Here is a 72,089-nt window from a genome sequence, read left to right as displayed (position 1 = left end):
AGCCCGGTGGTCGAACAGCCGGGATATCACTTTTATAAAAATTGGATGCAGCGTCTTTGTGATCTGTGGGACAGCCGGAGATTGTGGAGCACAAAGATAAATACCGCTCTATTCAGACATGGCTAAGGGAATCCTATTTTGGGGGGTTCTATATTTCGTACAATTTTTCAAATAATCGAGTCCAACCAGGAGCCTGCTACAGCCGTCGATAAAAGAGGGTTATGTGTAGAGAAAGCACTTTAGTATCGAAGACCACCTCAATGTCTCTCTGGAGCAAAACCCCAGATTGAAACTTTTCTTTCTCCATGAAGCTGCTTCTTTTACTCTACCCCAAGATTTGGTTACCCATAGCTGTGGCTCCTCCATCTATTCAATAATACTTTCCTACATTGGGTTTAGGCTGTCAGTCCATAATTGGTTAGACTGGATTGTACGAATTCTGCATGAAATGGGGGTTGTCTCCACAGTACAACTAGGGAACTGGGGAGTATGGATGCTACTGTCAGGGGATCTGCTCTGGAAGACTTGGCATAACCATGTATAACATGATTGCTCTTTTCCTTTCAATTACTAATTTATGCATTTTTCTCTTTGTAACTTTTCCTTTCGATAGTCAACCATGGATCTACATTAGGAACAGAAGCTGTCCATACTGGTTCACCCATTTATTTTGCTATAGAACAAGACAGGGTTTCCTTAGGGCAATTTTGTATGGTTATTTGAGGCATCAAGTCAAATTCTGGAGCTAGTGGCACAGTTAACTAGGTCTGGGATAATATCTATAACGTCATAGCTGTCAACATTCAAGGGAAACTTAAGCCCTTACCTATCTGGAACAACTACTTTTTGGTCAGTGTACAGGACCCCTGCTCCCTTTCAGCCCTGGAGTCGCCGTAAATCAAGGACAGTTGGTAACTATATGTAAAGGTATCATCTCGACTTACTCTCCTGTACATTATAATAATAATAATTTTATTTATATAGCGCCAACATATTCTGCAGCGCTTTACAAATTATATAGGGGATTTGTACAGACAATAGACATTACAGCATAACAAAAATCACAGTTCAAAATAGAGCTCCCTGCTCGCAAGCTTACAATCTATAGGACAGAGGGAGACACGAGAGGTGGATGGTAACAATTGCTTTCGTTCGGACCAGCCATAGTGTAAGGATTCGCATACAGCTGAAACCAGAAGTTTACATACACTATATTAAAAGACACATACAGTATGCTCAATAACTGACACGAAATCAGAATAAATCTTTCCCGTTTTAGGTCAGCTAAGATTACCAGAATTATTATTTGCCAAAAACCAGTATAGTAAGAGAGGGAGAATGGTTTTTAAGGCGTTTTTATTACTTCCTGCAGAGGCAATAGTTTACATACACTTCATTGGTATTTGGTACTATTGCCCTTAAACTGAATGACTTGGTTTAAACGTTTTGGATCTCCTTCCACAAGCTTCTCACAATAGTTGGTCGGAATTTGGGCTCCTTCCTCCTGACAAAACTGGTGTAACTGATCCAGGTTTGTAGGTCGCCTTGCTCACTCCGGCCTTTTCAGCTTTGCTCATACATTTTCAATAGGATTGAGATCAGGGCTTTGTGATGGCCACTCCAAAACATTGGCTTTGTCATCCTTAAGCCCCTTTATTACCATTTTAGCGGTATGCTTTGGCCATTTGGAAGACTTGTTTCCACCCAAGCTTTAACTTTCTGGCTGATGTCTTGAGATGTTCCTTCAGTTTTGCCACATAATCTTCTTTTCTCATGAGGTCTTTTTTTTTTTTTTTTTTTTTGTGAAGTGCCCCAGTCCCTCCTGCAGCAAAACAACCCCACAATATGATGCTGCCGACCCCGTGTTTCACAGTTGGGATGGTGTTCTTAGGCTTCTACATGGGCGGATATACCGCCTGTTCAACCTGTGCAACCGCACAGGGGCCCAGAGCGGGAGGTGGGCCCTGACGGACATACAAAGCAATGAATGTGAATGACATGTCCTGCCGGCTGTCGCTGCTGCGGTCTGCGGTAATGTGACGGGTAGCAGACACTGGTCCAGGAAGAGCGGAGGGAGGAGGAGGTAGGGGGAGGGCCTCATAGTCACAGTGAGTCACTGAAGCTTGCTCTGCTTGTGACTCACTGTTGCTGTGCGCGTTCAGTAGTCCGTGCACTCTTCCCAGAGCCTCAGTGATCCGCGGGACTGGGTCTTCACATTACACATGAAAATAGGAGGGTAAGGGGAGGAATGAATTAATCACTGGTCTAGGTAGGGGAAGGGCTGGCCCGCCTGGAATAAATGTATTAAAATGATCGATCCACTATATAGGAAGTGGATGGGGATAAAAATCTACAGAGCGCCTGGTACATGTTTAAGGTTATATGGAGTGCACAGTGACATTTGTGCATGGTTACCTCTCAGCCAATCACACACTGCCTTAGGCTGGGTTCACATTAAATTTCCATAATCCGTTAGACTGACTGCGTTACACCGTGGCATAACGCAGTGTAACGCAATCCGTTAACGCCACCATTAAGCCCTATGTCGGACGCATCGCTAGCGCACGCCCAAAATGGGAGTGCGCCAACGATGTGCCATCATTGAGTGACAGACCCTGGGATGCGGGCTGCAGCATTTCCGGGTTTGTCACCGCTAGCGCAGATAGAGCATCTGCTAGCTCTATCTGCGCTAGCGCAATGTCATGTCGGCACTTGCGTTAACACAGCCCATTTACGCATATGTTGAACAGGCTGCTGTTAATGTGAACCTAGTCTTACAAGCACATCTGTGATTGGCTGACAGGATGATCTGCAAGTGTCTTCTGTGCAGATATGACATCAATTGCATGACTGCTTTGTGTTATATTCAGTTGCTAAGTATGGAACTTAAATTTATTATTTAGAGTTGATAGTTGTGTTCTAAACTGATAATAAATATTACAACCTATATGTTTACATAACTTTGTTGCGCTATGGAGGGGGGGGGCTTGGGAAGATTTCTTGCACAGGGGCCCTCTGCCGTCTGTGTCCGCCCCTGAGCTTCCATACTTCTCCTTTTTTTTCTCCTAATGTAACGATGGTCTTTATGCCCAAAAAGTTCAATTTTAGTTTCATCAGACCACGGGATATGTCTCCAAAAATGAAGGTCTTTGTTCCTGTGGGCATTTGCATACATTAATCTGGCTGGGTGGTGGAACCACTGTGCCAATACCCAAGGAAGACCTGGAGGGGTGTGACTAGGAGCCTCACCCAATCTGACCACTGACATGCAGCAGCTAATGACACCGAGGTCCGTGGAGAGACAAGGGAGGTGATCCAGGTGCTACTCCAGGACTGACCTTGGGTAGATGGCAGTGATCCATAGGAATGGTTGGTGGGGAAGGCCTGGGGGAATGTCTAACAGATGCAAGCAGAGAAGATGACAGGAACCGCAGATGCAGACAGGACAGTCTGGCGGAGAGATGAGCACTGGCGGGTGCAGCTGGCTCAGCTGCCTTTGAGGTGAGCACTGGCGGGTGCTGCTGGCTCTGCTGCCTTTGAGGTGAGCACTGGCGGGTGCTGCTGGCTCTGCTGCCTTTGAGGTGAGCACTGGCGGGTGCTGCTTGCTCTGCTGCCTTTGAGGTGAGCACTGGCAGGTGCCGCTGGCTCGGCTACTATTGGCTGGGAACACTTTAGAGGAATGCACGCGGTCCCTTTAAGAAAGGGGAAGTGTGTATGCACTAAGCACAGTGCCTGGAGACCCGCTAGGGGTGCATGTACCCCGGGCAGCAGCAGACCCGAAAGCAGCAGGACGAGAGCCTCGGTGGTGAGTACGCTGGTGTCTCTGCAGGGAGAGATGCGGGCACTCCAGTTTCTTTTGGAGTAATGGCTTCTTCCTGCCTTTGAGCCCATGTTGGTACAGTCAGTACTCTTCTCACTGTGGATATTGACACAATCTTACAAGCTTCCACCATCATCTTCACAAGGTCTTTTGCTTTTGTCCTTGGGTTGATATGCACGTGTCGGACCAAAGCACGTTCATCTCTGGGACACAGAACCGTCTCTTGAAATTGTACCCAAGGATGAGCCAGACTTGTGCAAGTTCTTTTCCTGATATCTTGGCTGGTTTCTTTAGACTTTCCCTTGATGCTGCACAAAAAAACAATGTGTTTCAGGTGCGCATTAAAATGCATCCACAGGTGTTTCTGTAATTAACTCAGATGTTGCAAAAAAACAGAAGCTTCCAAACACATGACATCATATTGGCAGTCCAGAATTGTTTAAAGGCATAGTAATATTAATGTATGTAAACTTTTGACTTTGCAGTAAGTAATAAAAATGTCTTAAAACATTCTCTCTCTCTCATTATTCTGGCATTTGGCAAATATTAATAATTAAGGAAATCCTAATTGACCTAAAACGGGAAAGGTTTATTCTGATTTCATGGCAGATATTGAGAAAAACCTGCAGATGTGTTTTTTTTTATATTGGACGGAAACTTCTAGTTTCAACTGTATTTTAGTTAGTCATGACCGAAAGTGTTTGCACCCTTGAAATTGTTCCAGAAAATGATGTACTGTATTTTTCGGATTATAAGCCGCTCTGGATTATAAGATTTTGAGGAGCAAAATGGGGACTTTTTTAAATTTTTATTAAAATGGTGGTGCTTCTTATAATACATGCGTCTTACTGCTTACCGGGGGTAGTGGCTGCGGTGAAGCAAGGAGGCAGGAGTGGGGTGATGCCGCAGGCTGGGTTGAGGGTGTGTTCCTATGTGCGGTGCGCCACTGCGGGTGTCCGGTGCTGCTTTGGGGGGGGGGGGGGGTCCGGTGCTGCTGCAGGGCTCTCCAGTGCTCCTAAGATCTTGGTGACGAGATTTCCATCTGCGCATTCGCCGCCCCCCCGGCAGCCATCTTTCCAGAATCAGATTTCATCATGCATTGCACACAGTCAAAGCGCCCAGAGCCAGCAAGACTACCTCAAAACCTCTTTGAGTCTCCAGGTACTGTGTTCTTTTCTTTCTAGGCCTCATTCCGTTTTTAGTAAACAGTGGAATATTGTTGACCAAAAAGCTCTATCGTGGTCCCATCTGCCCACAAGACCCTTTCCCAGAAGGTTTATGGCTTACTCGTATACATTTTGAAAACTGCAGTCTAGCTTTTTTATGTCTCAGTCAGCAGTGGGGTCCTCCTGGGTCTCCTGCCGTAGCGTTTCATTTCATTCAATCCTATCCACAATCCAGACTATCCTGCGTTGCAACACTTCATCAATTTTTCTCTGACGTCCATGTCCAAGGAGATTCTCTACAGTGCCATGAGTTGTTAACTTCTTGATTATATTGCACACCATGAACAAAGGAACATCAAGATCTCTGAAGATGGACTTGTAACCTTGAGATTGTTGATATTTTTCAACATTTTTGGTTCTCAAGTCCTCAGGCAGTTTTCTTTTCCTTCCTCTCTCTGTACTCTCATGTTTAATGTGGTAAACAGACACACAATGCAAAGATTGTGTAAACTTCTACCCACACCTGTTACTTGCTACAGGTGAGTTTGAACAAGCATCACATGCTTGAAACAAAGTTGTTTGCCCACAATTTTGGAAAGGTGCCAACAATTTTGTCCAGGCCTTTTTTGGGATTTTGTGTGAAAATTTTGTCCAATTTGCCTCCTGTTTTTGGAGGGATTTTTTGTGCTACTATACACAGTAAGGAAATGAACTTGTCTAATTGCAATAATTTTCTGTGAGAAATAAGGTACTTCATTTTCTGGAACAATTTCAAGGGTGCCAACACTTTCGGCTGTTACTGTTAGCCTAAAACGTCAATAAGTTTGGAAAGACTTGATCTCTCTTCCATGTATTTCTTTACTGCTTAGAATTGCACACACAGGAATGCTGACGCGATCTGAACCACTTTAGTCTTACAGGAGTTGTCCACTAGTCTTCTCGACTAGGGTTGAGCGAAACGGATCGTTCATTTTCAAAAGTCGCCTACTTTTGGCAAAGTCGGGTTTCATGAAACCCGACCCGATCCCTGTGTGGGGTCGGCCATGCGGTACGCGACTTTCGCGCCAAAGTCGTGTTTCGTATGACGCGCTTGGCGCCATTTTTTCAGCCAATGAAGGGGAGAGAGAGAGAGAAATAAATAAAAATCCCATTGACTTTGCATTGTTTCGGTCGATCCCCGACTTTTCGCCATAATCGGCCGATTTCACTCGACTCGACTTTAGAGATAGTCGGGTTTTGCGAAACCCGGCTCGACCCTAAAAAAGTAAAAGTCGCTCAACCCTATTCTCGACCACTAGTCTTCTCAATTACATCATTTTTCCATGTAAAATAAAAATGGTTTGGATTTGTTGATGGTGCCATTCCAGTTATGTCTGCGCCAGGGCTTGCATGACATTATCATGTCAGCCCTGCTGCCAAGCAGAGGTCATTAATGAGGCAATTCAGCTTTTATTCATTTGGACAAAATGGACATCTGGAAGAAGTAAGAGCTGGTGTTGCTCTCTGGCTTTCTCAAAATATCTATTTCATTTGAAGAAAGCGACGGCTGATTGGTCTCAGGGCTCACATGACATAATGTCAGATGACCACCGGGAGCCTCTGCACTGATATCTCTAGAATGATGGCAACAGTACACACTTTTTATTTTTACATGGAGGAATATACAATGCTCAAAAAAATAAAGGGAACACTAAAATACCACATCCTAGATATCACTGAATTAAATATTCCAGTTGTTAATCTTTATTCATTACATAGTGAAATGTGTTGAAAACAATAAAACCTAAAAATGATAAACTTAAATCACAACTAATATCCCACGGAGGTTTGGAGTTGGAATGATGCTCAAACCAAAGTGGAAAATGAAGTTACAGGCTGATTCAACTTCAGTGGAAATGTCTCTAGACAAGGAAATGATGCTCAGTAGTGTGTGGCCTCCATGTGCCTGTATGGTCTCCCTACAACGCTTGGGCATGCTCCTGATGAGGCGGCGGATGGCCTCCTGAGGGATCTCCCACACTTGGACTAAAGCATCTGCCAACTCCTGGACAGTCTGTGGTGCAAAGTGATGTTGGTGGATGGTGCGAGACATCATGTCCCAGATGTGTTCAATTGGATTCAGATCTGGGGAACGGGTGGGCCAGTCCATAGCTTCAATGCCTTCATCTTGCAGGAACTGCTGATACACTCCAGCCACTTCAGGCCTGGCATTTCTCTGCATTGGGAGGAACTCAGGGCCAACCGCACCAGCATATGGTCTCACAAGGGGTCTGAGGATCTCATCTTGGTACCGAATGGCAGTCAGGCTACCTCTGGCAAGCACATGGAGGGCTGTGCGGCCCTCCAAAGAAATGCCACCCCACACCATTACTGACCCACTGCCAAACCGGTCATGCTGAATGATGTTGCAGGCAGCAGATCGCTCTCCACGGTGTCTCCAGACTCTGTCATGTCTGTCACGTGCTCAGTGTGAACCTGCTTTCATCTGTGAAGAGCACAGGACGCCAGTGGCGAATTTGGCAATCCTGGTGTTCTGTAGCAAATGCCAAGCGTCCTGCACAGTGTTGGACTGTGAGCACAACCCCCATCTGTGGACGTCTGGCATTCCAACCATCCTCATGGAATTGGTTTCTAACACATGCACATTTTTGGCCTGTTGAAAGTCATTTTGCAGGGCTCTGGCAGTGCTCCTCCTCTTCCTCCTTGCACAGAGGCTGAGGTAGCGGTCCTGCTGGGTTGTTGCCCTCCTACGGCCCCCTCCATGTCTTCTGGTGTACTGGCCTGTCTCCTGGTAGCGCCTCTGGACACTACGCTGACAGGCACAGCAAACCTTCTTGCCACAGCTTACATTGATGTGCCATCCTGGATGAGCTGCACTACCTGAGCCACTTTTGTGGGTTGTAGAGTCTTGTCTCATGCTACCACGAGTGTGAAATCCCAACCATCATTCAAAAGTGGCCAAAACACCAGCCAGAAAGCATTGGTACTGAGATGTGGTCTGTGGTCCCCACCTGCAGAACCACTCCTTTATTGGGGATGTCTTGATAATTGCCAATAATTTCCATCTGATGTCTTTTCCATTTGCATAACCGCATGTGAAATTGATTGTAAATCAGTGTTACTTCCTAAGTGGACAGTTTGATTACACAGACGTTTGATTTCTTGGAGTTATATTCTGTTGAGCAGTGTAGTACTTGAGAAGGCTTTCTTGGAATAGTGGACAGTCTCTTTATTGTCATAAATATCTTAGCATTAGATCATGTTTACTTTTCACCTGGCTTTGCCGTAGCCCATGTGCCTGGGCAGACAAGCGTTTCTGTAGCCACGAATATAAGGTTGGACTTTGATACAAAAACATTAAGGCTATGTGCACACGTTCAGGAATTCATGCAGAAAATTCCTGACAATTCCGGACATTTTGTGCATGAAATCCGCAAGAAAACCGCATGCGGTTTTGCCGCGGTTTTGCCGCATTTTTGCCGCGTTTTTGGAGTGGGAAATCCGCAAAAAAAACGCAAAAAGATAGAGCATGTCCGGATTTTGTGCGGTATGCGTTTTTTTTGCGGAAAAAAAACGCATCATGTGCACAAAACATGCGGAATTCATTCTAAATGATGGGATGCTTATTGTATGCGGTTTTTTTGCGGTTTTATAGCGTTTTTATTGGGAAAAACCGCAACGTGTGAACACAGCCTAAAACTTGCAACTCACGGTGTCGTCAAGATTTTAAAACCTAGAAGTGATCGCCATAGGCATGACCCATGAAAAGTCCATTTGTGTGATGAAGGCCTGTGTATAGGACCGAAGCGTTATAATATCTTAAATTGTTCAACTAGTAAAGTTCACAGCAACTTAACACCGAGTACTGAGTCCCTTTTCTACGGAATCATTGTGTGTCTTTGTACGCTTCGATTTTTAATAAAGGCTTTTTTTTTCCTTTTGACAAGCTTCAGTTATCTCTGCCGTCAAAGACTTCATTTTTATTTTTTTTATTGGCAGATTTGACATTAAAAATTTTGCCATGTGCACTTCTATTCTTCCTGTCAAAATGAGGAGACCTGACTGATCTCATATTAAGGCAGCGATGCCGTCCGTCGTAAGACAAATTCAGGAGAGTGTTATGGCTTCTGTTCCTGTCCTTACACAAGCGGTAATGACGTCAGGTGATGACTTCAGACTATTCGACGGAAACCGGATGATGAGTCAAATGGCACTAACCAATCTCATCACTCACAAAAACACTTTTTAATAAAGTTTATACATATTATACCGTTCATATCCCAGTCCTAACTTTAATGTTTTGTACCACCCCCTATGTCTCGAGAAGTGGTACTAGATGATGAATAGAGAAGAATGTGCTGGGGGAGCAGATTTCTGTCCATTTTCCACATCGGTTGTCTGGATGAACCATCTTTATACACTACTACCACATAGAAATCTTTGTAAATAAGGCCTCCTGCACACAGAAATGACTTGAGCATTGACGCATGTGTATGTATTTTGCATTCCATATGCCTCCTGAAGGAGCTGTACTCTCGTTTAGAAGAGAAGACCTTTATAATACAGCATGCAACAAGCGTTGTAGTTGCATTGCTAATAATTTATTGATAGGGAAAAAATTTGTAATACATTTCCACCTGTCAGAAATATTGTTGTGCACAGATTGTTTGCATGATAAAAAATCACACACACACAACCAAAATATTGAGTCTTCAGTGGTTGATACCTTTTAATGGCTAACTGAAAAGATGGTAAATTGCAAGCTTTCGAGACTACTTAGGTCTCTTAAAGCATAGACTAAAAGAAATTCTGAAGAATCACATTTATGCACAATACAGCCCAGAAATAATACCGTAGATAAGACAGGTGACGTGAAGCTGAACTACTATTATGTGAGAGTGCTAAAATGTTTTATGTCCATAAATTTTGGAACAGTTCATAGATCAGGAGTGTGTGAATGTTTTATTGTCCTTTGATTGGGGTCTGGTTCTTTTTGATTCCCCTACACGGTCTGAGGAGCAAATTCTTTAATTGATGTAAAAAGACATAAATCCATGCAACACGTTCATTCCTGCACTGAGTGTGTCAAAGGTCATCATCAGCTTATATTCCCAGACTCTTCTCTCTCCTGAGATTTGAAGTTACCTTTTAATACAAGTAATTTCATGTCCATAATGCTGTGATCTGGGAGACAAAAATGTATTGCCACAGGTAGATCCGTTCTTTTTTCTCTTATTGTGTGGTGATGAGAATTCATTTTTGTTCTCAGTTTCTGCCCTGTCTCCCCCACATACAGACCCCCAGTTGGACATTTAGTACAATTGATTAGGGACACCACATTAGAAGTGACGCAGCTGAAAGTACCTGGTATCTTGTAGTCCTGATGTGAGTTGGGGATCTTTATCTTGTCCGTGGTCATTATGAATGGACAGGTTTTACATTTTTTCTGATTGCAGGAAAGGTTCCTGCAGCTGTTGGAGAGTATAGGGAGCTTCTGACAATGATGCTTCTTAGATTTGGGGGCTGCCTAAAACACAGTAGTGGGAGTCTTGAAAAATGGATTGTAAGCGGACATCTTTTTGTAGTAAAGGTTGTAATTTCCATGCAGTTCCCCTTAGCACCTCCAGATTTGGATTGTAGGTAGCTACTAGAGGCGTCCAGCTATTTTCTTTAGCTTTGTAATGTAGCAGGTGATTCCTTGATATTCTAGTTGCTCTTGTAATTTGGTTTTCAATTGTTCTTGGATGGTAGCCCTGATTCAAAAAGGCCTTTCTGAGATGACCAAGGTGTTCATCTCTATCCATGGGGTTGGAACATATACGATTGTATCTGATGGCTTGGCTGTAGACAATAGAGTTTTTTATGTGTTTTGGATGGAAACTGTCCCATTTAAGGTATGTTGGGCGGTCGTTTGGCTTCTGATACAGGGATGTCTCTATTTCATTGTTCTGCAGCTTAATGATGGTGTCCCAAAATTTAATTTCAGTACTGGAGTAGTTGAGTGTTAAGTTGATGGTGGAATGAAATTGATTAAACTGTTCATGGAACGTCTTTAGCTGTGGCTCAGACTCCGTCCGGATGATTAAAATATCATCGATGTAGCGGTAGTAGTCCAGAAGAATTTGCAGGCATTTAGTCCATCCTGTGGGGTGGGATATTAGAGTACAAAGATTCCATATCATAACAAAGAAACAGACCCCAATCAGAGGACAATAAAACATTCACACTCCTTATCTATGAACTGTTCCAATATTTATGGACATAAACATTTTAGCACTCTCACATAATGGTCTTTATGCTTCACGTCACCTGTCTTATCTGCGGAATTTTTTTTCTGGGCTGTAATATGCATAAATTTGTGATTCTTCAGAATTTCTTTTAGTCTATGCCTGATGAAGAGACCTACGTAGTCTCGAAAGCGTGCAATTTGTTACCATCTTTTCAGTTAGCCATTAAAAGGTATCCACCACTGAGGACTCTCAATTCTAAATATTTTTCTATCTACTGGCTAACACGGTACCAAGATATATATCTTTCCTGTACACACGACCAAAAAATATTGCGACGCATCTCGTGAGAAGTTACACATTTTGGATTGGCAATTATGAATTGGGATTAGCATTTATATAGGTGGATAGGAACTGATCTAATACCTGTTTTTATTTAAATTTCAATGCAATTGCAAAAAAAAAATCTATGCACAGCATGTACTCTTCACATATTGTTTTTCCAATACTAACGTGGATGTTTGTTTTGTGCAAACCATTATGACCTCAGCACTGGTAGATGACGAAGAGAGAAGACTGGAATACATTTCTGACCGGTGGATCAGATTTCTATCAGTCACAAGTGACTTACTCAGACCGATTGTTTGTCAGGCCATATTTTACACGAACATAAAAATCTGCGTAATTAAGGCCTCATGCACACAGAAATTACTTGACATGTACAGTACAGACCAAAAGTTTGGACACACCTTCTCATTTAAAGATTTTTCTGTATTTTCATGACTATGAAAATTGTACATTCACACTGAAGGCATCAAAACTATGAATTAACACATGTGGAATTATATACTTAACAAAAAAGTGTGAAACAACTGAAATTATGTCTTATATTCTAGGTTCTTCAAAGTAGCCACCTTTTGCTTTGATGACTGCTTTGCACACTCTTGGCATTCTCTTGATGAGCTTCAAGAGGAAATCACCGGGAATGGTCTTCCAACAATCTTGAAGGAGTTCCCAGAGTTGCTTAGCACTTGTTGGCCCTTTTGCCTTCACTCTGCAGTCCAGCTCACCCCAAACCATCTCGATTGGGTTCAGGTCTGGTGACTCTGGAGGCCAGGTCATCTGGCATAGCACCCCATCCTTCTTGGTTAAATAGCCCTTACACAGCCTGGAGGTGTGTTTGGGGTCATTGTCCTGTTGAAAAATTAATGATGGTCCAACTAAACGCAAACCGGATGGAATAGCATGCCACTGCAAGATGCTGTGGTAGCCATGCTTTTTCATTATGCCTTCAATTTTGAATAAATCCCCAACAGTGTCACCAACAAAGCACCCCCACACCATCACACCTCCTCTTCCATGCTTCACGGTGGGAACCAGACATGTAGAATCCATCCGCTCACCTTTTCTGCATCGCACAAAGGCACGGTGGTTGGAACCAAAGATCTCAAATTTGGACTCATCAGACCAAAGCACAGATTTCCACTGGTCTAATGTCCATTCCTTGTGTTCTTTAGCCCAAACAAGTCTCTTCTGCTTGTTGCCTGTCCTTAGCAGTGGTTTCCTAGCAGCTATTTTACCATGAAGGCCTGCTGCACAAAGTCTCCTCTTAACCGTTGTAGAGATGTGTCTGCTGCTAGAACTCTGTGTGTTATTGACCTGGTCTATAATCTGAGCTGCTGTTAACCTGCGATTTCTGAGGCTGGTGACTCGGATAAACTTATCCTCAGAAGCAGAGGTGACTCTTGGTCTTCCTTTCCTGGGGCGGTCCTCATGTGAGCCAGTTTCTTTGTAATGCTTGATGGTTTTTGCTACTGTAATTGGGGACACTTTCAAAGTTTTCCCAATTTTTCCAGCTGACTGACCTTCATTTCTTAAAGTAATGATGGCCACTCGTTTTTCTTTACTTAGCTGCTTTTTTCTTGCCATAATACAAATTCTAACAGTCTATTCAGTAGGACTATTAGCTGTGTATCCACCAGACTTCTGCACAACACAACTGATGGTCCCAACACCATTTATAAGGCAAGAAATCCCACTTATTAAACCTGACAGGGCACACCTGTGAAGTGAAAACCATTCCCGGTGACTCTTGAAGCTCATCAAGAGAATGCCAAGAGTGTGCAAAGCAGTCATCAAAGCAAAAGGTGGCTACTTTGAAGAACCTAGAATATAAGACATATTTTCAGTTGTTTCACACTTTTTTGTTAAGTATATAATTCTACATGTGTTAATTCATAGTTTTGATGCCTTCAGTGTGAATGTACAATTTTCATAGTCATGAAAATACAGAAAAATCTTTAAATGAGGTGTGTCCAAACTTTTGGTCTGCACTGTATATGACATGCGGGTATGTCTTCTGTATTTCATATGCTTCAAAGGAATCTGCAGTTGTCTTTTAAAAACACATTTTTTATGATCATTTGTATTAAGGTGGTCATACTGTATGTGTAATCTAGTGTTACCATTCTGCTGTTTTCACTATATTCATTTTGGGTTGTATATAGCACATTATTTAAATAAGGAGGGGCCTGTCAATGAAACCAGGCAGGGTAGGGAGAAGTCAGAGGGAGCTGGGCAGAGAGGAGTTGGTGGGAGCTTAGCAGCATGAAGTCAGAGGGAGCTGGGCAAGGAAATGTCACAGGTAACTCGGCAGGGAAAAGTTGGAAGGAGTTTGGCAGGGAGAAATCCGAGAGACGTGAGCAGGTAGGGAGAAGTCAGAGGGAGCTGGGCAAGGAGATGTCACAGGTAACTCGGCAGGGAAAAGTTGGAAGGAGTTTGGCAGGGAGAAATCCGAGAGACGTGAGCAGGTAGGGAGAAGTCAGAGGGAGCTGGGCAAGGAGATGTCAGAGATAACTCGGCAGGGAAAAGTTGGAGGGAGTTTGGCAGGGAGAAATCCGAGAGACGTGAGCAGGTAGGGAGAAGTCAGAGGGAGCTGGACAGGGAGATGTCACAAGTAACTCGGCAGGGAAAAGTTGGCAGGGAGAAATCCGAGAGACCTGAGCAGGTGGGGTGAAGTCAGGGAGCTGGACAGGGAGATGTCAGAGGTAACTTGGTAGGGAGAAGTTGGAGGGAGCTTTGCAGCATGAAGTCGGAGGGAGATGGGCGAAATCAGAGGGATCTTGGCAGCTAGGGAAATTTCAGAAGTAACTCGACAGGGAGAAGTTGGAGAGACCTTGGCAGCATGAAGTCGGGGGCAGGTAGGTAGGGATAAGTCAAAGGGAGCTTGGCAGGGAGATATCAGAGGTAACTTGTTAGGGATAAGTCAGAAGGACCTGGGCAGGGTAAGGAGAAATCAGAGCGAGTGGCTTAGCAGACACTTCTTCCTGTGCCTTACTCATTTTTCAAGTTCTTTGTTGTTGTTTTCAGAATAAAATATATCTCTGTACCATTACAGCCTGTCCGGATTTCCTGCCCATGGTTCACTTCAGATTATTGGGAAGAAACAAACTGCATGACATATACAGGAGTTTGACCTTGTTTCTTTTATATTGCCCAGTAACCATCCTCCATTTTCCTGTGCTTCTTTTAGAACCGTTCCAGGGCACTCCTGAGTCTGTCGAGAGTCTGATTATTTACTTCAATGAGAAGTTGGGTCTAACGAATAAAGGAGCAATTTCAGATGATGCTGCAAAGGAAGGTACTTTATGTAAGATGCACACCCACCAACCATGAGAACATCGGTGTTCTCGCAGCTTGTTTCTATTGCTTCCAAGTCTGTTGTTTTGCTTTAACCCCTTAGTGACCAAGCCAATTTTGACCTTAAAGCAAACCTGTCAGCAGGATTGTGCTCAGTAAACTACAGACAGTGTCAGGTCGGTGCCGTTATACTGATTAAAATGATACCTGGGTTGATGAAATCCATCTTGTGGTTGTTGTTTAATCTGTATTTGCAGTTTTTCAATTAATGAGATTCTCATGCTTTGCAGCGGCCTGTGAGCGGGGCTTTATGTGGTGCTCTGCTTACATATGCATCTGTATTGGCTTATGACAGGTCACTGATCCTGCTCTTATAGTAATGCCTCATCCTGGTCCTCATGTTATAGTGATCTACCATCCTAGTTCTCATCTTATAGTAAGGCCCCGTCCATCCTGGTCCCCTTATAGTAAGACCCTTTCCTGGTCCCCTTCTTATGGTAATCTCTCATTCTGGTTCCTATACACATAAAAAAACATTCTTCTCTCCTGTCCTCCATTTCCTCGGTGTCCTTTCTGCACATGCGGCCCGCAGGCACTGTAGACCTCTTGACGATCGCGGCTCTCTGCACAGCAATAACAATATCAGCTGCCGGTCAATCAGAGGCCAGCAGGTGACATCGACGCCTGGCAGTGACGTCATAAGCCGGTATGCCAATGTCGGCTACTAGCATCTGGTTGGCTGGCGACTGGCATTGGTATTGCCGTGCAGAGAGCTGGTCTCTGTCAATACATTTCAGTTGAATGTGTGTCCATGGACAAACATTCAACTGAATTACAAGGCTAATGTCGGCGGCCCCTAGATCATGTCGCGATGATCATGGTGTCTACAGTGCCTGCGGGCTGTGTGTTTGAGACCCCTGATCTAGAGGGAAATGGGGAAGAAAACATTAGGCTGGGGGTTGCAGCAGCTCCAGTGATGGTGAGGTGGGTTATTGCAGACACCTCACCATCACTATTATTGTCTCTTTCTTGAAGAGGTGCATTTTCAAGTTCCTTCTGAAAATTCAGAGTGTGGCAGATAATCGGACATGTTGAAGCACAGAATTCCAGAGCATGGCGGATACTCAGGAGAAGTTTTGGAGGTGATTAGTTGAGGAATGTTTAAGCATGGAGTGAGAAGGAGGTATTGGGAGGACCTAAGATTACATGTTGTAAGATTAGTTCAAAGATGTACGGTGGAGACAGATCTTTATATGACGGGGAATTGGAGCCAATGAACGGATCTACAGAGGGCAGAAGCAGAGGAGTAGTGAGGAGAGAGGTGGATACGTTGGGCAGCTGAGTTAAGGACGGAAAGGAGCACGTGTGTTAGCAAGAAGGCCACAGAGGAGGAAATTGTAGTAGTTGATGCGGGAGATGATGGGTGCATGGACGAACATTTTAGCAGATTGATGATGAAAGGACGGATTCTGGGAATATTTTTGAGTTGGTGGTGGGAAGAGCTTGAATGTGCAGTTTGAGAGACAGGGCAGAGTCAAGGGTTATTCTAGTCAATGGACTTTCTGTACAAGGAAAGATGTGGTGTTATTTCTTGTGATAGATCGAGTAGGGAAGATAGGTGTGATGGAGGAAAGATGATGAGTTCATTTTTGTCAACATTGAGTTTTAGGAAACAAGAAATGAAGAAGGAAGATATGGTTGATAGGCACTCTGGGATTCTGGACCGCATATAAATGGTACTGGAAGCCATGGAACTTTTGAGGTGCTCCAGGCCGAAAGTATGGATTAAAAAGAGTAGGGGTCCCAGGACAGAGCCTTGAGAGATACCAACAGAGAGAGCGTGCAGGATTAGGAGGTAATATGAGAGTGGGAGATGCTAAATTTGCCTATAGAAAGGTATGTGAAGATACAGAACAGGTTTGGTTACGGCACTTTCGGTGGGGATGGAAGCCGCATTGTAGGTTGTCAAAGAGTGATTTAGCTGAGAGGTCGGCGGAAAGTTCAGCATGGACAATGCCTTTCGATGAGTTTATAGGTGAACGGGAGCAGCGAAATGGGACCATAGCTGGATTTAGAAGTTGGATCAAGGGATAGTGTCTTCAGGATAGGTGTGAATAGAAGTTGGGTCAAGGGATAATGTCTTCAGGATAGGTGGCATGTTTGAAAGCAGAAGGGAAAGGTACCAGACTTTAAGGATAGGTTAAAGAGATGGGTTAGGACTGGGATAAGTGTGGTTGGGAGGTGGTGAGATGAGATGGGGGTCAAGTGCACAAGTGGTGAGGTGTGATTTAGAGAGAAGATGAGTACCGTATATACTTGAGCATAAGCCGAGATTTTCAGCCCACTTTTTGGGGCTGAAAGTTACCCTCTCGGCTTATACTTGAGTCATACCCAGGGGGCGGCAGGGGAGGGGGAGCGGAGCTGTGTAATAATACTCATTTGCTCCTGGCGCGGTCCCTGCACGTCCCTGGTTCCCCGGCGCCGGTAGCTTCTTCCTATAGAGAGTGGTCACATGGTATAGCTCATTACAGTAATGAATATGGACCCGACTCCACTCCCATAGGGGTGGAGCTGCATATTCATTACTGTAATGAGCGGTACCATGTGACCGCCCACTACAGGAAGAAGCTTCCGGCGCCGGGGAACAGACGTGCAGGGACCGCGCCAGGAGCAGGTGAGTATAACGCAGTGCGCGATATTCACCTGCTTCCCGTTCCACCGTTGGCGCCGCTGTGTCTTCTGCATCCTCTGCAGTGACGCTCAGGTCAGAGGGCGCGATGACATGATTAGTGCACGCCGCCCTCTGCCTGAACAGTCAATGCAGAGGACGGGGAAGACACAGCGGTGTTCAGGGGTGGAAAGCAGAGCAGGTGAATATAGCAAGTGTCGGGGGCCTGAGAGGTGAGTATGTAATTTTTTATTTTTTTAATCGTAGCAACAGCATATGGGGCAAATATCTGTATGGAGCATCTTATGGGGCCATGTGCAGCGTTATATGGGGCAAATATCTGTATGGGGCATCTTTTATGGGGCCATGTGCAACATTATATGGGGCAAATATCTGTATGGGGCCATGTGCAGCATTATATGGGGCAAATATCTGTATGGGGCCATGTGCAGCATTATATGGGGCAAATATCTGTATGGAGCATCTTTTATGGGGCCATGTGCAGCATTATATGGGGCAAATATCTGTATGGGGCCATTTGCAGCATTATATGAGGCAAATATCTGTATGGAGCATCTTATTGGGCCATGTGCAGCATTATATGGGGCAAATATCTATATGGAGCATCTTATGGGGCCATGTGCAGCATTATATGGGGCAAATATCTGTATGGGGCATCTTATGGGGCCATAATCCACATTTGTGGAGCATTATACGGGGCAAATGTGTCTATGGAGCATCTTATGGGGTCATAATCAACATTTGTTGTTATTATTATTATTTATAATATGGGGCATATTTTAATATGGAGCATCTTATGGGCCCATCATGAACTGTATGGAGCATTATATGGGGCTCCTGATTCAATATGGATATTCAAAAACACTTAAACTACTGATGTCTCAATTAATTTTTTACTTTTATTGGTATCTATTTTTACTTTTTGAAATTTACCAGTAGCTGCTGCATTTCCCACCCTAGGCTTATACTCGAGTCATTAAGGTTTCCCAGTTTTTTGTGGCAAAATTAGTGGTTCGGCTTATAGTTGGGTTGGCTTATACTCAAGTATATACAGTAATCTCTTTCACTGAAGCTGGGAGGAAGGTTTTGGCTGAAGGACATTGGCCTCTTATATGGAGTGGTTGTGGTGGTTAAGCAGTAAAGACTTATTTTTGAAATGTGCAGCAAAGGCTTCTGCAGAGATGAGGAAGGTCAGAGGGGGGCAGTAGTGGGCAGAGGAGGTAGTTAAAACTGTTCAATAACTGTTTGGGGTTGTAGGAAAAAGCATATACAGTGGGGCAAAAAAGTATTTAGTCAGTCAGCAATAGTGCAAGTTCCACCACTTAAAAAGATGAGAGGCGTCTGTAATTTACATCATAGGTAGACCTCAACTATGGGAGACAAACTGAGAAAAAAAATCCAGAAAATCACATTGTCTGTTTTTTTAACATTTTATTTGCATATTATGGTGGAAAATAAGTATTTGGTCAGAAACAAAATTTCATCTCAATACTTTGTAATATATACTTTGTTGGCAATGACAGAGGTCAAACGTTTTCTGTAAGTCTTCACAAGGTTGCCACACACTGTTGTTGGTATGTTGGCCCATTCCTCCATGCAGATCTCCTCTAGAGCAGTGATGTTTTTGGCTTTTCGCTTGGCAACACGGACTTTCAACTCCCTCCAAAGGTTTTCTATAGGGTTGAGATCTGGAGACTGGCTAGGCCACTCCAGGACCTTGAAATGTTTCTTACGAAGCCACTCCTTCGTTGCCCTGGCGGTGTGCTTTGGATCATTGTCATGTTGAAAGACCCAGCCACGTTTCATCTTCAATGCCCTTGCTGATGGAAGGAGGTTTGCACTCAAAATCTCACGATACATGGCCCCATTCATTCTTTCATGTACCCGGATCAGTCGTCCTGGCCCCTTTGCAGAGAAATGGCCCCAAAGCATGATGTTTCCACCACCATGCTTTACAGTAGGTATGGTGTTTGATGGATGCAACTCGGTATTCTTTTTCCTCCAAACACGACATGTTGTGTTTCTACCAAACAGTTCCAGTTTGGTTTCATCAGACCATAGGACATTCTCCCAAAACTCCTCTGGATCATCCAAATGCTCTCTAGCAAACTTCAGATGGGCCCGGACATGTACTGGCTTAAGCATTGGGACACGTCTGGCACTGCAGGATCTGAGTCCATGGTGGCATAGTGTGTTACTTATGGTAGGCCTTGTTACATTGGTCCCAGCTCTCTGCAGTTCATTCACTAGGTCCCCCCGCGTGGTTCTGGGATTTTTGCTCACCGTTCTTGTGATCATTCTGACCCCACGGGTTGGGATTTTGCGTGGAGCCCCAGATCGAGGGAGATTATCAGTGGTCTTGTATGTCTTCCATTTTCTAATTATTGCTCCCACTGTTGATTTCTTCACTCCAAGCTGGTTGGCTATTGCAGATTCAGTCTTCCCAGCCTGGTGCAGGGCTACAATTTTGTTTCTGGTGTCCTTTGACAGCTCTTTGGTCTTCACCATAGTGGAGTTTGGAGTCAGACTGTTTGAGGGTGTGCACAGGTGTCTTTTTATACTGATAACAAGTTTAAACAGGTGCCATTACTACAGGTAATGAGTGGAGGAAAGAGGAGACTCTTAAAGAAGAAGTTACAGGTCTGTGAGAGCCAGAAATCTTGATTGTTTGTTTCTGACCAAATACTTATTTTCCACCATAATATGCAAATAAAATGTTAAAAAAAACAGACAATGTGATTTTCTGGATTTTTTTTTCTCAGTTTGTCTCCCATAGTTGAGGTCTACCTATGATGTAAATTACAGACGCCTCTCATCTTTTTAAGTGGTGGAACTTGCACTATTGCTGACTGACTAAATACTTTTTTGCCCCACTGTACGAGGCTTGTGATGTACAGTAGTCCTCTTGAATGTGAAAGTTGCGGTGAAGTCATCTATCGAGTGAGTTTTCTTCCAGCGCCGCTCCACAACCCTGAACACTTGCTGAAGCTTTTTAGTGAGGACTTGGTATATTTCCTCTTATTGTAGATCTTCAAGCCTATTTTCTCTTATACACAGGGCTGTTGTGAATTCCGCTCTTGGGCTCCCTCCGGTGGTTGTAAGTGGCACTTTTGTGAGTTCTGCTCTTGGGCTCCCTCTTGTGGTTTCTAGTGGTATGGCTGCTCCTTGGAGTTAGCTGTCATCAGCTGCCTCCACTTATCGTCTCTTCTGCTCGGCTATTTAAGTCTGGCTCTATCTTCAGCCAGTGCCACTTGTAAATGGTTCCTGGTTGGATTCACATCTCTTTGGAGTTCCCTGTTATCCTGACCAGTTCAGCTAAGCTAAGTTTTTGCTTGCCCTTTTCTGTCCATAGATTGTGGACTTATCCGTTCTGTGCTTTCTGTGTTTGTCCAGCTTATCAGTGTGAATTAATTCTGTCTTGCTGGAAGCTCTGGGAGGCAGATTTGCCCTCCACACCTTTAGTCAGGTGTGGAGATTTTTTGTAAACTCTGCGTGGATTTTTGTAGTGTTTTATACTGACCGCACAGTATTCCATCCTGTCCTATCTATTTAGGTAGACTGGCCTCCTGTGCTCATCCTGGTTTCATTCTGTGTATGTCTTTTCCCTCTCCACTCACAGTCATTATTTGTGGGGGGCTAATCTATCCTTTGGGGATTTTCTCTGAGGCAAGATGGCTTTCCTGCTTCTATCTTTAGGGGTAGTTAGCTCTTAGGCTGTGACGAGATGCCTAGGGAGAGTTGGCATTCCACGGCTACTTCTAGTGTTGTGTTGAGCTTAGGGACTGCGGTCAGTACAGTTACCACTTCCTTCAGAGCTCGTTCCATGTTGCTCCTAGACCACCGTATCATAACACAGGGCACAATCTTTATTGGTCTTGTAGTCTTTGAAGGGGTTATCCAGTTTTGTGATGAAAGACTGCAGTAGGTTTATATGACTGCCATCCTGTGAGTCCTTACAACGTGCGTTTCTCGCTCTCTGAGGATTCTCCATGGGCCTTTGTGATATGCCTTCTTTCAGCCACATTCAAAATTAATGTGCTCACATATAATATTCACCAACAAACACCAGCAAAAACGCACACAAAAAAAAGGAAAAAATGTTTTGCCTGCAGAAAAAAATGCTGAAAAACTTGTGAACCTAAAAAAGAGGTTTACCAGTAGAGGATATCCAGGGAGGCAACCAATGCTGGTTACACACATGCATAGGGTAGTAACCGCTCAGGCCTGCTGACTCCGGTGACTAGGGATTCTCCTCATGAGGTCATGCGCCTTATTGGCACCTTTGACAATCAGAATGAAAGGGTCATGTCCATACTACGCAAACATTGGGATATTCTTTTGGCGGACCCCGATATCTCTAATCAGATAACATCTAAACCATCGGTCACTTTTAGGAGAGGCAGGTCTGTGTGTGATCACGTTGTCCACAGTCACTATAGCCCACCAAAAAAGACGGGCACTTGGCTCAATCGTAGGGATGTTGGCACATACCGGTGTGGCTCTGGCAGTTTTTGTTGAATCATCAACGTATCTAAAGTTTTTACCAGTGCAGTTATATGCAGGACTTCCAAAACCAAGGATTTTGCCAACTGCAAAACTGCACGGGCTGTAGATGTTTGTACCTCAAAAACTATGTGGGGCCAACAAGAGGCCCCTAAAAGTCAGGAGCATATTTGCGATATGAGCCATAAAAGGGATACGCCATTAGTTTTTTATATGATCAGTGTTCATCAGGGAGAATTGAAATCGTTCTCCTTTGGTGTGATTGAAATGTACCCCAGTCCCTGAGAATGGGTAATTGGGACAGAAGGATCCTACAGAGGGAGACATGTTGGGTCTCTCTGCTTGAGTCCATGAATCCAGGGGGGATCAATGAACAACTCGGCTTCGCCAGCTACATATGATTTTGTGTTTGCTCATTTGTCCACTATATGGTTAAACTAGCATTGACATATTTATCCCTAAGGGATAGTGCCATATAACCTTTTTCTCTAGTCCCAATGTGGACCTTATATACCCATACACCTTCCCAATACATCTTGTTTGCGTATTTCTGGGTGGATTTACTATGTTTGTTCCATTTATTGTCCTTTTTGATAAGGAGCCGGAGAGCCATAACACTATGGCCTGTTTATAACATTATACACTAGAACAGTGGTCCCCAACCTTTCTGACCTTGAGAGCCACATCCAGACTTGAGTGAGGGTCGCGAGCCACATCCAGCTCCCACCCCCTTCGAAGTAGTGTCAACCAAAGCCCCCATTACAGGTATAATGATAACCAAAACTTTTGCACAGAAATCACTCCAAAGCAGTAAACTGAGATCCAGGGGTTCCCACAATACCCCCATTCAGTATTCTCCCATCAATGACTCACTGTCCAATCAATACACTGTCACATCCAGCTTTGAGCACCTCCTCTAACAGGTAGTACCATAACTAAAACATCTCTAAACCCCTAAGACCAGTAACTGGGCATCCAGATCTGCACTACTGTGCAGGGGTACTCACAAAAGTCACCATTTTGAGATGTTTTCTATATACCAGTTTGCTAGACATGGAGCTAATGCACCAAGCTGGCAGACAGTCGAGAGCCACAATTCATGGGACCGCGAGCCACAGGTTGGGGACACCTGCACTAGAATATCAGCGTCTTGTGTATCCATCATGCTAGTATATATTGATATAGATTGAGGTAGCGCCCTCTTAATATTATCATTAACAAATAAAGGTTTTTTTACCATAACATTTGCTCTATATCTTTTGCTTTGGTGGTGGAGCGCATCCTGCTTTCCACTAACCGCCAACTACTTGTTATGTGATTGTGCTGATGTGACCGGGCTGACATCGCTTCCGGTCACATTCAGTACTCCAGGCTCGGTGGCGCCTATCCTGCGCTCCACTTGGACACCTCCACTACAGCAATCATGTGGCCGGCTTTTCATCACTTCCGGTCACACGCTTGCGGTCCGCCCCTCGCTTGCAGTGCGGCGTGCGTTCCATTGGAACGGTGTTATGGTACGACCGAACCTCCCATGCTTCCTGTCTTTTTTGGCGGCACCCCTTCAAATAGGACAGCGCTACTGGTATGTACGCACAGACGCACACAAGACATGATGGCATGCAGTCTGAATGACAAGGGGACGCCTGTCCTCTAATCCCCTGACTTCACCTGTAGGGGGGTGAAACGCGTCAGGATGTGATGTTTCTTCACCAGAAAGAGAAGTTGCACCAACTAATTTACCGCCAAGACTTAAGAAAAATTATTTTCAATGGGGTGTTTATTAGATTGCCTATCATGACCATGTCAGCTCGATATTTACAGTGAGCTCTTATATACATGTTTCAGCGCTCTTGAAGTGTCTCGATTTATAACATACATTCTGCATATATTTTGGCTGGTAATATTTCTTGACTCTATTTTTATGGTAACAGTGGCAGTCACTGTGCTTCTTTATGATCATCTTTAAACAGTGCATGAGGTCATATGATCTGTATATATCAATGGTATCTAGAGACTCCACTAACTAATCTAGACACCTATGCGTTTTCTTGGAACCGGTCAGCAAAATCTATATCTATCCAGGAGGTAAAAAACCTAAATCTAAGCCAGCACTCTATTACTGTTTATTCAACACTCCGTGAGTAAAGAGATATTCATTAGGTTCTGTAACCGATAAACACTTAGGTTAAGTGCACACGCTGCGGATTCCATTGCGGAATTTTCCGCAGCGGATTTACTAAATCCGCAGTGAAAAACCGCTGCGGTTTTTACTGCGGATTTACCGCGGTTTCTTTTGCGGTTTCCTCTGCGGGTTTTCACCTGCAGATTTCTATTGGAGCAGGGGCAAACCCACAGCGGAATCCGCAGAAAGAATTGACATGCTGCGGAAAATAAACCGCTGCGTTTCCGCGCGTTTTTATCCGCAGCATGTGCACTGCGGATTTCATTTCCCATTGCTTTACATGATACTGTAAATGCATGGGAAACTGCTGCGGATCCGCAGCTGCGGAAACGCTGCAGATCCGCAGCAAAATCATGTGCACATACCCTAAAGCACTTTTATGGGTGTTTGCTTGGTGAGGGATTCCCTTCCGTGTCAGACAGGTTTAGTTGACGTGGAGCTGGGGCGCCAATTCGTCTCCCCCTACTTTACTTTTGCACATTAATGTGATTTTGTCATAGTTTCGTATTGTTGTTTGCTTTATTATATTTTTTCCTGTAATCTAAATATTTGACACAGCCCATTTACTTATTATTTCTGCTTCTTGCAGAGGTTAGAACACATCGTGAAATCTTTGAGGAAATAATAACTGTACCTGATGAGGACATTGACGAAAAATTTGAAGATTGCACAGAAGGTTTGTCTGTTTTGTTTTTTATTATAGTTTTGTCCCAAGACATCTCCCAGATACTGCCCAAGCATAGTAAAAAAAAACCAAAACCCACACATTCTCACCTGCAAATCCCCATCCAAATCCTTTGTTGACTTTCTTCGGGACATCATGTGACCACTTCAACCAGTCGCCGCCAACTCATTGTTCACTTCTGTGAACTGATGTGCACTGATTGACTGCAGCGGTTGGATGATGTGCCTGCCATTGGAGAAGGCATTGTCAGGGAACCTGCCAGTGGTATAGAGGGAGATTTGCAGGTAAGATTTTGTTTTAGGCCGTGCTGGGAATGTTTATAACAAAGTCTTGAACATACTAGAATAACATTAAGAAGAAAATGTTATCTTCAGCCTAATTAAGACTTAGTGGTCTTGGGAAGTGTAGGGATAAATATTTGGTTTAATAATGGTCTAGGTAGGTCTAGGGTAAATTAATTCATTATGTATTGAGGAAATGCAAAAATGTCCAAAAGGTGACTAATTCCCCCTGCCCTTCCTTGTTTTGTCATGTTCCTCTTTCATAGCGGGTCACTCTTAGTGGCCTCATTTTATTCATTTTTTGGGGGCCATTTCATTCTCCTTGACTGCTTTCACCTCAAGCCTTCATGAGTTTCCTTCTCAGTCATCACTTCGTATTCTCCAGAGCCAGACTCCCTCTGTGCCGGGTGCCTTAACCCCACCATCCATCCAGGATCCTTTGGATTTCCCTCAGAAAGGTGTTCTTCAGCATAAGTCAAGTATTTGACCTAGGCCGTAAGTCGCCTTTCTCCTAGTCAATGGTTGAATCCTTGGAAGTGTTTGCTGTGCCAGATCACCCGTCAGTGCTCTCACCCAATCGGGACCGAAAGATCTCTTCCCAAAGAAGTTCTTCGGCATCCTCAGACCATTGCCCAGACCAAGCCACTGCAGATTAACTGCTTCTTTCCCTGCCCAGGTGGATTGGGGAGAGGTCTCCTCTGACTCTGTTTTGGTGTACAAGCAGGATACAAAGCTTGCCTCTGACAGTATACAGGTGGTAAGGGGCGCTTTCAAAGTTAAGGATGGCTTCACCTTTCAATCCCAGAATACCGTCTCCTTCCATTGACACTGCCAGCAACAATTCTCTTTTGCCAAATATAAAGACTTTAATTATCTTTTTGTCAAGGAGAGGAAACACCTCCCACTCCAGACAGCTTTTATATAGGCCGAAGCCTTCCTTGAACACCCGCACCAAGGCCATGGACCCCTCCACTTCCCAATCCCCCACCTCAAGAATCTCTTCCACTCCCCACTCATAACATCTTGGGTGGAATGACATCTTTACTTTTTCAGAGAGGTTTGGATGACTCGTGTGGAAAACTTCTGGGTCAAAGGAGATGGTTTGCCTTTCTGCACCCAAACGTTGTTGCATTGTTGCAGTTCTAGACACAGAATGGTTCCAAGAATACTGCTCTGACCTGTTCACAGTGCCCAAAAAGGACATCTTTGTCAGGCATATTCTGGATTTAAAGAAACTTAATTTGCGCGAGTCCAAAGATTTTGCATGCAACACCTGTAATCTACAGTTATGGAGCCAGGAGAATTCCTCTCTTCATTAAACATATGTGACTTGTATCTTCACACTCCAAATGCTAACTTCCACCAATGATTCCTTTGCTTCGCTGTTGGCTCTCTTCATTTCCAGTTTGTCACACTCCCCCTTAAACAACTCTGAGGGTCTTCATCAAAGTTCTCACTGCCCTCATATCAGTTCTCCATGCTAGAAGGGTGGCAATCCTCTTTTATCTGGATGATCTTATGGAGAATCTGTCCAGTCTATAAATCACCTTGTATTCCTTGGAATTCTCCTTATCTGACAGAAATCATGTCTGTCACTATCACAGCTCCTGGCATCTCTCCGCATGACATTCGGCACCCACTCGTTTTGGGTCTTCCTTCTCCCTGACCAACTCCCTTCTTTGAGTCCGTGTTTTATTTGTGGCTAGAGAACTTGTTCACCATGCTGGAGAGTTCTGGGTAGGATTATCTCAGTTTTTCAAGGACGTATCTGTCTCCCAATTTCATATCTGCTCATTCCAGCTATAACTTTCCATTCTGTCTCTGGAACAAGTCCGTGAACACCTTAGATTATCACATGTTCAAGTTCACAGAGATCTTTGTTGGTTAACAGTGTCCACCCGACTTTGCAGCAGATCCTTCCTTCTCCTCCAGTGGCTGGTGGTGATGACGGACCTCAGTCTCTTGGCTAGGGGAGTGGTGTTCAACCATCACACCACTCAGGGTTTCTTGTCTGCAGAATTCAACCTTAAGATCAACCTTCTGGAATTGAGTATTTTTTATGGCTCTCCCACTTGTTCTCTTTTCTCAATGACTGTCCACTTGAGTGTGGACAGACGACTCGACTCGACTCGACTCGACTGTGGAGGCCTATTTGAACCATAAAGATGAACCAGGGACTCCTCGACAGTGAGGTAAACCAGCAAGATTCTTCATGTTCCAGCACTCTGAGGCCCACAATTCCAGTGTGGAAAACTGCACCGAGAAGCTCTGGATCCAGGAGTGTGAGCTCTCCTGTCAAGTCTTCAACTAGCTGTCTTTGCTGGTGTACCCTGATATAGACCTTGTAGGGATTTACACATTCAGCTAGGCATTAGGTAACATTCACACTGACACTGCGGTTTGGTCCAAACGCATTCAGTTTCATTACTTTCATAAAACTACAAGGGATTCGACACAGAAAAACAGTCTCTTCACAAAGGTATAACAGCAAATAAACAGTTTATGTACCAGCAGGTAATGCCTACCAGAGCAGGCTCACCCGTTCAGAATTCAGTCTCTCGCTGCTAGCTAAACCATGCCAGCATATTCAGGTTCCACACCATGCTCAGTGTGCTTCAGATTCACTGGTTACTCACCAGCCCAAACACCTTGAGGTGCTCAGGTAGCTTGCCCACCATTAAATGGTCCGTGATTTGTGGCTCCCGGGTGCCTGCCAGCTTGGTGCATTAGCAAAGGTGTAAAGAACTATTAAGAGCAGATGTCTAAATGGTGACTTTTGTGTGTAGCCCTGTATGGAAGAGCAGATCTGAATGGAGATCAGATAGGAAACATTGGAGCTTGGCATACTGCCATGGTGTGATTTCAGTGGAAAAGCTTTGGCTCTTATTATACCGGTAATGGAGGCTCTTGGTGTCACTAGTGTGAGTTGGGAAGGAGCTGGGTGTGGCTCAAAACCCTCTCTCAGAGCTGAATGTGGCTCGCGACTCTCTTTCATAGCTGGAAGTGGCTCTCAAGGTCAGAAAGGTTGGGGACTTCTGCTCTAGCCAGTACATTGAAAGGACTTACACCATGGCATTTACATCATGTGACTTTTTAATCATAGGCGACTCCTGATGGCGTACTGCAGTACTGGTTGCTACAGCTCTAGCCCATAAGACCTAGAACAACGGAAAGTTAACGTTCCATAACAATATCATGCAATAAGTCGGAATGCCTTGATGTTGTCCTCCAGAGTAATTTTTGGCACGTCATCTTGTACTCTTCGCCTCACACTGTTACGGTCACTTTGGCTTGTGGGAGGTACCATCTCTCTTACCTAGACAGTTTCTGCCAAGAGAGTCATCTGCTGCCGGTGCAACTGCTGGATCAAGAATTTGTTGGCTTCTTGCTAGGCCTGCTGCTGCAGCAGCATTTTGGCCTGGATCAGTTGCTTTAACAAGCTCCTCCATGCTTTCAGACTGACTGCGTTTACAATGCTGTTGCTGCCTTTTCCCAAGACTTTCAGTCTTTACACTACAATCAACTATACTCTTTAAGACTTGCTGCCTGCATCCAAAACACCAATTGTAGGGATTCATGCTCTCAGGTGGGCATTAGGTAGCATTCACACAGGCAAAGCGGTTTGGTTCAAACGTGTGCAGTTTTATTACTTCCATAAAACTCGTCCAAGGGATTCAAAACCAAAATCTGTCTCTTCTGGGCACAAAGGTATAATGGCAAATAAACAGTTAATTAATTCATTAGGAGGTAATGACCACCACAACAGGTTTGCCAGTTCAGAATTCAGTCCTTCTCTCACTGCTGGCTAAACCATGCCATAGTGTCTTCCAGACAGCAGTTCAGATTTCTCACCAAGCTCCATGTGCTTCATATTCATTGGTTACTCACCAGCCCCAACATCTCTCAGGCTCTGGTAGACTGTCCACCATTAAACGGTCTTTTTTCCTCGCTAATACCAGGTTGCTCAGCTTCCCAGCTGACTTGATAAGTGAACACCAAGTCTTGTCCTCTAGATATAGATAGCCAGTTGCATCTAGACCTGCAGTGCTAGAGATTAGCCCAGTCGATCCCGGCTTTCCTACACCTTTTTGTTTCTCGTATCAATCAGGAGGTTCCAACCTAAGTTGCCAGGTCCTGGGACCTGAGGGCCTTTGTAATGGCCTCTGGTCACTCCTTGGTAGCGTTTACTCTATCTTCTTCGTCCTCTTCCCCATGCTCTCAAACAAGTCAAGGCGGAGGGTGATCTGGCGATCCGTATAGTTTTGGACTGGCATTGCTGATTACTTCAATCTCATCCAGTTGGTTACAGATGCTAAGCGCCCTTTCCCTCTGCACCCCAACCATTTTTCACTCCTACACCTTGGCTGTGTATTAACTTTTTTTCTGGTGACAGGTTCCCTTTATCATCCCTCATATATGTGATTAATCTGCAGGTCAGTAGCGCTACTAACCTGAACGTAGCCGAACGCTGTGGGTAGAAAAGGAGCTTTATTCTCCTTGGCAGCATTTGGTTTAAGTCACAGATGCGGCGCTAGCACTGGCTGTAACTGCGCCCAAACCCTGACTGGCAGCCGACCCCCAATGCAGAGCCAGTGTCAGACAGTGACTGAACCTGCGCCACCCCTATGCTACCGGCAAGAGTAAAGTTCATTTTCTCCATGCATCTTCCAGGCGGGATAGTAACACTTTACATGCTTGTGACAAGCCAGCACACACTGAAAGAGGACGGAGAGGGCAGAAGCCTGAGCCTTCAAGGAGGCTAGGCTGAGGCCTGATTTCATACGAGACTGAAAGATAGCAAAGAATCCTAAGAATGGAGGAATGTCTGTACAGTGGTAGAACTTGGCAGCCTAGAGCTTTCCCACCCTTTCTTCAGCATGGTAGATACTATTAGATCTTAGAACCTTGGCTTCAACAGCCATGCCGTTTAAGGGATCCGGTCTCACGAAAAAAAGCTATTAACTTGCAGATTTGGCGTTAATCTGCAGGGTTAATAAATATGCAAATTTTCTCTTCAGAAGGAAGAGGACCTGAACTCTAGCGCCACCTATTGGAAGCAGCCATTGACATGTCACTCTCCACAAGGATCCAAGGGGTAACGTTTCTCCTTGCGGACAGTGACATGTCAAGCCTGACATGCCGAGGTGAGGAGACTTTTAAGCTGCAATGCTCCTCTGGGAAATATGTAAATTGTCACTTCAGCGAGGAAGAGGACTAGAGCTCTAGGGCCACCTGTAGAAATTCACAGAAAAGGTAGGTAGAAGAGTATCTATATCAATTTGATAATCACCGAAACAAAAACACTCCAATGTTCTATGTTAAAATATAACCGTTAATGTTTAGAATTAAATTATCCAATAACGTGACTAATACAAATACCACCACCAAAGTGTCAAAAGGCAATAAAGAACTCGGGAGGTGCTTATCCCTAAATCCTGTGGAAGGACGCCCCTGCTCGTCTACGGCTTACCCTGCCGGCCCTATCGGCCGTGTTGTGCAGCAGGGGAAAGAAAAGATGGCAGACAGAATTAAAATGTAAGTGATTTAGTATATAATGTATCTGAATAACAGAGGTCCAGTCATTTGTCTATTGTGGACAGATTGTCTATGTGGACATGTTTATGATAAACTTACCCCTAATCTTAAACTTTCTGAAAAACGGGGGTTGACGCCCTACATGAGGCGAGAGTGGCTACCCCGCTACTCGATGGCTAATCCTTCTATCTCTAAATAGATGAACATTGGCATGATAGAAAGGAGAAGGTAATAAATAAAGTGCTTTGTGCCGGAGATGAAGGAGGCATAGTGATTGCCACAAGTGGTTGGCTTCTGGATAGCACCATAAACTTAAAGTGAATAACAGATGAATGGTCTATGGAGATATTCTACCCGATCACATGCAACCACCAAGATATAGAATACTCGCATACATAATACACTTTAGTCCATACAGAATTGGTGATTGACATGTGACAGCAACAAAAGTCACTGACATGGACAGGGCTGAGATAGAGGATAGACAGCCTTGTACTAGCCTCCGACTAACAAGAAACAATATAAAGCCCTAAATTTCCTGTATTAGTGCTTCGTGCCTTACAGGTAGATAGAGGGTAGATACACTCGGTATATTAGTAGAGTAACTTGTAAGAAGCATATGCCAGTAGAACCATGATGGACAATTAATGGCAGTAATCAGACAATCCTGTGTTTGCTGATGGAAAGAGCTCACCTGACATTATTATATATCAAATACACAGTGCAGTGTTAAGTGAATAAAAGTAGATCTATCAAATAGTCAATGGGTTAATGAATAAGCGCCACAAAGATGATAAACCGCTATAATTCACTTTAGCTCTAGTAGTTACTATCGTCCCCTAATAGAGCGCATTAGTGCCTTGTATGAAGATAATCATATACTCCTTTGAGGGACAATTGCACAATAATAAAGATGAATGTATTAGTACTACAAAGATGGTAAACAGCGCTCTAATTCACGTAAGCTGTAGTAGTTACAATAATCCCCTTGGTCAAATAAAGTGCTTAGTGCCTGATATGCAGATGATCATATCCTCCTCTCAGGGGCAATTGCACAGTAATAAGATGATTCAATAACAGAGGGTTCAGCGTATGCCAGGAAAACAATATTCAGCAGTCTGTGACAGCCGCAACAACGGTCCTGTGTTCACTGACCAAAAGAAAAACACACATTACACTCAACGCCTTTCTCCTCTCTTGAGGTTCATCAGGAGTGGGATGGAAGTGTGAATAAAGATAATAAACTTATCTGACATCAGATGATGTGGACAGAGGGCATGAGGTCCATACGATAAAGGACATCCAAAATTAGATCCCCTTTCGTTTAGTGGATGTGGATGTGCTCATGTACTCACGAGGAGTCACTTGGTTGCGTATATACCCAATATGCAAACCTAACAAAAATATTCAACCTCTCTCTCTCTTCCAGTATCTTTCCCTTGTCATTTCAGCATGCCATCATAAATCCATTACTTAAAAAACCATCCCTCGACTAAAACTGTGCACTAATTATAGACCTGTCTCTAATCTTCCCTTCATCTCCAAACTCCTCGAACACCTGGTCCACTCCTGCCTTATCCGCTATACCTCAGATAACTCTCTTCTCGACCCTCTTCAATCTGGTTTCCGCTCTTTACTCTCCACTGAAACTGCCCTCACTAAAGTCTCTAATGACCTACTAACAGCTAAATCTAATGGTCACTACTCCATTCTAATTCTCTTGGATCTCTCCGCAGCATTCGACACTGTGGATCATCAGCTCCTCCTCACTATGCTCCACTCCATTGGCCTCAAGGACACCGTTCTCTCCTGGTTCTCCTCCTATCTCTCTGACCGATCCTTCACTGTATCTTTTGCTGGTTCCTCCTCCTCTCACCTTCCCCCTACTGTAGGGGTTCCTCAAGGATCAGTCCTAGGCCCCCTCCTCTTCTCTTTGTATACTGCCCTTATTGGACAAACAATTAGTAGATTTGGTTTCCAGTAAAATCTCTATGCTGATGACACCCAATTATACACCTCTACTCCTGACATCATGCCTGCATTATTGCAAAACACCAGTGATTGTCTCACTGCTGTCTCCAAAATCATGTCCTCCCTCTATCTGAAACTGAACCTGTCAAAAACTGAACTCGTTTTTTCTCCTTCTACTAACCTACCTTTGCCTGACATTGCCATCTCCGTGTGCGGTTCCACCATTACTCCCAAGCAACATGCCCACTGCCTTGGGGTCATCCTTGATTCTGACCTTTCATTCACCCCCTACATCCGATCACTGGCTCGCTCTTCTTATCTGCATCTCAAAAACATTTCTAGAATTCGCTCTTTTCTTACTTTCGACTCTGCAAAAACTCTTACTGTTTCACTTATTCTCGTCTGGACTATTGTAACTCTCTACTAATCGGGATCCCTCTTTCCAAACGCTCCCAGCTCCAATCTGTCCTGAATGCTGCAGCCAGGATCATAATCCTCACCAACCGTTACACCGATGCCTCCACCTTGTGCCAGTCATTACACTGGTTACCCATCCACACCAGAATCCAGTACAAACGTATTACCCTCACCCACAAAGCTCTCCATGGTTCAGCACCACCCTACATCTCCTCCCTGGTCACACCCTACCCGTGCCCTCCGCTCTGCTAATGACCTGAGGTTACCATCCTCAATAATTAGAATATCCCACTCCCATCTCCAAGACTTTTCACGTGCTGCGCCAATTCTTTGGAATGCACTACCCAGGTTAATAAGATTAATCCCCAATCCCCACCATTTTAAGCGTGCCCTAAAAACGCATTTGTTCAGACTGGCCTACCGCCTCAACGCAGTAACCTAACTATCCCTGTGTGGCCCATTCAAAAAACTTAAAAACCATAATCAGGTTCCTCGCATCATGTTCTCATACACTTCATGCAGTTAACCCCTTCCCGACCTTTGACGCACCGTATGCGTCATGAAAACCTGTGCCATTCCGACCTGTGACGCAGCGTATGCGTCAGGGCCGGAATGGGCTCCTGCAGGCCGGGTGAAAGGGTTAACTGTAATTTCACCCGGCCTGCAGGGACAGGAGGAGTTGTACGTTAGCCCAGGGCTTCACCCCCCGTGGCTACGATCGCTCTGATTGGCTGTTGAAAGTGAAACTGCCAATCAGAGCGATTTGTAATATTTTACCTAAAAAACTGGTGAAATATTACAATCCAGCCATGGCCGATGCTGCAATATCATCGGCCATGGCTGGAAACACTGATTCGCGTCCCCAGCCCTCCGATCTGTGGTCCGCTCCCCTCCGTCCTGTGCTCCGCTCAACCGTCCTCCTGTCCGCTCCCCCCGTGCTCCAATCCCACCTCCCGTGCTCCAATCCCACCCCCCTGCACTCCGATCCACCCCCCCGTGTTCCGATCCACCCCCCCCCGTGCTCCGACGCCCAGCCCTCCCTCCCCCCCCCTCCCCGTGCCCTGATCTCCTTCCCCCTCATACTTACCTAGCCTCCCGGGGTCCGTCCGTCTTCTTTCCTGGGCGCCGCCATCTTCCAAAATGGCGGGCGCATGCTCAGTGCGCCCGCCGAATCTGCCGGACGGCAGATTCGTTCCAATGTGAATTTTGATCACTGTGATAGGTTTTATCACAGTGATCAAAATAAAAAAAACAGTAAATGACCCCCCCCCCTTTGTCACCCCCATAGGTAGGGACAATAATAAAATAAAGAATTTTTTTTTTCCACTAAGGTTGGAGTTAGAATTAGGGTTAGGGTACGGTATGTGCACATGTATTCTGGTCCTCTGCGGATTTTTCCGCAGCGGATTTGATAAATCCGCAGTGCTAAACCGCTGTGGATTTATCGCGGATTTACCGTGGTTTTTCTGCGCATTTCACTGCGGTTTTACAACTGCGATTTTCTATTGGAGCAGTTGTAAAACCGCTGCGGAATCCGCAGAAAGAAGTGACATGCTGCGGAATGTAAACCGCTGCGTTTCCGTGCAGTTTTTCTGCAGCATGTGTACAGCGATTTTTGTTTCCCATAGGTTTACATTGAACTGTAAACTCATGGGAAACTGCTGCGGATCCGCAGCGTTTTCCGCAGCGTGTGCACATACCTTTAGAATTAGGCTATGTGCACACGGTGCGGATTTGGCTGCGGATCCGCAGCAGTGTTCCATCAGGTTTACAGTACCATGTAAACATATGGAAAACCAAATCCGCTGTGCCCATGGTGCGGAAAATACCACGCGGAAACGCGTTGTATTTTCCGCAGCATGTCAATTCTTTGTGCGGATTCCGCAGCGTTTTACACCTGTTCCTCAAAAGGAATCCGCAGGTGAAATCTGCACAAAAAACACTGGAAATCCTCGGTAAATCCGCAGGTAAAACGCAGTGCCTTTTACCCGCGGATTTTTCAAAAATGGTGCGGAAAAATTTCACACGAATCCGCAACGTGGGCACATAGCCTTAGGGTTGGGTTGGAATTAGGGTTGTGGTTAGGGTTAGGGGTGTGTTGGGGTTAGGGTTGTGGTTAGGGGTGTGTTGCGGTTAGGGTTGTGATTAGGGTTACGGCTACAGTTGGGATAAGGGTTAGGGGTGTGTTGGAGTTAGAATTGAGGGGTTTCCACTGTTTAGGCACATCAGGGGGTCTCCAAACGCAACATGGCACCACCATTGATTCCAGCCAATCTTGTATTCAAAAAGTGAAATGGTGGTCCCTCACTTCCGAGCCCCGACGTGCACCCAAACAGTGGTTTACCCCCACATATGGGGTACCAGCAAACTCATGACAAACTGCGCAACAATTACTGGGGTCCAATTTATCCTGTTACCCTTGAGAAAATAAAAAAAATTGCTTGCTAAAACATCATTTTTGAGGAAAGAAAAATGATTTTTTATTTTCACGGCTCTGCGTTGTAAACTTCTGTGAAGCACTTGGGGGTTCAAAGTGCTCACCACATATCTAGATAAGTTCCTTGGGGGTCTAGTTTACAAAATGGGGTCACTTGTGGGGGGTTTCTACTGTTTAGCCACATCAGGGGCTCTGCAAACGCAACGTGACGCCCGCAGAGCATTCCATCAAAGTCTGCATTTCAAAACGTCACTACTTCACTTCCGAGCCCCGACATGTGCCCAAACAGTGGTTTACCCCCACATATGGGGTATCAGCGTACTCAGGAGAAACTGGACAACAACTTTTGGGGTCAAATTTCTCCTGTTACCCTTGGGAAAATAAAAAAATTGCGGGCTAAAAAATCATTTTTGAGAAAATAAATTTTTTTTTTAATTTTCATGGCTCTGCGTTATAAACTTCTGTGAAGCACTTGAGGGTTCAAAGTGCTCACCACACATCTAGATTAGTTCCTTTGGGGGTCTAGTTTCCAAAATGGGGTCATTTGTGGGGGATTTCCAATGTTTAGGCACACAGGGGCTCTCCAAACGCGACATGGTGTCCGCAATGATTGGAGCTAATTTTCCATTTAAAAAGCCAAATGGCGTGCCTTCCCTTCCGAGGCCTGCCGTGCGCCCAAACAGTGGTTTACCCCCACATATGGGGTATCAGCGTACTCAGGACAAACTGGACAACAACATTTGTGGTCCAATTTCTCCTATTTCCGTTGGCAAAATAGGAAATTCCAGGCTAAAAAATCATTTTTGAGGAAAGAAAAATTATTTTTTATTTTCATGGCTCTGCGTTATAAACTTCTGTGAAGCACCTGGGGGTTTAAAGTGCTCAATATGCATCTAGATAAGTTCCTTGGGGGGTCTAGTTTCCAAAATGGGGTCACTTGTGGAGGAGCTCCAATGCTTAGGCACACAGGGGCTCTCCAAACGCGACATGGTGTCCGCTAACAATTGGAGCTAATTTTCCATTCAAAAAGTCAAAAGGCGCGCCTTCCCTTCCGAGCCCTGCCGTGTGCCCAAACAGTGGTTTACCCCCACATGTGAGGTATCGGTGTACTCTGGAGAAATTGCCCAACAAATTTTAGGATCCATTTTATCCTGTTGCCCATGTGAAAATGAAAACATTGAGGCTAAAAGAATTTTTTTGTGAAAAAAAGTACTTTTTCATTTTTACGGATCAATTTGTGAAGCACCTGGGGGTTTAAAGTGCTCACTATGCATCTAGATAAGTTCCTTGGGGCGTCTAGTTTCCAAAATGGGGTCACTTGTGGGGGAGCTCCAATTTTTAGGCACACGGGGGCTCTCCAAATGTGACATGGTGTCCGCTAAAGAGTGCAGCCAATTTTTCATTCAAAAAGTCAAATGGCGCTCCTTCCCTTCCAAGCCCTGCCGTACGCCCAAACAGTGGTTTACCCCCACATATGAGGTATCAGCGTACTCAGGACAAATTGGACAACAACTTTCGTGGTTCAGTTTCTCCTTTTACCATTGGGAAAATAAAAAATTGTTGCTAAAAGATCATTTTTGTGACTAAAAATTTAAATGTTCATTTTTTCCTTTCATGTTGCTTTGCTGCTGTGAAGCACCTGAAGGGTTAATAAACTTCTTGAATGTGGTTTTGTGCACCTTGAGGGGTGCAGTTTTTAGAATGGTGTCACTTTTGGGTATTTTCAGCCATATAGACCCCTCAAACTGGCTTCAAATGTGAGGTGGTCCCTAAAAAAAATGGTTTTGTAAATTTCGTTGTAAAAATGAGAAATTGCTGGTCAAATTTTAACCCTTATAACTTCCTAGCAAAAAAAAAATTTTGTTTCCAAAATTGTGCTGATGTAAAGTAGACATGTGGGTAATGTTATTTATTAACTATTTTGAGTCACATAACTCTCTGGTTTAACAGAATAAAAATTCAAAATGTCAAAAATTGCGAAATTTTCATAATTTTCGCCAAATTTCCGTTTTTATCACAAATAAACGCAGAATTTATTTACCTAAATTTACCACTAACATGAAGCCCAATATGTCACGAAAAAACAATCTCCGAACCGCTAGGATCCATTGAAGCGTTCCTGAGTTATTACCTCATAAAGGGACACTGGTCAGAATTGCAGAAAACGGCCAGGTCCTTAAGGTCAAAATAGGCTGGGTCATGAAGGGGTTAATAGCCTCTGTGTCTGTACTGTTACATACTTAGGCTGATAACTGGTTCATGCAGCTTTACATGAACACCTGAGCATGACACTATGGCTGTTCCGAACAACGAAAGTAATTGTTACCATCCACCTCTCGTGTCTCCCTTTTTCCTCATGGGCTATGTTCACATTTGCGTTGTGCGGTGCTGCGTCGACGACGCAACGCACAACGCAAACCAAAACGCATTGTTTTGCGACGCATGCGTCCTTTTTTGGCATGATTTTGGACGCAAAAAAAATGCAACTTGCTGCGTCCTCTGCGCCCTGACGCGTGCGCCAAAAAAGACGCATGCGTCACAAAACACAATGCAACGCATGTCCATGCGCCCCCATGTTAAATATAGGGGCGCATGACGCATGCGTCGCCGCGGCTGCGTCCGACGCAGCCCAGCAGAACGCAAATGTGAACGTAGCCATAGATTGTAAGCTTGCGAGCAGGGCCCTCATTCCTCCTGTTATCTGTTTTGATCTATGTGATTTCTGTTATGCTGTAATGTCTATTGTCTGTACAAGTCCCCTCTATAATGTACAGCGCTGTGGAATATATTGGCGCTATATAAATCAAATTATTATTATTATTAATATGAGGCCCTGATTCAAAAGAGGTTTGTTGCCTCCATCAAGATTTCTGGGGGGGGCGGTCGCTCCATGCTGTCCGCCACCTTGCAAGAGCATTGTGCATGACCGGGAAAAGGCCATGCTTTCCAGTTGCACTCCACAATGGTATGTTATTGTGCATGACCGGAAGTGGAGGGGGATGATCCGTGTCTGCATGCATTCCCGCTTAGAAGGAAGATTAAATCATCCAGGTATAATGGACATGTTTATGTTGATATATAATTCTCATATTAGCAGATCATTTATCAAGAAACAAACAAACATGTTTATGGTAAGTATGTAAAAAGATGGTTTGACAAAAAATGATGGCCACAATCAAGGATATAAAATTAGAAGTAATGGGGAGGTTTATCATTATTCACAAACAGATGAGAATCCCTCTTATATGGGAAAATATATTACTACCTTGCTCCATTAGGATCGATAATGGTAGTCAGGTGTGAAATTCTTGCTAACCCCAAAAAAAGGGAAGACCTAGATAAAGCGACTAAAATTCATTTGGTCATTCAAACCCCTGGGGGCCACAGTATCCAGTCTATGTATCCATTTAAGTTCTTTTTGCAGTATCCTGCGGTCCCAGTCACCACCCCTAAGGCCGGTTTCACATGTCCAGTACCCAAAAAATCGGAAATCGGTACCGGAGATGTCCGTGTGTTGTGAAGGTAGTATTTGCTGCACAAGTGCCGCATCAGTACCATATGGACGGCCGCTGGGTAAAAAGCACTACAATAAGCGTTGTTCCCCAGGCGGTGGATGCTGAAGACGGCTCTCATCATTCTGCCCTGCTCAGCTGGCAATTGGCATGATCAGAGGAGAATGATGAGAGTTATATTAAAGTCAGAACAGCAGGTGGGGGCTTTTGGGACTCTTACTCCCATCATCTGACGGTGACAGCAGGAGCTGATGATCGTGGTATTCCTCAGCTGCCGCCTGCGATATAACAAAATAAATGAATGAAAAACCCGACATGGGTTCCCTCCTATTTTCTTGAACCAACCAGGCAAAACTCATAGCTGGGGGGCTGCAACCCTCAGCTGTCAGCTTCAGCAAGGTTGGTTTTCAAGAATAGAGGGGTCCCCACGCTGTTTTTTTAAATTATTTAAATAAATAATTAAAAAATACGACATGGGGTCACCCCCATTCTTGACAACCAGCCTTGCTAAAGCTCACAGCTGGGAGCTGGTATTCTCATGCCATTGATATAAGTCCCCCTAGCCTAAAAACAGCAGCTCGCAGCTGCCCAGAAAAGGCGCATCTATTAGATGCGCCAATTCTGGCGCTTTGCCCGGCTCTTCCCACATGACCTATAGCGGTGGCAATTGGGGTTCATATTTGTGGGGGTAATACCCATGGAGCTTCCCAGGCTATTAATATCAGCTCACAGCTGTATACTTAGCCTTTACTGGCTATTAAAATGGAACCCAAAAAATAATGACGTGGGGTTCCCCTATAATTAATAACCAGCAAAGGCTATGCAGACTGCTGCGGGCTGATATTAATAGCCTAGGAAGGGGCCATGGATATTGTCCCCCTGGCTAAAAACATTAGCACTCATCCACCCCAGCAAAGGCGCATCTCTAAGATGCGCCAATTCCGGCACTTATCCTTGCTCTTCCCACTTGCCCTGAAGCAGTGGCAAGTGGGGTTCATATTTACGGGGTTGCTGTCACCTTTGTATTGTCAGGTGACATCAAGCCCACGGCTTAGTAATGGAGAAGCGTCTATAAGACACCTCTCTATTACTAATCCTATACTTATATGTAAATAAAGACACAGCCAGAATAAAGTCCTTAGATTGCAAAAATGACACAGACTCCTTTATTAATCTCTATTAAACCATACTTACGACCTCGCCTAATTCCACCAAAGCCCTCGATTTCCTGTAATATAAATAAAAAAACGATATACCATACCTGTCCGTCGTTCTGTCCCACGCCATAATCCATGTCTGGGGGATAACTAGTTTTCAACCTGGATGGTGCCAAGATGTGACCGTCCCGGCTGAAAACCACTGGTGAATGAGCTGCTGACAGCGCAGCATCATTCACCAGCGGTGACATCATCGAGGCCGGGCTGAACTGCGGTGACCTCAGGACTGTGGGAAAATACTATGCTTGATGTCTCCGCTGGTGATTGATGCTGTGATCCATTTCCTTGTGATCCTCCTTGAGATGGTTCTACTCCTTCATTGGAGTCCAGCTGTGTTTATTTAACCCCCAAGGGTGGTTTGCACGATAATGACCGGGCCAATTTTTACAATTCTGACCACTGTCCCTTTATGAGGTTATAACTCTAGAACGCTTCAACGAATCCGGGTGATTCTGACATTGTTTTCTCGTGACATATTGTACTTCATGACATGGGAAAATTTCTTTGATATTGCCTGCGTTTATTTGTAAAAAAAATATGGAAATTTGGCGATAATTTTTAAAATGTTGCAATTTTCCAACTTTGAATTTTTATGCCCTTAAATCACAGAGATATGTGACACAAAATACTTAATAAATAACATTTCCCACATGTCTACTTTACATCAGCATAATTTTGGAAGTAAAAATTTTTTTTATGTTAGGACGTTATAAAGGTTAAAATTTAACCAGCAATTTCTCATTTTTACACCACCATTTTTTTAGGGACCACATCACATTTGAACTCACTTTGAGGGGTCTATATGATAGAAAATACCAAAAGTGACACCATTCTGAAAACTGCAGCCCTCTAGGTGCTCAAAAACACATTAAAGAAGTTTATTAACCCTTCAGGTGCTTCATATTAATTTTTGGAATGTTAAAAAAAAAAATGAACATTTTATCTTTTTTTCACAAAATGTTTTACTTTAGATGCAATTTGTTTTATTTTACCAAGGGTAATAGGAGAAATTGGACCCCAAAAGTTGTATAATTTGTCCTGAGTACGCCGATACCCCATATGTGGGGGTAAACCACTGTTTGGGCGCATGGGAGAGCTCGGAAGGGAAGGAGCACCGTTTAACTTCACAGTGCAAAATTGGCTGGAATTGAGATCGGACGCCATGTTGCGTTTGGAGAGCCACTGATGTGCCTAAACAGTGGAAACCCCCCACAAGTGACACCATTTTGGAAAGTAGACCCCATAAGGAAGTTATCTAGATGTGTAGTGAGCACTTTGAACCCCCAAGTGCTTCACAGAAGTTTATAATGTACAACCGTAAAAATAAAAAATCATATTTTTTTTCACAAAAATGATAATTTCGCCCCCAATTTTTTATTTTCCCAAGGGTAACAGGAGAAATTGGACCCCAAAAGTTGTTGTGCAATTTGTCCTGAGTACGCTGATACCCCATATGTGGGGGTAAACCACTGTTTGGGCTCATGGTAGAGCTCGGAATGGAAGGAGCGCCGTTTTGGAATGCAGATTTGAATGGTCTGCGGTCGTCACATTGCGTTTGCCGAGCCCCTGATGTACCTACGCAGTAGAAACCCCCCACAAGTGACCCCACATTGGAAACTAGACCCCCCCAAGGAACTTATTTAGATGTGTTGTGAGAACTTTGAACCCCCAAGTGTTTCACTACAGTTTATAACTAGTGATGAGCGAGTATACTCGTTGCTCGAGTTTTCCCGAGCACACTCGGGTGGTCTCTGAGTATTTGTTAGTGCTCGAAGATTTAGTTTTCGTCGCAGCAGCTGCATGATTTGCGACTGTTAGCTTGATTACATGTGGGGATTCCCTAGCAACCAGGCAACCCCCACATGTACGCAAGCTGGCTAGCAGCTGTAAATCATGCAGCTGCATCAACAAAAACTAAATCTCCGAGCACTAACAAATACTTGGAGATCACCTAAGCGTGCTTGGGAAAACCTGAGCAATGAGTATACTTGCTCATCACTATTTATAACGCAGAGCCGTGAAAATAAAAAATCATTTTTTTCCCAGAAAAATAATTTTTTAAGCCCCCCAATTTTTATTTTCCCAACGGTAACAGTAGAAATTGGACCACAAAAGTTGTCGAATTTGCCCTGAGTAAGCTGATACCCCATATGTTGGGGTAAACCCCTGTTTGGACGCACAGCAGAGCACGGAAGGGAGGGAGCACTGTTTTACTTTTTCAAATACAGAATTGGCTGGAATTGAGATCGGACGCCATGTCGCGTTTGGAGAGCCCCTGATGTGTCTAAACATTGGAAACCCCCCAATTCCAACTTCAACCCTAACCATAACCCTAACCACACCCTTAACCCGAACACGCCCCTATCCCTAATCCCAACCCTAACCACACCCCTATCCCTAATCCCAACCCTAACCACTCCCCTAATCCAACCATAACCCTAACCACACCCCTAACCCTAATCCCAACCATAAACATAATTCTAACCCTAACTTTAGCCCCCACCCTAACTTTATCCCTAACCCTAATGGAAAAATAGAAATAAATACATTTTTTTACTTTATTATTTTTCCCTAACTATGGGGGTGATAAAGAGAGGTCTGATTTACTATTTATAGTGGATTTTTATGTTTGGCAGCTGTCACACACAAAAAGACGCTTTTTATTGCAAAAAATAGTTTTTGCATCACTACATTTTGAGAGCTATAATTTTTCCATATTTTGGCTCACAGTGTCACGTGAGGTCTTGTTTTTTTTGTGGGACTAGTTGATGTTTTTATTGGTATTATTTTCAGGCACATGACATTTTTTGATTGCTCTTTATTACGATTTTTGGGAGGCAGAATTAACAAAAACCAGCAATTCATGAATTTCTTTGGGGGGGGGGGTCGTTTATACCGTTCCACGTTAGGTTACACTGATAAAGCAGTTTTATTCTTCAGATCAGTATGATTACAGCGATACCTCATTTATATCTTTTTTATGTTTTGGCGCTTTTATACAATAAAAACTATTTTATATAGAAATTGATTATTTTTGCATCACTTTATTCTGAGGACTATAACTTTATTTTTTTGCTGATGACTCTGTATGGCATCTTGTTTTTTGCGGGACAAGATGACGTTTTCAGCAGTACCATGTTTATATACGTATTTTGATCGCGTGTTATTCCACTTTTTGTTGGGCGGTATGATGATCAAGCATTGTTTTTGCCTCGTTTTTAAAAAATGTTTTTACGGTGTTCACTGTGGAACAGTTTTATAGGTCGGGTCGTTACGGACGTGGCGATACTAAATATGTGTACTTTTATTGTTTGTTTTATTTACATAAAGATGTATTTTTTTTTAAAAATGTGTTGTTTTTTTTTCTTTATTTAGGAATTTAAAAAAAAATATTTTTACACATGTTAATTTTTTTTTTTTACATTGTCCCAGGGTGGAGCATCACTGTATGAAGTCAGATCGCTCATCTGACACTTTGCACAGCACTGTGTTAGATCAGCGATCTGACAGGCAGTGTAGGAGGCTTCTCCACTCCTGCTCTCAGCAGGCACTGACAAGGCATCTCCCTGCGGGACCCGGAAGGACCCCGTGGCCATCTTGGATCTGGGAACCTGCAGGGAGGAGACCCTTGGAACAACGCCATGTGATCGCGTTGTTCTAAGGGTCTCAGGGAAGCACGCAGAGAGCCCCCTCCCTGCGCGATGCTTCTCTATGCCACTGGAACGCTGCAATCTCGTTTGATTGCACTGTTCCAGGGGTTTAAGTGCCGGGTGCGGTCCGTAAAGGACACATGAAAAACATGTGAAGGACTCCCAGACTAGGAGAAATAAGATTCTCTTGTCTGAGACGAAGATAGACCTTTTTGGTGATAATTCTAAGCGGTATGTGTGGAGAAAACCAGGCACTGCTCATCACCTGCCCAATACAATCCCAACAGTGAAACATGGTGGTGGCAGCATCATGCTATGGGGGTGTTTTTCAGCTGCAGGGACAGGACTGGTTGCCATTGAAGGAAGCATGAATGTGGTCAAGTACAGGGATATTCTGGATGAAATCCTCTTCCAGAGAGCTCTGGACCTCAAAGTTGGCCGAAGGTTCACCTTCCAACAAGACAATGACCCTAAGCACACAGCTAAAATAACAAAGGAGTGGCTTCAGAACAACTCTGTGACCATTCTTGACTGGCCCAGCCAGAGCTCTGACCTAAACCCAACTGAGCATCTCTGGAGAGACCTGAAAATGGCCGTCCACCAACGTTCACCATCCAACCTGACGGAACTGGAGAGGATCTGCAAGGAAGAATGGCAGAGGATCCCCAAATCCAAGGGGGAAAAACTTGTTGCATCATTCCCAAGAAGACTCATGGGTGACCTAGCTCAGAAGGTGCTTCTACTCAATACTGAGCAAAGGGTCTGAATACTTGTGACCATTCATTTTTTTCTTTTTTAATAAATTTGCAAAAAATGCTACATTTCTGTTTTTTTTTCCCATCTAGATGGTGAGTAGAGTGTACAATAATGAGGAAAAAAACGAACTTTTTTTAATTTACCAAATGGCTGCAATGAAACAAGTGAAAAATTTAAAGGGGTCTGAGTACTTTCTGTACCCCCCCCCCCCACTGTATTATGACACCCACAGTCTTGCAGTTTGCAAAGTGTCAGTTGTCATAAATCCTGTCAGTAGTAACACTTATAAACTTTTTTCCAACCTCAAGGAGCCTGAAGGAGCAGCCACCACATCTGAATGTTCCCAAACTGTCTATTTTCAAGCCAAGTGCCCACTTTTTGTGGGGGATAAAGGGGCTGTGGCCTAATTGATCCCCCCACAGACCTGCCTTTCCTAGAGCTACCGTGTTTCCCCGAAAGTAAGACAGTGTCTTACATTCTTTTACCACTCAAAAGTCCCACTATGTCTTACTTTCGGGGTATGTCTTACATTGGAAAAAAAAAACGCTGCGTTTTTTTTTTCCAACGTACAGTTTACTACTAGTGTTGAGCGATACCGTCCGATACTTGAAAGTATCGGTATCGGATAGTATCGGCCGATACCCAAAAAATATCGGATATCACCGATACCAATACAAGTCAATGGGACACAAGTATCGGAAGGTATCCCTGAATGGTTCCCAGGATCTGAAGGAGAGGAAACTCTCCTTCAGGCCCTGGGATCCATATTCATGTAAAAAATAAAGAATTAAAATAAAAAATATTGCTATACTCACCCTCTGACGCGCCCTGGTACTAACCGGCAGTCTTCCTTCCTTAGAATCAGCGCTTGAAAGACCTTCGGTGACGTCGCGGCTTGTGATTGGTCGTGCGACGGCCCATGTGACCGCTCACGCGACCAATCACAAGCCGCGACGTCACCGAAGGTCCTTCAAGCGCTGATTCTTAGGAAGGAAGGCTGCCGGAAAGAAGCAGGGCGCGTCCGAGGGTGAGTATATACCTAATAAGAATACAGGGACGGCTCCAGGATTTTGTGGGCCCCGGGCAAAAGAGTCTCAGTGGGCCCACATACCACGATTCATGATGCACAGATACGGCGGAGAAATAAAGATATACTACATAGGGCCTAGCCTTCCCCCTCATCCTTCACATAGGCAGATATGCACACATACAATACGCAGACATGTGCACACACACACACACACACAATACGCAGACATACACATACAGTACGCAGACATGCACACACACAATACGCAGACATGCACACACACGATACGCAGACATACACATACAGTACGCAGACATGCGCACACACACGATACGCAGACATGCACACACGATACGCAGACATACACATACAGTACGCAGACATGCACACACACACAATACACAGACATGCACACACGATACGCAGACATACACATACAGTACGCAGACATGCGCGCGCACACAATATGCAGACATGCACACACACGATACGCAGACATACACATACAGTACGCAGACATGCGCGCGCACACAATATGCAGACATGCACACACACGATACGCAGACATGCACATACACATACAGTACGCAGACATGTGCACACACACAATACGCAGACATGCGCTCACACACACAATATGCAGACATGCACACACGATACGCAGACATACACATACAGTACGCAGACATGCGCACACACACACAATACGCAGACATGCGCACACACACACAATACGCAGACATGCACACACAATACGCAGACATGCACACACACAATACGTAGACATGCACACACACAATACGTAGACATGCACACACACAATACGTAGACATACACATACAGTACGCAGACATACACATACAGTACGCAGACATACACATACAGTACGCAGATATTTACATATATTTGAAGACAAATTCACAAACATACTTAAATATGTACAAACACACTGAAATACACAGATATGCACATCATACAGGCATACCCAGACATACAGACAGACACAAGCCTTACTCACCTCCCCCAAGCTTGTCGCCCATCAGGCTCCTCTGGCATGTGGCTGTGGAGGGAGCGCTGCTTGATCGATGGCCGTCACTTAAACAGACATGGCCACCCACAGTGCACTCTGCAGCTGTGTCTGCTGTTAATGATGCGGTCAGGCAGACACTGTGCCTTTAACTTTGCTTGTGTGTCCGCCCGGCCGTGTCATTACTAGCAGAGACATCGCTGCACACTTCACTGTGCGCGGCCATGTTTATTTAAGTGACGGCTGAGCTCAAGTAGTGCCGATGCTGGGGGAGCGGCCTGGGCCCCCTGGTATCCCGGCCAAGAGTGGGCCCCCCAATTTGTTCAGGGCCCCGGCATTTGCCCCGGTACGCCGGGTGCTGACGCCGGCCCTGTAAAAATATACTCACCCTCGGACGCGCCCTGCTTCTTTCCGGCAGCCTTCCTTCCTAAGAATCAGCGCTTGAAGGACCTTCGGTGACGTCGCGGCTTGTGATTGGTCGCGTGAGCGGTCACATGGGCCGTCGCGCGACCAATCACAAGCCGCAACGTCACCGAAGGTCTTTCAAGCGCTGATTCTAAGGAAGGAAGACTGCCGGTTAGTACCAGGGCGCGTCAGAGGGTGAGTATAGCAATATTTTTTATCTTAATTCTTTCTTTTACACTTAAATATGGATTCCGATACCGATTTCCGATATTGCAAACATATCGGGAATCGGTATCGGAATTCCGATACCAGATTCAGAAGATCGCCGACCTCATGGCCGACCCCACACAGGGGTCGGGTCGGGTTTCATGAAACCCGACCTTGCCAAAAGTCGGCGACTTCTGAAAATGGCCGACCCGTTTCGCTCAACCCTACTCAACACTATTTACTACGTCTTACTTTCGGGGTACGTCTTACATTAGCCGACCCCTCTAAAACCCCCACTACGTCTTACTTTCGGGGGTGTCTTACTATCGGGAAAACACGGTAGTTCAGCTCGTTGTCCTTCCTGACTGTAATATCCAAAAAATTAATAGAGATTGGCTCGTTTTCGGAAGTGCAATGGGGGAATGATGTTGTTTACATTCAGCTCTGAGATAAAGCTGTTGAAGGTGGGGACATGCCCTGACCAAAAAAATCAAAATATCGATATAACAACCCCAGAAAATTATATGGGAACACAACCAGGAGGATCTATCCTCCCCCAAAACCACGGTGTCCTCCCACCAGCCCAGTAGCAGTTTGGCGTATTTGGGGGTACAGGGGCTGCCCATACCTGTGCCCCTGACCTGGTGGTAGAACTTACCTTTTAATGTTAAACCTCCCCATTATCTCCAGTTTTCTATCCTTGATTGTGGCCATCATTATTTGTCAAACCACATCCTTCTACATACTTACCATAAACATGTTTATTTGTTTCTTGATAAATGATCTGCTATTGCGAGAATTTTATATCAACATAAACATGTCCATTATACCTGGATGATTTAATGTTGGTTCTAAGCGGGAATGCATAAGACATCATTGTTCCCTTCTGAATTTTGACACGCATCATCCCCCTCCACTTCCGGTCATGCACAATAACAATGGCGGTGTGGAACACAACTGGATCGCATGACCTTTTTCCGGTTATGCGCAGTGCTCCTTTGAGGCGCGCATGGTACGGCTCATGGTACGTTGTTGCGGCTGTCACAGACTGCTGAATATTGTTTTCCTGGCATACGCTGAACCCTCTATTATTGAATCATCTTATTACTGTGCAATTGCCCCTGAGAGGAGGATATGATCATCTGCATATCAGGCACTAAGCACTTTATTTGACCAAGGGGATTATAGTAACTACTACAGCTTACGTGAATTAGAGCGCTGTTTACCATCTTTGCAGTACTAATACATTCATCTTTATTATTGGGCAATTGTCCCTCAAAGGAGTATATGATTATTTTCATACAAGGCACTAATGCGCTCTATTAGGGGACGATAGTAACTACTAGAGCTAAAGTGAATTATAGCGGTTTATCATCTTTGTGGCGCTTATTCATTAACCCATTGACTATTTGATAGATCTACTTTTATGCAGATAACACTGCACTGTGTATTTGATATATAATAATGTCAGGTGAGCTCTTTCCATCAGCAAACACAGGATTGTCTGATTACTGCCATTAATTGTCCATCATGGTTCTACTGGCATATGATTCTTACAAGTTACTCTACTAATATACCGAGTGTCTCTACCCTCTATCTACCTGTAAGGCACGAAGCACTTTACTGAAATACAGGAAATTTAGGGCTTTATATTGTTTCTTGTTAGTCGGAGGCTAGTACAAGGCTGTCTATCCTCTATCTCAGCCCTGTCCATGTAAGTGACTTTTGTTGCTGTCACATGTCAATCACCAATTCTGTATGGACTAAAGTCTATTATGTATGCGAGTATTCTATATCTTGGTGGTTGCATGTGATCGGGTAGAATATCTCCATAGACCATTCATCTGTTATTCACTTTAAGTCTATGGTGCTATCCAGAAGCCAACCACTTGTGGCAATCACTATGCCTCCATCTCCGGCACAAAGCACTTTATTTATTACCTTCTCCTTTCTATTATGCCAATCTTCATCTATTTAGGGATAGAAGGATTAGCCGTCGAGTAGCGGGGCGCCACTCTCGCCTCATGTAGGGCGTCAACCCCCGTTTTTCAGAGAGTTTAAGATTAGGGGTAAGTTTATCATAAACATGTCCACATAGACAATCTGTCCACAACAGACAAATGACTGGACCTCTGTTATTCAGATACATTATATACTAAATCACTTACCTTTTCATTTTGTCTGCCATCTTTTCTTTTGGCCGCCCCACAACAGAGCCGATAGGGCCAGCAGGGTGAGCCGTCAACGAGCGGGGGCGCTATTCCGCAGTCAGGTATGGTAACTACAGGATATCGTAGGGATAAGCACCTCCAGAGTTCTTTATTGCCTTTTGACACTTTGGTTGTGGTATTTAGATTAGTCCCGTTATTGGATAATTTTATTCTAAACATTAAAGGTTATATTTTAGCATAGAATATTGGAGTATTTTTGTTTCGGTGATTGACACCTATAGGAAGTAGCAATCGTAAAAGTCTTTATCGACTGTCTAACAAGCCTTGTCACATGGCTTAGGATAAAAGCCAAAATCTCAATTTGCAGACACTGGTTTTTGGGGTACTGCCCCTTTTCAGTGCAAATTGTGAGAACTGGATTAGCTGGCTGAAAGGCGTCTGACCAGGATCTGACCAGGATCCAAGGGGTAACATTTCTCCTTGCGTAGAGTGACATGTCAAGTCAAGACATTCCGAGGTGAGGAGACTTTTAAGCCGCAATGCTACTCCTAACTATTCACTAGGTGTGCAAATTGAGATTCTGGTTTGGCTTTTATCCTAAGTCACATTGCAAGACTCATTGAAGGGTCATATTGAATTTTATGATTGCTCCTTCCAATAGTTGGCTCTAGAGTTCAAGTCCTCTTCCTCTCTGAAGAGGCAATTCACATTATTTAATTTTCCAAAGGAGTATGCATTGCTTTTAAGTCTCCTCACTGAGCCAGGCTTGACATGTCAATCTCCACAAGGAGAAACATTACCCCTTAGACCACAAGCAAGTAACAAAGTTTCCTGTAAAGTAATTTCTGGTGTCAGTCACCTACACTTGCAGAGTGTCTGATATTGTTGCCCTTTCCTGCAGAGTTTTCTTTTTATCCATCATGACCAGATAATCTTACACCCTGTGCAACCCTTTCTTGCAAAGGAGGTGTTGACCTTCCATATCAACAAGGACATCTCTCTCCCATACTTTTGCCCACCTCTTATACATTCCCAGGCAAATTCTTCTCCACCTTCTAGATCTGGTCAGAGCCATTATTGCTTACCTTTATGTTAAGGAGCTTACCAGTTCTGATTCTCTCTTTGATTCCTAATGGACCACGCAAGGCCCTGACAACCTCCAAGACGACGATTTATTTGTAGATCTGGTCAGCTATTTTGCAACCCCAAAAGGCCAAAGGTAAATTCAGGGATTTCCGAAAGTGTTGACACCCTTGAAATTGTTCCAGAAAATGATACGTTTCTCTCAGAAAATTATTGGAATTACACATGTTTTGTTATACACATGTTTATTTCCTTTGTGTCTATTAGATCAACAGAAAAAAGGCAAATTGGACATAATTTCACAAAACAAACATAAAAAATGGGTGGGATAAATTGTTGGCACAATAAGGGTAAACAACTTTGTTTCAAGCATGTGGTGCTCTTTCAAACTCACCAGTGCCAAGTAACAGGTGTGGGCAATATGAAAATCACACCTGAAATCAGAGATAAAGGGTAGAAGTTGACTCAATCTTTGCGTTGTGTGTCTGTGTGTGCCACACTAATCATGGAGAACAGAATGAGAAGAGAACAGAAAGAGAAGAGAACTGTCTGAGGACTTGAGAACCAAAATTGTTGAAAAATATCAACAATCTCAAGGTTACAAGTCCATCTCTAGAGATCTTGATGTTCCTTTGTCCATGGTGCACAACAAAATCAAGAAGCTTGCAACCCAAAACACTGTAGAGAATCACCCTGGATGTGGACAGCAGAGAAGAATTGATGAAAGGTTAGAATGCAGGACAGTACGGATGGTGGACAAACAGCCCCAATGAAGTTCCCAAAAAGTTCAAGCTGTCCGGCAGGCTCAAGATGCATCAATTGTCAGCACGAACTATCCGTCGGCATTTGAATTAAATGAAACGCTATGGCAGGAGACCCAGAAAGACCCGACTGCTGACATAGAGGCATAAAAAAGCTAGACTTCAGTTCACCAAAATGTACGTGAATAAGCCAAAAACCGTCTGGGGAAAGGTCTTGTAAACAGAGGAGACCAAGATAAATCTTTTTGGTAAAGCACATCATGCTACTGTTTGCCGAAACCCGAATGAGGCCTACAAAGAAAAGAATACTGTACCTACAGTCAAATATGGTGGTTTCAAAGATGTTTTGGGTTTACTTTGCTGCCTCTGGCATTGTGTACCTGGACTGTGTGCATGGCATCGTGAAATCTGAAGATTACCAGTGGATTTTAGTTAGCAATGTAGTGCCCAGTGTCAAAACGGAGGATATGTGTCTTAGGTCATTCAAGCACGATAATGACATCAACATACTTCAAGAAACACCCAGAAATGGATGTAAAAACAGTGCTGGAGAGTTCTAAAGTGGCCAGCAATGAGTCTAGATCTAAATCCCACTGAACACCTGTGGAGAGATCTTATAATTGCTCTTGTGCAGGGTGGATTTGATTTAAATCGAACTGATTTAAATCACGATTTAAATCACGATTTAAATCACGATTTAAATCACTAGTCAGTAAGGCTTGATTTAAATCAGTGATTTAAATCAAAGTTTCTACCTAAACTAGTTCTTGCTACTTTAACATGCAAGTAGATGAAGATTTTTAGAATCACTTTTTATATTACTTTTTTCTCCCCAGTTTAATGGGTTAATCATACATATTTGGACACCACTGTTCTGTTGTACTTAGGAAGGAGAAAAATAATCCTGACCTTAATAACAATTTAAATAGATTTATTCAACTGAAACAATAACAACATTACAGCATAAGTTATTTGCTTAAACAAACATCCATGTTTGTTAACTAATTTGGCTAAACAAAATATATATATATTATAAGAAACTTAGACTGTCAGCCCAGCCGACACATGAAAAACTTTAATACTACTGTCCCTGCTGTCCTCTGTAGCTCACTTGTCGTCATCTTCATCATCATCTTCTTCTTTGTTCCTATTCATAATCTGGAAAAGAAAAACAAGCTTTCTTGCTTTATTGGGTCCCAACCGATTTCTCAATTTAGAATGAATGAGTCCAAAGGAAGAGAATATTCTTTCAACGCCTGCAGAAGAAGCTACTGCTGTTAAAAGTGAAATCATTACTTGAACAGTCTCTAAATCCAAGCACTTAAGTGACTCCCACCAGTTTACTGGTGTGACCTTCCTTAAAATATCTTCAGCAAACATATATTTCTTGAATGGTTCCCCCTTAGCTCTGAAGTTTATTATAGTTGGCATTAAAGATGGATGATTGCTGGATACCCATATCATAGCTAACTCCTCTTCCTCAGCACTTAGGTTTTGACCCTGATATTGGATATTGACAATATTTGCCAAAAAATGAGCTGGAGTCAGTGCTTGTCCCATTCGTTTGTTTACTGCTTGTAATTTAATTCTGTCCATGTGTAGTTCTGTTTTTAAGTGTTCACTCAGTTCGTTCCAAATTTCAACAGCATCCGCAATAAAACCGCTATTTTTCTGTATTTTGTTTCAAGCTTGAGAGATGGGTTTCAGGAAGCTCAGCATATGTTCAACATTTCTCTTAAGCCCAATGTTGAGGATTTTGGCCGTGACAGTGCCATCTATTTTATCTCGATTTTCTTCACAAAGTGTCATCAGAATAGGCCAGTTTTTGATATACTGCTCAAAACAGTCCACCACAGAGTTCCATCTAACATCTTGTGGGAGCGTTAGCTTGGTTCCAACCATCCTTTTCAGAGCTGCTGCAGCAAAATGATTATTACGGAAGTATTTAGCAATTTCAACAACATTAGCCTTTATTTCTGGAACACTTAAGTCTTTGGCTAAGAGGTGCAGCAAATGAGCACTGCAACCATATGTTATTAGCAGCTTTGTATTCCCTCCCTGCTCTTCTAAATCTATTCTCATCTTGGATACGTTTGCAGCATTGTCAGTGACCAAACTGCGTACTAGACATTTGAATTTTTGTTCACATGTCGTTATAGCTTTTACTGCCACTTCTTGTAAGTATTCTGCTGTGTGTGCATTTCCTGACGTATCAGTTGTTTGTGCATTGAAGACTTTACCTTCTTCTGTTGTTATACAAGCACATACAATAGGATCATTGTGGACATTACTCCACCCATCAATACTTAGGTTAACAATTTTACCCTCCAGAGCTGTTGCACATTGCTCCATTTCTCTGTCATACACTTGATCCAGCAGTTTCCCTGCAACATCAGCTCTGCTGGATGGACTGTATCCTGGTCTCAGTGACTGAACCATATTAATGAAATGTGGGTTCTCAGTCAGACAGAAAGAAGAGTTCGTTGCATAAATAAACTGGGCAATTTTTTCATCAATCAACTCTTTTTCTAATCTGCTAGTTCTTATCACAAACCTATCTATGGTGGTTCCAGGAGGTAAAGGTTTTTTCTTCCTTTTGGGTGATGGTGATATGTGTTTGTGGGTGTCTGATGATGATGGTGCTGCTAATGAAGCACTATCCTGGATGGATAACTCTGAAACTGTAGAACAGGATGATGGTGATCTTGGAGGTGGATAGTTTCCAGAATCCATGAATTCCCCTAAACAAAAAAAGTCAATGCTGTTATTTTATTGTTTATACAATTTCTGCTTATTGTACACAACACATCACTGCCCCTGCCCCAAAAGGAATATTTGTTTTTCTTCATAACTGTACCAAATGACAGTAACATGCAGTAATAATAAGAAATATAATTTTTCTCACACATGACAGTTCAGTCTTTAGAAATAGGATTCAATAAAAATGTTTACCAACCTGAAGATCCTGCCTGTTCAGAAGTGTTTCTTTGGTCATCTTCATCACCGCACTTCTCATGATGTTGCCTCATTCGCGCCACCAGGCCTTGCATCTCTTTGTTGCATCGTTTGCATTTTGCACGCATGCCTGCCTTACCGATAGGCGAAGGAGCTTCATTAAAATATTCCCAAACTGGGTCTCTCTTACGGCCTGCTGCCATTATAAGGAAAGAATGTAATAAACCTCAGATCGTACACACAAACAGATCCAGACTTGTCTGTCTGTGGCTATGCTGCAGTATTGTGCTCAAAGTTTCACTTTCATTTTCTTGTCTGCTTGCCCTTCCTCCTCCTCACACTTAGATTCACATTCTTCTTGTGTTGTGCAGATCTATTCCACTCCAAACAATCAGAAACATATTGTCTAACTTCTTGGACTTGGCACTGAAGGGGTTGATTCTGTATTCATAGGTTTGTAGAACAATAGGATTAAGGTCTTTTTCTCAACTCTGTTCATGTTGTAACATTTTTGCCGTGAAGAAGAGGCTGGGACCTCTGCGGAGTCAAATTCAGTTTTGAGAACTGCGTAAGTAAAGCGAGCGTCTGTGATAATATAGGAGAGAAACTGCCCACTAATCCTACAGAAACCTCTGGAAGAGCATGGCATTGTGAATGTTACACATATACAGCCTTTATTCTACTGAGTTAAACAACTCAGCTTTATCTCATGATGGAAGAACCTTTTTTATGGTAAAATATTTTCCTCAAAAAGCAGTTTATTGAAAAAAATCTGATTTAAATAAAAAATCCAATTTAAATAAAAAAAATCCGATTTTTTTTTTTTTTTTTTTTTTTAATTAAAAAAAACATTGATTTTTATCCACCCTGCTCTTGGGACAATGTGCCTTCAAACCCGGGGCAGTTTGCAAAAGAAGAGTGGTCAAAAATTCCAGTTGAGAGATGTAAGAAGCTTGTTCATGGTTGAGAGAGATTGATTGCAGATATTTATTCCAAAGGGGGTGCCAACAATTTTGTCCAGACCATTTTGGGGGTTTTGTGTGAAGTGGTGTCCAATTTGCCTTTTTTCATGTTTTTCCAATGCACACAACGGAAATAAACGTGTGTAACAAAATGTTTGTAATTGCAATGATTTTCTGTTAAAAATACATCAATTTCTGGAACAATTTCAAGGATGCCAACACTTTTGGCGATGACTATATCTGCCGTTTCTAGAAGTCGGTTTGGACTGCATCTGGAAATTAACTTTCTCGTTGCATGCTTGGGAGGACACCTCTCCAGCCCTGTTCATAGTTTTACTGTCCCGGTCAGTACTGGCTTCCTGTAAGTATTGTATTTTCCACTCTTGGTTTAATTCATGTTGGTTCCTGGCTGTTTATTATTACAGAAGTTTTATTTTTTGTGGTTGCTTTCATACTGGTTTTGGCAGTCAACTGATCTGTCTAGTCTCCTAGGAGAGAGTATAGCCAACCAGGTGGAGCCAAAACTTTCTTTTGTTTCAGTGTTAAAGCTTCTAGTGGCAGGGTGTATACCCACGTCCTATGGTTCCCAATGTATTCAGTGAAAAATAGATTTAATGAGGAGTACAAAAATCCAATTTTTGCATGTGAACATTGAGCATTTTTGTATATTTTCCAGATGAAACAAAGCAAGAATTTGGCTTGAAGGAAGCGGTTTATGAGCCCATGGAAAGTAAAGCCCTTCTTACCACCATTACTGTGTTAGAAAGCACAGAAACACCCCATAGCAACAAATGGTTGGAAAGGTCCTCATTTAGTGAAATCGCTGTAACTAGTGAAGAGCTGAATGAATGTACGGACACCCACAGAAGTAAATCTTTAGACAAAAACATTGAAGGCTTGGACAAAGTTAGAGAGGTGGCTCTCAGCATAGTGACTCAAGAAGGCACAATGATGGAAACCACAATTAAAAACAAGGAAAACATCACAAATGAAAAAGTTGAAGTAACTGACACATTTTTAGCTATTGATGCTTACAAGGAAGGCAAGGCCACCATACACTGTGAAGACATTACCAAAGATATTGTAGATAGCAAGGTGTCTGCAAAACTTCTAGAGATTGTACCTGAAGATGTTTTTATTTTACATGATGAACCCATCCAAGAAGATATTGAAGATTACAGTGGGCTGAATATCTGTGCTGATGATGTGCTTCTGGTTTCAGATCATGTAGACATGGTTAAAATGGAAGACTCTTTTGTTAGTGTAGCTGGGACATTAGATGAAAAGGGTCCATCTAGTGAAGATTTCAGAGACATTGAGTCAAGCCGTGCCGAAGACTTAAGTCGACATGAAGAGACAGGATCTGGTGAGGTATCTACTGAATATTTTTTGACTATAACCAGTGAAAGTGAAGAGGATTCAACCAATTTAAACATCACTGAGTGTGGAGAAATGGCAACTAAAGAATCTGAAAAAGCGATACAGGTAGAAGAAGACACTGTACTTGGAGATGGAGCGATTAAAGAAGCTGGAGATGCTGTCCTCGGCATACTGACCCAAGAAAGCACAATGATAGAAAACATTCAAATTGCTGATGAAATCGTACCTTTGTTGATAAGAGATGTCCACAAGATGGAAAACACCATCGTTGCTATTGAATATGACAAGAAATACAAGGTAGCAATTCCCAATGAAGACATTACTGGAGAAGATATTGTAGACAGCATGGTGTCTGCGGGACTTGTAGAGATTGAACCTGAAGGTGTTTCGAGTTTAAATGATGCCGCCATCCAAGAAGGTGTTGAAAGCTATGGTGGGCTAAATATCAGTCAAGATGATATGCCTCTGGTTTTAGGTCAAGTAGACATGGCCAAAATTGACCCCAAGATTGAAAACACCATTGTTGCTATTGAATATGACAAGGAAAACAAGGTAGCCATTCCCAATGAAGACATTACTGGAGAAGATATTGTAGGCAGCATGATGTCCGCAGGACTTCTAGAGATTGAACCTGGAGGTGTTTCGAATTTAATTGATGCCGCCATCCAAGAAGGTGTGGAAAGCTATGGTGGGCTAAATATCAGTCAAGATGATATGCCTCTGGTTTTAGGTCAAGTAGACATGGCCAAAATTGACCCCAAGATTGAAAACACCATTGTTGCTATTGACTATGACAAGGAAAACAAGGTAGCCATTCCCAATGAAGACATTACTGGAGAAGATATTGTAGACAGCATGGTGTCCACAGGACTTCTAGAGATTGAACCTGAAGGTGTTTCGAGTTTAATTGATGCCGCCATCCAAGAAGGTGTGGAAAGCTATGGTGGGCTAAATATCAGTCAAGATGATATGCCTCTGGTTTTAGGTCAAGTAGACATGGCCAAAATTGACCCCAAGATTGAAAACACCATTGTTGCTATTGAATATGACAAGGAAAACAAGGTAGCCATTCCCAATGAAGACATTACTGGAGAAGATATTGTAGACAGCATGGTGTCCACAGGACTTCTAGAGATTGAACCTGAAGGTGTTTCGAGTTTAATTGATGCCGCCATCCAAGAAGGTGTGGAAAGCTATGGTGGGCTAAATATCAGTCAAGATGATATGCCTCTGGTTTTAGGTCATGTAGACATGGCCAAAATTGAAGACTCTTTTGACAGTGTAGCTGGGACTGAAGGTGAAGCAGGTCTAAGTAGTGAAGATTGTGTAGACTATGAGGCAATTTATGCTGAAGTCTTCAGTGGACAAGAAGAGACAGTATCTGTTGAGGTATCTATTGAATATGCAGTGAATATAACTTACGAAGACTCTGGACAATGTGAACACGATTCAGTCAGTTTCGACATCACTGACTGTGGAGATATGACAACCAAAGAATATGAAGAAGGGATTCAGGTTGATGGAGACATTGTACTTCGAGAAGGAGTGATTAAAGAAGCTGGCACAAGCTTTGAAGAGTTTGAGTCCACCATTGTTGAATGTTCACTGACTGACTTCAGCCAAGATTTTGCGGCTAGCGGAAGTGAAGAACTAGTATCTGGTGAAGACATGAAACTCAAAGACATATGTGAAGAGTTTGTAGCCAAAGAAGAACTAATAAGAGAAGCTGCATCTTTCGAGGATTTCTTATCTGAATCTCTGTCTGCAAATGACCACGAAGAGACGGAATTTGTCCAAGGATTCATGGAAAGCGGCAATCATGTTGTGGATTGTGGTAGGGATGAATTCAACCAGAGTGAACAACCAGTACCAGCAGATAATACCGATATGAAACTGCAAGAAGCAGATCAAGGTATTTGAATCAAATAACTTTATAACTTTAGGCTGTTAGACGATATTACAGCTTCAAACAGTAGTGATTGGAGCGACAGGCCACTGCCAATCTCTATATGTAAAAAAGTTTTTTTTTCCTTATTAAATAAAATTAAAAATCTAAAAGTTAAAATAGTCATCGATTTTGAAAATTAAACGAGCATATTTGGTATTACCCAATTCGTAAAAGAAAAAAAAAATTTCTCTTTTGAAATAAAACATTTATCATGTATGATAAGCACTGTAGAAAAGAAAGACAGAATTGCCATTTTTAGCCACCTCACCTCCCTGAAAAAAAAATGGAAAAAAGTCATATCTACAACAAAAAGGTTCAATTAAAAGCTACAACTCGACCAAAGTAAATACACAACTTTATATACGAGTCTCCGATATTAGCACAAACTAAATGTAAAAAAAAAGAAAGTTCTGAATTTTTGAAAAGCAGTATGTGTATACTGTAAATATATGTGTGTGTATATTGATATATACACTACTCACAAAAAGTTAGGGATATTTCAGATGAAATTTATGGAATACGTAAAAAGTTTACACTACAGTGATATTTTATCACGAAAGTAGGGCATTTAAGTAGAAGCATGCCATGGTGATTTTCTCATGTGAAAAGGTTATTGAAACAAAATTCAACTTGTCATGTGGCCTTGAGCATCAATTACAGCTTGACGACAACGACTCATGCTGTTCACAAGTTTTGTTATTGTCTGCTGGGGCATGGCATACCTCTCTTCTTGAAGGGTGGCCCTCAGATCATTGATGTTCTGGGGTACAGAGTTATGAGCCTCTACACTGGCTCGGCTGATCCCATAGGTTTTCTATGAGATTCAGGTCTGGAGTAAGTGCAGCCACTCCATTTGAGGTCTCCCAGTCTCCAGCAGCCATTCCCTCATGATTTGAGCATTGTTGTCCATGAAGATGAAATTAGGCCTGTGTTTGTGCAGAGGCTCAATGACTGGATTAATGATGTTATTCCAGTAGTAGAGGCTTGTCACTGAACCATTCACAAAGTGTAGGACAGTTCTGTATTGACTAGACGCACCTGCCCCCACTGTAACACCACCACTACGAAAGACTTGTCTGGGAACAACAGTGGCTGATGCATAGCGCTCTCCCTGATGTCTCCAACATTGTTGGCTGCCATCAGTTCTGTTCAGTGTGAATCGACTTTCATCAGTGAACAGCACTGGAGCCCATTGGTCCCCCTAGTCCAGCATAGATGCACCCTGACCCATGCAAGACGATGACGCCTGTGCCTGGTGGTGTGGTCAGATACCATTGCTGGTCATCTAGCTTTCAGACCACGCTGTTGTGAATGGTCTGATTTGACACTTTGGTGCTTGTCACCTTACTTAAATGTCTCTGGAGTTGTGTGGCATTCACCACCTGGTTCCAAAAGGCATGTTTCACAATGAAGCGGCCATCAGTGTGGGATGTGGCCAAAGCGTCCATTTCTCTGTTGTTCTGTGACTCTTCCAGACTCTCTATCTGTCACAACCTGCTGATGACACTAAACTCAGTGGTCACTTCCATCCGGGAACCTCCTTCTTGAAGCCTCGCAATGGTGAGGTCCTGGTGATGAATTGTTAGGCGTCGTCTTGGTCTCATGATGTCAAAACGTGAACAGCATTGTAACACTATTGCCAGCCCTCCTGCATGACTCCCCTTCCATGCAGGGACACTTACATACTAATATAGGTCCACCTCACCGTAATAGACATCCTTAGGTGTTCGGAGCTATGGAAATGCTGCGTCAGGGCGTAGAGCGATCACATAAACAGGAGAAAGTCCAGCTCAACGAACTTGTGAACAAACTTCTTTCTTTGTTCACCCAAAGAGATCAGTGGAGGATAAAACAGAATCCACAATGTAAGTTACATGATAAGCGAATCGACGCGTTTCAGGTGACTGAGCACCCACAGTTATTTTGGTGGACTTTAAAATAATCTTATTACTTTTTTTTTCATGGAAGGGAGGTGACCAAAAATGACAATTCTGATTGTTTTCTTTTCTTTTTTTTTACAGTGTTTACTGTCTAAGACTTGATTGTTGGTTCCTGTTGTATGTATTTTAATTTTTTTATTCATTTATTTGCATCTTCTTGCAGGAAGCTAAAGTATTTTGCATGTTTTGTTTTGTTTTAAGCTTTTACTGTTTATTTGCAGAATATAGTTGAGCAGGTACATGTGAATGATTATCTCCCCTGCAGAGCAAGCATCGGCTGGGATCACTGCAGAGGATGTGTTGGAGCTGGCCGCTAAGGTTGAGACGACAGAAGGGGATGGTGAGTCTGCTAGCATATGTCCACTCCATGCTTGTTCTTGGATTTAATTCCAGCTGGTCAATACAAATTACATTCTTCATGTTTAAGTGTGAGTGGCTTCTCGGTGGACTTTAGGCTGTTGGAAGAACTCAAGTACGTTTTGGCGACCTTGGGCTTGATGAGGGAGTGAAAACTGCAGTGAGCAGCAAAATAAACCACTGGTTTTACAAACGTGACAGAACGGCTTCTGCTAAAGAGCTCTGTCACCTCCAGCACTGTCCCCCGAAGTGACAAGCCCCTTCATGATATTTCTCCCCTCTTAAATCTTCCCCCATCGCCTATTAATGTAACGTTACAGAGCAGGGGGCTAAATGCTGAGGAGCAGAGGGCAGAATAGTCACCACCACTCTGATGACTCCATAACTGTAAAGTCCTCTGGTATTAACATTGGATAAAACACTTCATCCCTGCCGGGAGCTTCATAGTTGAGCAGCTGCGTGCAGCCTTACATCACCAAGCACAATGTGTCGAGTGTCTGATGGAGTGGTGTAAAGCCGCCACCACTGGACTCTGGCGGAGACATGTTCCGTGCAGTGACAGATCATACGTCTCTATCTGGCATCATATGGAAGACTCCAAGTTTGGTGAATGCCAGGAGACCGTTACCCCCTGACTGTATTGTGCCTACTGTAGTTTGGTGTAGCAGGATAGTACTATGATCTATTTTTCAGGGGTCGGCCTCGGCCCCTTAGTTCCAGTGATGAGAAATCTTAATACTTCAGCACAAGACATTGTGGACAATTGTAGCTTCTACTTTTGTTGGAACAGTTTGGGAAGGCCATTTTCTGTTCCCCATGACTGTGCACAAGGTCCATGCAGATGTGGAGGGGGAGAGAACATGACCGTCCACACTGCCTGGACCGCGGCCAAATCGAATGCCTTTGGAGAGGATTTTACTCCAAAATCCTTGCGAAGTCCCTTTTAAATATTTATTTAACAATCTTCTCGCACTTTTATTTTTTCCTCCACTTCTTCCAAGAGCCATATCTCTTGGAATAATCACTACTTTACCCCATTAAAAAAAAATATTTAAAAAATACATGTGATATTGCATTGCTGCATCCAGAAAAGTTAGATCTATCAAAATATAAAAATAATTTACTCAATCACTTAGCTCCGTAAACCGAAAAAAATTAAAAATGGCAAAATTGCGTTTGTCGCCTCAAAAAATACAGTAAAATGTGATCAAAGTATCGCAATGATATCGACTAAAAACATCTCCACCTCAAAAGATAAACCCTCACAAAACTCCATTGAGACCTAAACATGAAAATGCTAATGTTCTTATAAAATGACAACACAATCAAAAACTTTTTTTTCTCCTTTGCCACATTGGGGGACACAGGACCATGGTGTATGCTGCTGCCACTAGGAGGCTGACCCTATGTAACATAGTAACATAGTTAGTAAGGCCGAAAAAAGACATTAGTCCATCAAGTTCAGCCTATATTCCATCATAATAAATCCCCAGATCTACGTCCTTCTACAGAACCTAATTGTATGATACAATATTGTTCTGCTCCAGGAAGACATCCAGGCCTCTCTTGAACCCCTCGACTGAGTTCGCCATCACCACCTCCTCAGGCAAGCAATTCCAGATTCTCACTGCCCTAACAGTAAAGAATCCTCTTCTATGTTGGTGGAAAAACCTTTTCTCCTCCAGACGCAAAGAATGCCCCCTTGTGCCTGTCACCTTCCTTGGTATAAACAGATCCTCAGCGAGATATTTGTATTGTCCCCTTATATACTTATACATGGTTATTAGATCGCCCCTCAGTCGTCTTTTTTCTAGACTAAATAATCCTAATTTCGCTAATCTATCTGGGTATTGTAGTTCTCCCATCCCCTTTATTAATTTTGTTGCCCTCCTTTGTACTCTCTCTAGTTCCATTATATCCTTCCTGAGCACCGGTGCCCAAAACTGGACACAGTACTCCATGTGCGGTCTAACTAGGGATTTGTACAGAGGCAGTATAATGCTCTCATCATGTGTATCCAGACCTCTTTTAATGCACCCCATGATCCTGTTTGCCTTGGCAGCTGCTGCCTGGCACTGGGTGCTCCAGGTAAGTTTATCATTAACTAGGATCCCCAAGTCCTTCTCCCTGTCAGATTTACCCAGTGGTTTCCCGTTCAGTGTGTAATGGTGATATTGATTCCTTCTTCCCATGTGTATAACCTTACATTTATCATTGTTAATCCTCATCTGCCACCTTTCAGCCCAAGTTTCCAACTTATCCAGATCCATCTGTAGCAGTATACTATCTTCTCTTGTATTAACTGCTGTACATAGTTTTGTATCATCTGCAAATATCGATATTTTACTGTGTAAACCTTCTACCAGATCATTAATGAATATGTTGAAGAGAACAGGTCCCAATACCGACCCCTGCGGTACCCCACTGGTCACAGCGACCCAGTTAGAGACTATACCATTTATAACCACCCTCTGCTTTCTATCACTAAGCCAGTTACTAACCCATTTACACACATTTTCCCCCAGACCAAGCATTCTCATTTTGTGTACCAACCTCTTGTGCGGCACGGTATCAAACGCTTTGGAAAAATCGAGATATACCACGTCCAATGACTCACCGTGGTCCAGCCTATAGCTTACCTCTTCATATAAACTGATTAGATTGGTTTGACAGGAGCGATTTCTCATAAACCCATGCTGATATGGAGTTAAACAGTTATTCTCATTGAGATAATCCAGAATAACATCCCTCAGAAACCCTTCAAATATTTTACCAACAATAGAGGTTAGACTTACTGGCCTATAATTTCCAGGTTCACTTTTAGAGCCCTTTGTGAATAAACAAATTAGCTCCTCTGCAGTATACACCTACCACTGGCTCCAGCCCGAACCAGTTCATGCTAAATGTCCGTAGGAGGCACATTGGTCTGGTCTTCAGACCACAATTTTTTATTTTATTTTTTTATTGTAATTTTTTACCTTTTACTATTTTTTTTCTGTGGGTTACAGAAGCGACGGATCCCTTCAGGGTACCGATCTCCCCAAACCAACAACAGGCGGGAACGTGGAGTGTCGCCTCCTCATACCCCCTTCCGCACCGTTCAAGCCATGCCTGAGTTATTTTAGGGGTGAAGGGACTCTTCAGGGTACCGCTTTCCCCGCACCAGCAACAGACGGGAACATGGAGTGTCGCTTCCATGTACCCCCTTCTGCAGCCATGCATACAGGCGGACAAATAGCCCTGTCCCATCCTGACGTAATGAAACCCTAGGATGTACAGAGGCACCGATGGCGTCCGCGCGGCCCCCACTGCATCACCACTGATGGAAAGCAGTGATGGAAGGAGGCGGACGGTCCCTCTCCACCTCCCTGACAGAGGGATGGTGGATTGAGGGTTCCTGCACCGTCCATACTGCAGCCTCCTGACCTGTAGGCAGAGTGGTAGCTCTGCATTTCTTCTCCTCCCACGAAGAGGTGAGTACCTGGGTGGCTAGAGGGCTCCTGCAGAGCACGTCGCGGCTCCCTGGGTGCGGTCCTGGAAATTTAGTCCCCGGCTTCAGCCTGTAGTAGGCCGTAGGCCGGTAGCTTTGCCTCCTCGCTTGCGTCACGCTGGTGGCTCCGTCCACCTGCTTGGTGCTTCTCCAGTGCGAGAGTGCCCCGGCTGCTATTTTTACACATGGAGAGAAGCTGGATCATCTCTTATCTGCCGTCTCTTTGGGAGCCTTTCGTGACCGGATTCCCTACACTGTTGCAAGTCTGCTCTCAACTTTCACGGCGGATCCCTGGCATCGGGAGGACCGTTCACAGGGCCACACGACCTGGGTAATAGATGCGCTGCTATATACTCACTGGCCATTTTTCTCTGCAGAGCTGCATTGCCATATACTCTAGCCATTCTCTGCAGTATATTTTGAGTCAAGGGTACATCATGTCTCTCCAGAACATCCACTAGGGCTAATAAGACACAGTGTTTTTCACGTCATATACCACCTGTCAGACTTCGTTGCCACGTGGACAGAATACTCCACTCTGCGAAGTCTGTGATCCCAAACACGCTCAGGAGCCCCCCCCCCCGCCACAACCCATCCCAGTGCACCTAGTCCCCCTGACTGGGCTACCTCACGGTCTGTCTATGGCTTCTCTAGCTAAAGCGATTGAGTCCCTTCATGATCCCTCCATGGGTAGGTGCATCCATCTGCCTGTTTTAGAGGGTTCCTCTACCACATTCGAACTGTCGGCCTGCAGGGGTCGCTCTGTCAAAAGATACACAGGCATTTAGAAAACGGACCCATAGCACGTCTCCTGGGCCTTCTCGTGCCTTGGCATCCGTGAGCTCTGTTTCTTGCTCTCCCTCACCAGGGGTTTGCATTGAAAAGAGCAGAGTACGAGTCTGACGGGCCCCTCAACCTGGACTTGCCAGGTTATCAATCGTCGGTGGTTAGTCTCAAAGAGGCTGTCAACCAGACTTTAAAGGTTGGCAAGGAATCTACCTCTATCCCGGACCATACGGTGTCCTTCAAAAAGACCAAACGCCCTCATAGGGTGTTTGCTAATCACCCCGAATTTCAGGACATAGTTCAACGGCATAGAGAGCGGCTGGAAAAAAACGCTTTTCAGGGCAGAAGCATCTTGAGGCGAGAGACCCATTTTCATCTGATCTGTGTAAGCAATGGGAGGAATCTCTTTTGGTAGATCCACCTGTATCTCGCTTGGCCTCCAAAACCCTCCTATCCTTGCTGGATGGATCCTCCATTAAAGATCCCATAGACCGTCAGATTGAGAGCCCTGCCCGTTCGGTCTTTGAGGCCTCGTGTTCGGCACTCTCTCCCTCCTTTTCCGTGAAATGGGTAGCCAAAGCCATGGTCTCCTGGGCAGATACTTTGAGTAGCACCATACAGGGTAGTGATCTTCCCCCGGAGGTAGTGATCTGGCCAATCAGATCTCCTTGGCTGGGGATTATTTGGTAAACGCGATACGGCTAACTGCGCTGTGCTTGCGGCCTCAAATGCGGTCTCTATAAGGCGGATACTATGGCTCAAACTATGGCTCAGGTAGTGGCGAGCGGACTCTGCATCCAAGAAGTCCCTTACCTCCCTGCCTTACCAGAGCAGTCGTTTGATCGGAGAGAAGCTGAATCAGCTGATCTCTGATGCCACAGGAGGGAAGAGTAAATCCTCCCCCAGCAGAGAGTTAGGTGACCCTTTCGCCACCAGCAGCAGACACGTTTCCGGTCTTTTCGCACCAATCCGGTTGGTCCGCCACAGCAAACTTTTCTGGATCAGGGCGCTCCCCTCAGGGAGACAAGGGTCCCTAGGTCTCCTATACGACCAACCAGTCCTGCAAGGGCCGATCCAAGTAGCCCAGATCTAAGGGACCCAGGTCCCATAAATTCACGGCCAAATGACTCCATGGCATTATCTGGTCGACACCAGCAGAGTAGTCAGTCGCCTACTCCAGTTTCACCATGCCTGGCTCTCTGTCATTCACGACGATTGGGTCAGGGACCTGCTGTCCTCCGGATACAAAATAGAATTTGCAGCCCGTCCCCCGGCATGGTTCTTCCCCTCTCGCCCCCCAAAACGGAAGCGCAGGCATGGTCCTTTTACTGAGCCATCAATTCTCTTCGCCAAGACGGGGTCATTACTTCGGTTCCAGAAAATGAGAGGTTCAAGGGGTTCTACTCGAACCTATTCGTGGTTCCAAAGAAGGATGTAACGGTGAGACCCATTCTGGACCTAAAACACCTAAACAAATTTGTCAAGGTCTGGAACTTCAGGATAGAGTCCCTCCGCTCTGTAATTTCCTTGATGGAGAAGGGGGAGTTCCTAGCATCCATCGACATCCGAGATACTTGCCTTCATATCCCGATCTTTCCCCCCTCATGAGAGGTTCCTGCGCTCCGCTGTCCGTGAGGAACATTTTCAGTTCACAGCCGTGCCCTTCGGTCTCACCACCGCTCCCAGAGTGTTCACAAAGGTCATGGTGGCCACACTCTCGGGGAATGGACATTTTGCCTTACCTAGATGACCTCCTGATCAACGGGCTGTCCCTCCAAGCCTGCGCAGAGTGCGTTCGTATTACGGTGGATACACTTTTTCGCCTGGGCTGGCTGATGAACTTGAACAAGTCTTCGCACCAAAAAAAATTGCATGAACTGCACCTCCAAAAATCATACGTTGATCTAAAACCGCTAGGCAAAAATTTATATAACTGAACATGAGGTTTTTAGTTTAACATTCTGATCAGACTGTATGAAGCCCACTGCCATGTCACGGCAAACCCTCGTAGTGGGTCCTATCGCACTAATGGAGCGGAGCCTTGCATCGACCACCACCATAGCGGCAAAGCACTAGCAGTCTTTCCCTGTCCTAGCTCAGCAGATTTTATTTCTAGTCGTGACCCTGGACCCCTCCCGAGGGTTGGTGATTCTTCCTCAAGGTCTTAGCCCTTCAACAAGGAGTCCAGGTACTTTGTCGCCCAGGTCCTCACTCCATCCGATTTGGCATGAGGGTCCTGGGCAAGATGATGGCAGCAATGGAAGCCGTTCCCTTCGCTCAGCTACACCTCCGTCCTCTGCAACATGCGCTTCTGGCAGCCTGGGACAGGAGCCCCTTCTCCCTCGATCGACTGTGCCGCCTGTCACTGTGGGTGAGACAGGCGCTCAGGTGGTAGACGTTGCGGTATTCCCTCAATCAGGGGAAATCCTTTCTTCCGGTTCTATGGATGGTGGTCACTACCGACGCCTGTCTCCTCAGCTGGGGAGCTGTCTTCCGTCACCACACTACCCAGGGGCGCTGGTCTCCTCGGGAAGCGCACCTTCCGATCAATGTACTGGAGATTCGGGCAATCCAGTTGTCCCTGGGGCGGTTCCATTATCTTCTGGAGGGGCGCCCGACTAGATTCAATCGGATAATGCCACGGCTGTGGCATATATGAGTCATCAGGGGGGCACCCGCAGCAGGGCGGCAATGCGAGAGGTGGTTCACATTCTCCGCTGGGCCGAAAAGAACTATTCGGTCATTTCAGCAGTTCACATCCTGGGCGTGGAAAACTGGGCGGCAGACTTCCTCAGCCACCAGGGTCTCGCCTCTGGAGATCTGTCTTCGCTGGGGGACTCCGGACGTGGATCTGATGGCTTAGACATTAAACGCCAAAGTCCCAGAGTTCGTAGCTCTTTCCCGGGATCCAGAAGCCATCGGGGCGGACGCACTGGTCCTTCCATGGCGTCAGTTTCATCTTCCATACATATTTCCCCCGATTCTGTTGATCCCGAAGGTCATCAGGAAGATCGGTGTGGAGGGAGTTCGAGTGATCCTAGTCGCTCCAGACTGGCAACGCAGGGCGTGGTATGCGGAGTTGGTGCAGTTTGTCACCGACGTTACCTGGCGACTGCCGAATCGACTAGATCTGCTCTCCCAGGGTCCAATTTGCCTCCAGAACTCGGGCCCTGTGTTTAACGGCTTGGCCGTTGAATCCTGGGTCCTAGCCCAACCTGGTTTCTCCCAACCGGTGGTTTGCACCATGATCAGCGCCCGAAAGCCTTTAATAGGGCATATCTATCACCGCACTTGGAAAGCCTTTTTCTCATGGAGCAGCGTTCGCCGTTGTCCTCTCCATTCCAACCATTTTGGAGTTCCTCCAGAACGGTTTGGATTCAGGTCTGGCGCTTAGTTCCCTCAAGGGCCAGATCTCTGCTCTATCCGTTTTGTCCCAGCGCAGGATTGCTTCCAATCTACAAATGAGGACTTTCATCCAGGGAGTCTCCCATTTGATTTCCCCCCCCTATAAAATGTCGTTGGATGCCTGGGACCTTAACTTGGTCCTGGGTGTTCTACAGGAGACTCCTTTCGAGCCTCTGCAGGATGCCTCACTGACCTACCTTTCCTGGAAGGTTGCCTTTCTTTGTAGCGGTGACGTTAATCAGGCGGGACTTGGAACTTGGGTAGACGAATCTTGCAGGCTGCTGTAGCGCATCTCTAGACAGTTGGTACATGTGGTCTGATCTGTTATGATGTTTTCCCACCGAGGGACTGTTTTAGGACGTCCCATGGTCCTGTGTCCCCCAATGTGGTGAAGGAGAAACAGGGATTTATGTGTACTCACCGTAAAATCCTTTTCTTCGAGCCACTCTTTGGGAGACACAGTACCCAACCTTTCGGCTATATTTGTTATTTGGTTTGACATGTTGTACCTGTATTTGATGGTTTTGATCTCCTACTGCTTTATCACTGAACTGGTTCGGGCTGGAGCCAGTGGTAGGTGTATACTGCAGAGGAGGAGCTAATTTTTTTATACTCACTTAGTGTCATCCTCCTAGTGGCAGCAGCATACACCATGGTCCTGTGTCCCCCCAATGAGTGGCTCGGAGAAAAGGATTTTACGGTGAGTACACAAAATTCCCTGTTTTCTTTTTCTTTTTTCTTTTACAAATTTTTGCTTTTTTTATCACTAATAGTTGAAAAAAACCCACTGGACTAGTTTGGTATCGGAGAAGTTTCGGGGCTGCTCGTCCTGCTCTGGGGAACGAAGGGCCTCTGGATCTCAGCAACATTTTTGCTGATTGAGGGGTTTTAACAATTGCAAGAGTTAATCTTGGGACCTTTAATTTACCCATCGTGGAGAAATGGACTGATGTGTGACATTTAGGCCCAGACATCCATCGTTTCCATGATCTGGTCCCGCAGGTAAGCAGCCAGACAGCTTCAGCAAGTACAGAGAGTGCCCCAAGTTACTCGCGAGTATGGACAGCATATACGAGAGCGACCATAATGACCCCCTGGAGGAGACGGACAGCGAGAGCGAAGGTGATTTGTGATACTGGCCAGAGACCGCTACATTTTCACACTAATTTACCAACTACGAATGCTGCTGCTTAAAGGAGTTATCTGGGACTTTGCTTATTTTTACATATGGGGCGAAGAACTTACAGGCAGATGAAATACATCTACCTACCTGATCTGCCCGGCACAGATCTCTGCCAGCTCAGATTGGTCACCGACTTCTTCCGCCAGTGATTCTGCAGCTTCCACTGACATTATGTCGACACAGCAGTTTCTTTTCCGGTTTTCTCTGTCATTAGGGTGTCATGCTGATTAACAGCCAGAACTGCAAGGATCCGGCTGTCAATCAGCATGATGTCAGCAGGGATGCCCCCCGTCAACAGAGCGGAAAAGGAAGAGCTGCTCTGTTGACATCTTGTCAAATGAAGCAAAATTGCCAGCAGGAGCGGTCCATGACTTTACCTGCCTGTAAGTTCTTGGCCCTATAGGACAAAATAGCAAAGTCTCGGATAGCCCCTTTAACCATTTAGATGCTGTTGTCAGTCACTGACAGTGGGATTTAAATGGCTAGGTTGTTTTGGCAGATAGCCATACGCCATTGTGTGGAGGAACATGAAGATAGCATTCATCACTAGTCCTTTGCTGGTTTTAGTGCCTAATGCTCCCTTATGAACCGCTAGACTCTGAGGTGAAACGCGTTGGAACGTTTTTGTTTTTTTTTAAAGGGACAAGATGGAAATGAAAATACATAATGGGGATCTTACATTCATCCTTTATATTTAGTAATGCTTACAGGTACTTGCTTTCTACCAGTGATGCTGATACTATGTTGCAGCTATTGAGTCTATTCCGCACACATTTTTGTAGATCACCTTTATCATACACTCACTACTGTAAAAAGGGTAGAAAGGGATCAATCAGGGCAATACTAGGGAAACCACTGCTGGGGTGCCATATCGTAATTTAAGATGCCCTCCTTCTTTCTGGTTGCATGCAGAATTATAGCATGATGTTGTATTTTCTCAGAGTGTCACGGCCCAGGAGGCTTCACTAGAGTTCAGCTCTGGAGCTACTTCAGCGAGCCAAGGTTTTCTGTCAGAGAAAATGAAGAGCCTGAAGGTGAGAACCCCCCTTCCCATAATTATGGAAACATTATGGGGAAAGTTGGAAACCTGTACAGTTGCAAGCAGTATTATTCAACTCCACACCACCTTGGTAAATGCTGATTATTATCTAAATTTCCAAACTTTCTGCTCTTTGCAATAAACCAATCCAATATAACAACGTAAATAGCTCAACACAATTTAATATAACAAGTAGTTTCTGGACATTCATCACAAAATGCCATTTTTACTGACTACTGCAGGCTCAGAATTATTCACTCCCCTCATGTCAACCATCTTGGGTACTTAGTAGAGCTTCTCTGGCTTATATGACTTGCTGCAAATGTGACACAGCCATACACCAGCCTCTGGAAGTTTTGCTTCACTGGAGGCATCTTCAAGCTACCGTCCTGCTTCATCCTAGACATTACCAAGTCTCCACCATGCTTCACTGTGGTTGTTACTGAGCCACCACGATGGTTCACTGCAGGCATGACCGGGCCACCACCATGCTTCACCTCGGGTGTTTCCGAGCCACCACCATGCTTCACTGCAGTCACTGCCGAGTTACTTCCATTCTTCACTGCAGGTGTTATTGAGCCACCGCCGTGCTTCACTGCAGGCTGGTTGTTCTTTTCATTGTAGGCTTCATTCTTCCTCTACCATACATAACACTGATAGACCTTCAGCTTTTAGAATGCACCGTACTCGGGAAGTCTGCCAGAAGTTGGTGTCTGGCTTCACTTCACATGTGCATCAGGTCATAACAGCTGGTGGGTACTATTAAATGAATTAAAAAAAAAAGCAGGATGAGTCCAGCTGATAAAAAAGCTTGTCTTTATTCCAAATTCGTATAAAATAGTGACATGGCACCCATATGTGCAGCTACGCGTTTCCAACACGAGCTGTGTTCTTTGTCAAAGCTTTGACATGAGCTATATACAAGCTGATCGGCGCTCAGTTATTGGCTTGTTTAGACCTCCCAACAAATGTTCTTTGCACAAAGCATGGTCGTTTATATGATAGTTGTGTTTGTGTAGATAATGATGTTATCGGCAGCACATGGCCCTTTTACACAGGTCAATGTGTTGCTCAGAGCGAAGGTTTTTATGCCAGTTCGTTCTCAATTGATGGCCTGCCTAAATGGACCTTAATTCTGCTATGAATAAAGTATTATCAGGTTGTTGGATACTATGACAGGATTACTTTTCTCTGAGAATAAAGCTGTACACATCCGTGTATGGGCTGTCTGCAGATCTGACCCTTAGTACGCAGCCCCAGAGGCATGTATAAA

General features: G+C 44.2%; 1 protein-coding gene across 1 annotated transcript; it reads left to right on the top strand.

Moving 5' to 3' along the window:
• Window positions 1–14,397: 14,397 nt before the first annotated feature.
• Window positions 14,398–70,918, top strand: LOC138637931 (uncharacterized). Its single transcript, XM_069726849.1, has 6 exons — window positions 14,398–14,413; window positions 14,746–14,853; window positions 24,816–24,902; window positions 55,965–58,580; window positions 60,822–60,896; window positions 70,719–70,918. The coding sequence occupies exons 1-6, from the start codon at window positions 14,398–14,400 to the stop codon at window positions 70,916–70,918; spliced, it is 3,102 nt and encodes a 1,033-aa protein (XP_069582950.1).
• The last annotated feature ends 1,171 nt before the right edge of the window (window positions 70,919–72,089 follow it).

This window comes from Ranitomeya imitator, chromosome 5, assembly GCF_032444005.1.
Source record: "Ranitomeya imitator isolate aRanImi1 chromosome 5, aRanImi1.pri, whole genome shotgun sequence".
NCBI lineage: Eukaryota > Metazoa > Chordata > Amphibia > Anura > Dendrobatidae > Ranitomeya > Ranitomeya imitator.
The sequence above is the reverse complement of the archived record's forward strand: the minus strand, read 5'-3'. Positions and strand labels throughout refer to the sequence as shown.

Bases quoted from the DNA above. Each gene is read 5' to 3' on its own strand.
- LOC138637931 (XM_069726849.1), top strand. The intron at 14,854-24,815 runs GTACTTTATGTA...TGCTTCTTGCAG, and splicing joins AGATGATGCTGCAAAGGAAG to AGGTTAGAACACATCGTGAA. The intron at 58,581-60,821 runs GTATTTGAATCA...TCTCCCCTGCAG, and splicing joins ACTGCAAGAAGCAGATCAAG to AGCAAGCATCGGCTGGGATC.